Source organism: Eubalaena glacialis, chromosome 16 (genome assembly GCF_028564815.1).
Source record: "Eubalaena glacialis isolate mEubGla1 chromosome 16, mEubGla1.1.hap2.+ XY, whole genome shotgun sequence".
In the NCBI taxonomy this organism is placed as follows: Eukaryota; Metazoa; Chordata; class Mammalia; order Artiodactyla; family Balaenidae; genus Eubalaena; species Eubalaena glacialis.
Genome location: NC_083731.1, coordinates 15,587,232 through 15,659,320, shown reverse-complemented (window position 1 = coordinate 15,659,320; position 72,089 = coordinate 15,587,232). Strand labels below are relative to the sequence as shown.

General features: G+C 39.5%; 1 protein-coding gene across 1 annotated transcript; it reads right to left on the bottom strand.

Annotated features, from left to right (window-relative positions):
* Nucleotides 1–16,352: 16,352 nt before the first annotated feature.
* On the bottom strand, nucleotides 16,353–47,031 carry DCT (dopachrome tautomerase). The gene is made up of 8 exons (XM_061170724.1): nucleotides 46,737–47,031; nucleotides 38,450–38,749; nucleotides 35,689–35,789; nucleotides 35,389–35,555; nucleotides 33,075–33,254; nucleotides 31,348–31,483; nucleotides 19,798–19,999; nucleotides 16,353–16,531 (listed from the first exon to the last, which is right to left on the bottom strand). The coding sequence occupies exons 1-8, from the start codon at nucleotides 47,029–47,031 to the stop codon at nucleotides 16,353–16,355; spliced, it is 1,560 nt and encodes a 519-aa protein (XP_061026707.1).
* Nucleotides 47,032–72,089: the final 25,058 nt, after the last annotated feature.

Below are 72,089 nucleotides of genomic sequence, written 5' to 3'. Positions count from 1 at the left end.
TAATGATCTAGTGTGGGCTCCACTGCAGGCAAAGTACATGAAAAATAGTCAGTGATCACCTCATTTCCATATATGCTTTTACTCTGTCAGGATTTTTCAGATTGTGTTTCCTGTACATACCCTGGGGTATGGGGAGAATGCGTAGTTCTGGAAGGATATACATTAAGCCATATGTATATGCACATAAATATATACGGGCTAGAATAATTGATCAAAAGGAGACCTGGGTGTTTGTTTTTTTTTCCCAACTCCACATACTCCAAAGAAACAAACGAGGCAAAATATTGACTAGCAAAATTCCTGTTCAAGCTTATGGGGTCTTGATGACATCGAGATAAGCCGCGGTGGCTTTGTGCTACTTAAGAGACCATCTAACCTCTTGACTGAATTACAGCTTTATCATCATACTTTCCTATTTATTACTCTGTGTGCAGCACCCCATCCTCTGGAGTGCTGTCAGAAAATCCCATCCCAGCGGCTGAATTAGCCTAAACACAGTTCTTTTCTAGCCCAGCCCTGTTCTGGCTTTGGGGAGAGAATCAGGAGCAGAGGGGAGAGGAGAGTTCTGATGCCCACTGACAGCTAGAAGACGGTGCTTGACATTTCTTCCACTCTCCCAGTCACTCTCTACTTCGCCCTAAGCCTTTAGTAACCCAGTGTGGAATGTGGCAATTTCCTAAGCTGCGGTCATTACAGTAAATGCCATTTCTCCCCATAAGGCTCCCGTTAGCTGCTGTGTTCCTTGTGCTTATTTAGCTCATGATATTTCATGCCAAATATTTGAGAGACAGTGCTGAGAAATCGCCAGGCAGCTCCACTGTGAAATACAGTGTTCCCAGCCATCAGGGGAAAGAGTAGGCTGCAGGGATTTTGTGTTTTGTATTTGCTTTCCATTCATTATGTGTTTCTTGCTGAGTCTGACTTTTCCACAAATATTGAAGCTGGAGCTGACTAATGACTCTCTATTAACACCAACTCATGCTGGTGATTATGCATCTTTGGAAAGTGCTTAATAAATACTATTTAAAAATTCTGCTTTATGGTGACGGCAATCGTGCCAGATGTGACATTGTGTTTTTAGACAAAAGCAGTCTTGAAAAGGTTTTAAGGTAACATTTAAAAAGTAATCCTGTATTTGGTTGCCTAGCAAGATGCCCCATAAGTGTTTAAAATACATAAGAGGTTTGAGTTCAGATAAAGAATGTGTTACCAGATGGTGACAGTAATTACCCTGTTCCCAAACTCGAAGTGTATCTACCCCGTCTTTTGCCTACCAAGTTGCCAATACACTATCCAGCTTTCCAACTGGAGTGCACCATTTCATATGTCCTGCTGGTACCCATATATTAGTGAACGTGTGCTTTTATTAACAGTGTAAGACAAGAATATTTCAGTCATGTTGTTACACCTACTGCCTGATATAGATCATAAAGGACAAGGATAAAATTTAATTTGCAATAACTCTTTGGAGCCTGAGTAATAGTTGCCCAGGAGTCCTTTGTCAGAGCATTCTTGGCTTTTCATTAAGTACTCAGCCACTAAATTCTTTTCAACTCTGGCAGAAGCAGCCAGGGAACCGTTTGGAAGCTCTATAAAAGGCATTCTCCTAATCTTCAAATCGTTGGAAAGACACTTTAGCATCTGTTAAAATATTTTTTTTTTCCTTCTAATCTGCCTGAAACTAATAGGGAGAAAATTCTAAGATGTTTCTTGATTAAGCAATAAGAAATGGTGGAGGGTGGTCTGTGCTGAGTTAATCACAGTTGTAAAGCATGAAAAAAGGAAAAGGGTTAAGTACCTCTAGATCCTTAGGCGTCTAATTTCCCTCTGAATGTGCCTTATTGCTATTATAAAGAAATCTTTTCTTATTTCAAAACTGGAAGATCCAAATATGGAAAAGCTCATGTGCAAGGAAAAGGATCAAGGCTATGAGTGAGGCAGGAAAAAAAAAAAAAGCAGCAAATTTTTCCCTTTGGTCTGGAGAGGGGAAGGAAGAGGGATATTTTGAAACTAGGACTCAGAACCCCTTACACACTCCTTACCAGCAAATCTGGAGCTCCCCAGAGAAGCACTGCAACTCAAACTTGCTATCTCTTCAGGCCATTGACCCAGTAGTTGCTCCTGCTATGTTTATTCAACTCTGAGATTAACACTAGGAATTCGCTCTGGAACAGTCTTTTACACTTCTCACCTCTGTGAAAACTTTACTCATGCCTTAGGTGACCTAATTTTATGGAATGACTTGTTAACAATAGCTACAATAGCAACACAAACCAGAAAACCTCTACCTGCTCTGCCATTGTAACTGTGATTTTCATTCTCATAAGAATTGGATGGAATAAGTCCACCATGCCACCAACACACTTCGTATTGTTTATCTTTTCACTTTCATTTGATGTTTTATTCCTGGAAGAGACCAAAATCTTTTGGTTTGAAACTTTACATTAAATACTAGAGTTAAGTACCTAACTGGTGTTTTTGTACTTCCTCCTCAGCACAGTCAATCCTCATGATTCAAAGATTCCATATTTGCGAATTTGTCTACTTGCTAAAATTTATTTGAAAGCCCCAAATCAATACTCAGGCATTTCTACAGTTGTCCACAGACATGCATATGCACAGAGAAGTGAAAAACCTGAGTCCCTTGATGCACACATCCCAGCTGAGCTCGAACAGGATGACGCTCTGCTCTCTCATTTCAGCTCTCCTACTATAAATGACCGTCCTTTTTGCAGTCTATTTAGGGCCATGCTGTTCACATTTTTGTGCTTTTTGTTGGTGATTTTGCTGTTTAGTGGCCCCCACTGTCTAGCATTCCTAAACTCAAGGAGTCTATGATGTGTCTTACAGACAAAATGCATGTGTTAGGTAAGCTTCGCTCAGGCATGTAATGTTCTGGGCTGTGAGTTCAATGTTAATGAATTGACAATTTACATTAAATAAGAAGTCTTTAAACAAAAACATACATAAAACAAAGTTATGTAGAGATGAAAATGTCAGAGGGTTGCAGGAACCTAACCCGGTATTTCCCCCAGAAGCAAAGATTCAGTATTCGCTAATTCAGGGTTTGCTGTGACTTTATGGAACGTAATTACCATGAATAACAAGAATCAACTGTATAATCAAAATTGTTTACCTTTATGTTCTTCCCGACTCAGCTGGCTCTAACCAAAACTGGTAACATTTGCAGTGGTCTTGAGGGTAAATCAAATCCATTTTCAAGGAGGTGTTGTTTTTGGTCTCTACTTTCAGCATCTTGATCATAGATTTTTAAAAAGTCTTTTGGTTTCAGCCACAAGTGGACCTCATTAAGACCATGTTTCCCAACCTTCCCCTCCTTATAATATGTGTTGTTCTGATGTCAACAGATGTAGCTACTTGAGCCCAGAAGAGCCCTGGCCAGCTTTGGCCCTTCCCACAACCAGAGGGCTGAGAAAATCAATATGGTGGCCTGCCTCAACTCTGCTCCAAAGAATAGGAGAGGCTAAGATGAGCTATCGTAAGGAATGTTTGGAAGCCTTCTTCCAGACTTTTGCTGGGCTGGGGACTCCCCTGATGCTCATATGCATTTATAGGGTAGAGGGAATCCCTCTTCCACCTCAGTCAGTACCTCCAGCAGAAAGAGCTACATAATCTACCAGGCCCATCACAAAATGAAAATGTCAGGTGCCTTGTGCAGGAAAAAAGTGCAGTTACACGTATAAAATAGAAACCTTTTCCCTTTCTTCCATGATCTCTCTCCCAGCTTGTCATGGTATTTTTCAATTTGTTATTTAATGTTGTAAAAAATGAAACTACAGCATACATTGTATTGGTCATTTTTATATTGTGCACTGACACTTTTAAATGAAAATATAAGTGTATCTGACTCTGGCAGAAATCACTGACATTACACAGTCCATGTCCATTCTTTTATCCAAATTCCTGACACCAATGCCAGTTTATTATCATTCTATTTTGAAACCAATCTTATTTTCCCACTCTCTGAACCCCAAAACAAAACAAAACAAAGGAACAAAAATCTTTACTTCATCTTTGAGTTTTTTAGTTCACAATAAATTACCAAATCATAGATGAAGACACTGCCCAAGGTTATCTGTGCTCCCTCTGCAATGATGTAAGAACTGGCATAATCAACTATATGTTACAAACCAAACGCTACACGTGAGTATGCATGTTTTCTTGAAGGTTTGACTGCTAATTATAAAAGCCAATGTATTCCTAGATTTTATTTAGCTAAGAAACTCCACGCTAAATTTGGTATCCCACGCTGTAATTAAATTATGTCCAGAAAGATGTTATCAGTTCCTCTCTCCTTTTGCTTCATTTTATCCTTTTGATAGTTTTAATTTTCCTCCGTTTTACATTTTATTTGCCTTTGTCAGCCAAAGTTTCTGAAGATAAGTAAGGCAAAAATCCCACGGAAATGAAACGGTCCTCCAGTCCTTTTTATAATCACAAAGCATGAACTTCAGATTCATTAGAATTCATTGAGATTCTATGAATGATTGCTGAACATCTATGTGCCAGCACCACTTTTAGTGTCTTCACATGTGTTACCTAACTCAGTCTTTGCAACCAACCTATGAAGGAGGCACTATCATCGTTTTGTGAAAGAAACTTGAGGGTCAGATGACATGTATAGTTTGTCCAACATCTAGAACCAGCAAATGTTAGAAAGAGAATTTAGAGCCAGCTTTCTGTTTCTTAGTTCAGTGTTCTTTCTGTTATATCCTATAGTGTCTCCTCTTTAGTTTAGCAGAGTCTTAAAGATCCTTTAATCCACACCCCCTCGCCCCCCACCAACTTTACAAAATGGCAAAATGAACCTCAGAGAGGTCAGGTTGGTTACCCAAAATCACTCTGCCAGTAAATGGAAAACTTGGGGCTAGATCTCAGTCTCCTGTCTCCCGGCCCACAACTGTGGATCTCCCCATGCTCTTTCTTTACCACCCTCCTGCAGTTTAATCCTCCCCATCTTCCTGACCTCTAGGGTCATATTGCAGAGTTCCAAGGTTTGCAAAGGAAAAGCTGCCAGGTTTGGAGGGGAGATAATCCCTTCCCTCTGCAAAGAAAGGAGACATTGAGTTCAGAAGCAAGACTGGCCGGATGCCAAACCCCATGTTCCTGGGGCAACCGGTACCCTGGGAGATGCCTGCGTGTGGCACCAGAAGAGCTGCGCTCACCTCGGCAGCCCGAGGAGGCCCCGTCTTAAAGGGAAAGGGACAGCAGTGGGCAACTGTGCACGGATCCTTTAGCTAGGAGGGGACCAGGGCCATCTGTGGACTGTTTACAAACAGTTTTCAAAATCCATGCCGGGGGGATCATGAGAAGTTACCACAAGAATAACTGATGAATTAGCAGTGCCTTTTTCCTCCTGGATGAAGTCAGACTGAAGACTGCATAAGCCCCAGCAGTGCTGAGTCATTCAAGAAGGGGGAAGCCCTGAGATGGGAATCCCACATTTCTTGCTAGTGGGTCAGATGTCATTTAACCTGAAACAAAAGAGACATGGTCATATCTGGACCCCAAGGTTGCGACCTCAGTCGTGCCTGTTACTTTTGGAAAAGGACTTTTTAATTAGGGTTAAGAATACAAATTTCTATTTATCAGTTGAATTGGGAACAGTGACGAGTGATAAAAGGGCCAAAGTATATTTGCCTTTGTTTCCTTAAATTTTGTTCAGTAAATATACAATCTCCAGGGGGTTGGGGGTCATGGGGGGGGGGGATGTAGAGTTCATCTCGCTTAGGTTTAACAGTTTACATAAACAGACATTATTTTGACCTGGTTAACGGTCTAATGAAAAAGAATAGTCTGATTGGGATTGCAAATTAAAATTAGCCTCAGCCAAGTGCCATTCACCTGACAACAGCCGATTCTAATTCCAATGATAGTCAATATCCAAAGACGTTGAAGTTGAAAATCCAACAACAGATATAGATTCCCAGAGAGTGAATAACATTCTCAAATTTTTAATTACACCTCACCATTTCCACACAATCTTAATGATATATTTTTCAGAATTTTTATTATTCTTTCTGTTCTTTTCCTTCACAATTAAACCCATAGATGACCAGCTTACATTCCGTCGAGGCTACATCAACCCTCACTAGATTTCCATCTTTGTCCCCAATGTACTAAATGTGTGAAACTTATCATTAGCATTCATCTTTCCTTTGCTTCATTTTTTTACTCACTTTTCTAAAATATTAAGGAGTAAACATGACATTAAATACTCGGAAAAGCGCACAAGTACTGCAGGGAGAAAAACCTAACAATTCTTGAACCGAGCTGTCGCCTGGCAGGCAACCCCCAGGTTGGAACAGCTCATAATTTTCATTGGTTCCCTGATCTATGCAAATCCAAAGTGCAATTTGTAAGGCAGACTAAGAGTATCAATGCATAATTTTTGGAAGACTATGTTCTACAATGGCCAAATATGTGAAAAACAAACAAAATATGCAAAGACGAAAAAGTGACCTCTGGAAGGTTAAAATGACAAATTGAAACCTTCAAGGATCCAGGCAAACGCTAAGCAAGGCAGTGGGGCTCATGGGGCTGAGCAAGCGGGGAATCTCTTCATTTCTCCTGCCTGTGAGGCAGGAAATAGCTCACCCTCCAGCCTAAGGCGGGGAGTCAGCCCTTTCCCTCCTGACTCTGATTCTGTCTCACTTCAAAGCCAAACCAAGGGATGAAAACCAAGGAAAGGGCAGGATCCAAAGAATATCTGTGGGAAATCTAACCTGAGTCCATTCTTAAAGTTCTTCATCTCTTAGAAAGAACTGGTAGCTGGGAACATTTTCTCTGGCTTCAGGAGCAGAAAAAATGAAATCGGTAATGAAGCAGAAACACCATGTCAATTGCTTAAAGTTCACTCACATTTAACATTTCACACCCCATTTACAGTCCGGTTCTTTCTCCACCAAGTGAAAAAGGCAGTGGTGTCCTCTGGGGCTTAACAGGATGGCTGGCTCTCCTTGAAGTGCCCCTCTCTCTGTGTCCCTCCCTCCTTCCCTTTCTTCCTCTCCAGGGGTGAGAGGTCTTCATGCCAATGGAAACCATCTGTGGCTCAGTGACACTCCCACCCCTCATCTGAGCACCAGGAAATCACACAGCTCCTTCCATCATGAATAAAAGAGCAGTGATCCTTCTGCAGAGCCCTGCTTAGCTTTTCAGCTATCTTTGCCTACTTTGCAGAGCCTTCTTTTGAGTTTGGAGCCACAGTTTCCTGTCTTGATCGATGAGATTGAAACCTGCAGCGTTGCTTTCACACACCAGGCATTCCAAAGGGATTTGACAAATAATATCAACATTTATTGAGTGACTTCTTCGTTCCAGGCTGTTATAGGCTGAATTATATCCCCCCAAATTCATATGTTGAAATTTCAACCACCAGAACCTCAGAATGTAATCGTATTTGGAGATAAGGTCTTTAAAGGGGTAAGTTAAAATGAGGCCAGTAGGGTGGGCCCCAATCTAATCTGATTGGTGTTCTTATAAAAAGAGGAAATTTGGACACACAAAGGGACACCAGGGGTACAAGTACACAGAGGAAAGACCACGTGAAGAGACAGCAAGATGGTGGTTGTCTGCACCCCTGCCAGCACCTTGATCTTGGACTTCTAGCCTCCAGAAGTGTGAAAAAATAAATTTCTGTTGTTTGAGCCCCTAGTCTAATACACAGGCAGTATTCTCAAGAAGTTAAATATATGAACTCAGTTCATTCTTAAAACAACCTATGTGTGTACAGAGCAGGAGGAACATTATTAATATCCTTTCGCAGACAAGGAAACTAAAGCCCAGAGCAGTTAAAAATTAAAAAGTCAAAAAAGGTTAGGTGGCAAATAAGTGACTGAGCTGGAATTTAAATGCCACATACTGAATGACTACACTCTACTGTCCCTTTACACTCAGAGGAGCCCTTCCTTAGGCGTTGATATGTTTCTCTTGCAATCTTAACAGAACAAAGAAGAATTTCTTTTTACTCAACTGAAGGCATGGATTATGGTGTCTGGAAATAAATATTAAATAAATGAACTCCTCTATTTCCTCACTTTAATTTTAAATTCCCTGAAGATGAGTTTATCAGTCAGGATTTTTCATATTGTAAGAGAAAAACCAATTTAAACTGGCCTAAATTAAGAAAAAGTGGGGTACTCCCTGGCTGCTTCAAACACTCCCTCAAGGAGACAAAATGGCTGCTGTGATTACAGACCTCACATCTTCCCACCATATCACTCAGGGACGAGACCATGACTTTTGGCTTTATTTCCTAGAATCCTCAGTAAAAATCCCTTTCTGATGTTTTGGCTATCAGTTTTGCATTCACAGCTGAAACACTGCAGTCAAGGTTATGGAAAAGAGTAATTGGTTTAAGACGATTAGGTTTCCACCAAAATCACAGAGCTGAGGGTATCAGGAGAGAGACGGTGGAGACTTCCCAAAGTCTTGTTAAATTTTCCAGGGGTTAGGGAAAGGAAGGATTGGGGAGTTATTGTTTAGTGGGTACAGAGTTTCTGTTTGGGATGATGAAAAATTCTGGAAACGGATGGGGGTGATGGTAGTACAACATTGTGGGTGTACTTAATGCCACTGTATTGTACACTTAAAAATGGTTAAAGTGGAAAATTTTATGTTATATATGTTTTGTCACAAAAATTAATTTAAAAAAAAATAGCTTTCTTAATATGTTTCACTTCCATGCCAGCCAAGGCCAGTTCGTGTTTCATCCCCAAAATGCCCTTTTGCCATTGAAAATAGCCCTTGGGAGCCCTCCCTAACCACTGAACCAGTGCCAAGGGCAAGAAAAGGTACCTGCCAAGTGTCAACAGAGAATTATGTTCGGATTGTACAGAACACTGACTTGTGACCGGGCTCAGGAAACACGGTGCTATTCATGGGAGCTGAGAGCCCTTATCTTCAACTGCCAGAGATTTCACACAGGGAGATAATTAAGGTCAAATCATTTACTGGTGGTTTGAATAGGGGAAAAAATAGTGGGCTTTTTAAGTAACATATTTTTTTTCGTGGCCTTTTTAGTGTACAGAGGAAGGGAATAAGTTCTAGTGGGGGTAAGCTGACAGATATAAACAGGGAATGAGCTGCAGAGTCTTTCTGTTCTCCTGTGACTCTGTGTAGTTAGGTACATACCCAGAAGTCTCAGCAAAACTTCCAGAGTGCACGGAGTTCTTTTCCTCTGACAGCTACAACACAGGTGAGCAGATTGCCCTGTGATAAAAGCCACTCGGTGGCATCCTCTCTCCAGCAAGCAGAAAAACAGGTAGTTTCCTGCCACCTAGCTGCAAGGTGAGTTCCCAGTAGTTTGATGTTCTGAGTAGCTGTAGTTTAAAAACAATGAATTCACATACATTACGGCCAGCATCAACCTCAGAACTATTTTATCCTGCCTGCCTTTGTGCAGCTAAGCTGGAAAATGTGGGCTGTGACGAGCTGTAGCAGAAAAGGAACAAATTTGCACGTCACTGGGTTGGAAGAGCTCTTTGACTGTCAGAGAGACCCGAGGAGGCTGTCAGGCGCTGGCAGACAACAGCACCAGGACACACCAGATCTCCGCTCTGGACGGCTGACAGCAAACGATTTTGAGTCAGCACAGGATCAAAGAGTTGGGACTGCCTCAAGGAAAAGTGTTAAAAACACAAAGACGCCCGCATCTTGATAAGAGCACCTGGCTGAAAAGAGAAACGCACAGAAAGGAAGAAAAACGACCTTGAGTCTATAAAATGTTAACAAGCCTCAGAATTGTAAAATGCCTGGAAGGAAAAGAAAATGTGCAGCTCAAATCAGAGTTTGGAAGTTATGTGTTGGCCACAACTGAAGAGGAGAAAGTGGTACAGTACTGCCCAGATTATGACTGAGATTACATTTCTGTTTTCAAGGCTGATCACTCGCTTGAGTTACTTGTGAGACAAAGTATTGACACACGTGTGGCTTAGCTGAGCATCACTCCTTGGTGTGTAATGCAAGATTTTTGAAATACAAATATTCTTTTAAGAAGGAAAAAGCTGATTAGTAGCAATAGTCAAGGCAAAACTCCCCCCCCCCTTTTTTTTTTAAACCAGGAAAACAAGGTTTATTCAAGTAGCAAAGAATCGTGATTTGGGACGTACAACTATGGGGAACCACATGCAAGTCCCCAAAACTTGCTTTTTTTAAAGAAGCAGAAATATTAGAAATGAGACTTTAAGTAGAAATATAAATAATAAATTTGCTGCTTTGGAAATTAAGTTTTCAGCAAAGTGTGCCACATAATAACATATTTATCAATAGGGAGTAAATGAATGATTCTCCTCCAGGGAAGACTGCAGCATTCTAAGTGTCTTGAATCTGATTTCCCCATTTCTGCTTTGAGGATTTTTTTTTTTTTTTCCTTTTCCCTACTCACCATAAAAACAGCTACTGTCACCATGTCTGGAATCCCCATTCAGAGAGAACCACCAGAGAAAGAGAATAACAGATAGAGCCAGCTGGAAAATTTGAGCCCCAATTTTTTCACTTAAACAAAACTTCTCAGAATCAGCAAACAAATGCCTTGCTTGTTTCGCCCCTCTAATCTTTACCTGGGTATACATACTAGAAGAAAGAGCTTCACAAAAACTAGATAGAGACCACGTTTTCTTTATTATTTGAGATTCTTTATCTTTTCAATCACCTAATATAAGATAAGCCACTGTGGGCGCCCAAGTAAACATTTGCTTTTGGTACCACCATGCCAATAGTCCAGTCTTGAAAAGTGAATTTTCCACAGTAAAGGACATTTTCTGACACTGCTCACACCCACACCCAAATTCAGATATTTATATCTGGTTTCAATTCACTGATCCAGTAATTTTTCTAAAAACTTTACCGAAATTTACCACCTTCTCAGTAACAGTTTTTTTTTAATTTAATTTTATTTATTTATTTATTTATTTTTATTTTTGGCCGCGTTGGATCTTCACTGTTGCACACAGGCTTTCTCTAGTTGTGGCTAGCGGGGGCTATTGTTGTGGCCTCTCTTGTTGCGGAGCACGGGCTCTAGGCACGAGGACTTTAGTAGTTGCAGCACGTGGGCTCAGTAGTTGTGGCTCGTGGGCTTAGTTGCTCTGCGGCATGTGGGATCTTCCCGGACCAGGGCTTGAACCTGTGTCCCCTGCATTGGCAGGCGGATTCTTAACCACTGCGCCACCAGGGAAGCCCTCAATAACTGTTTTTAGTTGAAAAAGAAATAGTCCCTATCTCCGGCTGCAGTATGATCATATAAATAATATTTGACTAAATTATACCCTCTGTGTATCTGACAAGCATAAAAGAGTTTTGCCCAGTGGCCTGAAATGTTCCCCCAGATTTTTATGGCTTGCAGGGGAACATTTAACATTTCAAAGTACGTTAGAAAGGAAAGTCTAAGAGCTTTAATTATATGATTACCTTGCCTGCACAGGAAATCATTTCCTTCTAAATATTGTGCTTTATCTGTTCTGATTTTTGAATTGATGGCAAATCTTCTAGCATTTGTTTTTTTCTCTGACCCCAGGCAATTAACCACGGTAGAGGAAAATAGCTATAAGAACTTTACCAAAATTGTGCGATTTTCTAATAAAACACAAGAGGGCAGGTTTTGCTTTATTGTGAGCCTAATTCCTCTCAATCAAAATGGTCATCTGTGCTCATTACAAATTCAGAAACACCCAGTAACATACAAAGTGAATGAGTAATCAGAGTGTCTACTCTGACAGTGAAATCTCTAGTATTTTAATAAAAAGGGACAAGTTTAAGCTTCTCTCAGTTATGTTTGGGAGACACTGTGATAGTTTTAGCTTTGTTATAAACCAGCAAAGGAGCAGAGAATGGCTAGAAGAAAGGATCAAATTCCATCATATTACATCCAAGAATTCTGGCTTGAATCAATGTGGCAAATAACATAAGCGGGTTAATGGTTTCTGCCAAATAGATATACTGTTAGTGATAATATACAGAGCATTCAGGCCTTGAATAGGAAGCCTGTCTTTTTGTTTTGTTTAGTTTTCAAAAATTTTATCCGATTGCTCACAATTTTCTTGTGTGTTGTTTTCAAGCTTTCATTAAACTACCTACCCAAGTAAAATTAAATTCACAGGAATTATTTTCATCTTGAACTGCCATTATAAGTAAAGTATCATGTCATCTTTGAGAATTTCTTAAGTTTCACCAATGGGTCCATCCATGTAAGAAAGGCACTGATTTTGCCTGGCTAAATCATTTGCCCACTAACTCCTTCCACGGAAACAAGGCTTCTAAGACATCAGATGGTGGAAGGCCCTATAATGATACTGTGAGGTCTTAACTTTCTACCCTTGTCCGTATAAATGGTAGAATTAGGGCCTACCAATGGTGGGGAAAAGATACACCCAAGAAGAAAATATGGCTGAAAAGTAGCCCCTCGTATTAGGTTGTATGGAGTAAAATTCTATCTGGCATAGGTACAACTCAGAATCTGAAAGATAGGTTGCTATTCATTTCATGGCAGGGATACAAGACCCCATTATCTTATGTTTTATCCAGTACATGTCAAAACACATGCCAGAAGCCCTGAATGAAAAGTTCTACTTTGAGATTAGTTTATTCATTCAAAAAATATTTACAGAGTACTCAGGATGAGCAAGGCCCTGGAGAAGTAGGAAGAGTTGGGTTTTGCCACTGCATTGAGGAGAGTAGCTATCTCCCACTGAGGGGGGAGGGGGGAGGGGAGGGGAGGTGAATTGGCTCTTTTATGTGCCTGTATCAATTAACCACCACCATTTTCTAAGTATTTACTTAAAGTGCTTTGATACGATGGCACTGGAGCTGTACAGAGAGCTGTACAACCTGACCTCTAGAAGCTTCAAGTCTAGAAGTGGACGCGAACGCCATGTAACCATTACCTCTATTGGCTCTAATTTCCTTCTTCTGGGCGTCTCCAACAAGCTGACTGAGCTGGAAGGCTCTCTCGGAGGAGCCTGCCTCCCTGTACAGTGACTTCAAGTGGCTTCCCTGCTCACCCCCCACTCCAACTTCAGTCTTTAGACTGTAGGGACATCAGAGGTGACTCTTTACCTGGGAAAAGGGGTAGTATCTCCTTTTCCTGCCTACATCATAGAGAGCTAGGAAGTAGCAGTTGCTTAGAAACTCGATAGAAAGTAGAAACACCAGCTTATTTAAGGACTTCTTTTTTATTTAATTGAAGTATAATTGATATAAAATATTACACAGCTTACAGGTATACAATATAGTGATTCAGAATTTTTCGAGGTTATACTCTATTTAGAGTTATTATAAAATATTGGCTGTATTCCCCGTGTTGTACAATATATCCTTGTAGCTCATTTCATACCTAATAATTTGTACCTCTTAATCCCCTACTTCTGTCTTGCCCTTCCTCCCTTCCCTCTCCCCATTGGTAACCACTAGTTTGTTCTCTATGTCTGTGAGTCTGCTTCTCTTTTGTTCTCTATATCTGTGAGTCTGCTTTTTTGTTTCATTCACTACTTTATTGTATGTTTTATATTCAAAGTATAAGTGATATCATATAGTATTTGTCTTTCTCTGTCTGACTTACTTCACTTAGCGTAATGCCGTCCAAGTTTAAGGACTTATTTTCAAAAGTGAAGTAGTTATTATGTATTTTATGTATATACATAAAATTTTATGTATATATCGAGTGCCAAAAAGATGGGAATTGATGTTCACAAATTAAAAAACAATAGCCCCCAACAGATGAACAATAATCTGCAAAACAATATTTATTTTTATTTTCCTCTTTAGTAAGTTTTCTACTTCTTGTTAATGTGAGATTAGAATTATTCATTAGGATTATTATAATTAGCAATGTTAAATCCTAAGCAAGACACAAATTTACGTCAAAGAATTTTAGAATTAGAAGAGAATTTAATTCACAAAGGAAAGATGTTATTGGATTTCATTTCACTTTTGAATGTTAGCTTTTAAAAAGCGTTTCTTTTAAAATCATAATTCATATACACACAATTTTTCTAATACTACAGATAGAAGCATATAAAGCAATCTGTTCATTTTCTTCAAGGTTGAATATTTCCCCCCATCATTGAGACGTATGGCTGTACAATGCTCGGTGATATTTTCTGAGTTTATCTGCATAGTATTCACTGTAAGTAAATACCAACTTTTTACTCTACAGGTTTAGTCTACCTTTAGATTTGCTGAAAGGCAGTCATCATTGATTTATTGTAATGTTAGAAAATGCTAGAAAATTTTATTCCTCTAATATGAACTACAAAATTAGGAAACTAGTTCTCTTAGGAAGGCATCATAAAACATAATATTTATGAAAAGTTGCACACACTATAGTTAAAAGGAGCTAAGTATAAATGGTTAGTCTTTATTTCTGCCGCAGATAGATCTTGCTTTTAAACAAATCTTATGAGAATATGATGTTATGAAAATTCTGATATACTCGAAGGATAAGCTAGAGGTGGTTATGTGCTTTATAGAATTATTCATAATAGTTCATCCATAAAAAGTAATTTCCCCTGGTGCTTTTAATGTATAATTGATTTATACACAACTTTTCAGGAACATACCTACCATGCACACTTATATCTTCATCTTAAGATATTTCTCTTTGGGTTTAAAAACAGGATGTAAAAATGTGTTCCCCAACAACCTTGGGTTCAGAACATAAACCTGCCAGAGTGGACCATATTAATCACACATTGCTGAATTTTCCATGAATTCTATTAAAGGCAGGCATTGAGATCTATGCACGTGGTGCTGGTTAAAGAGGTCCAAGCAGGGCTTCACCCCATGAAGGACTCTGGGCTGTCTTGATTCTCCTCTGCTGAGCCTACTCTCAGATATACTTTATGAGACTCACTCAAATTCAGTTCAGATTGAGCTCTGTCCATTTCTCTGGCTTCTGCAGTCTTATTCCAGGGGATAACACTGGGTATTGGTAAATCTTGCACCCTCTAGCCCCGCCATATGGAGAAGGCTCCAGAGTGCTCTTAACCCCCATTCTTTACACACATCCGTTCCAGTAGAGAGGAGCTGAAGTGAGTGGACAGAAGGGCCACCTCTGTGGCTTCACTCCTACTGCATGGATACCAGATATGAACAGATGAAACTGCCTTAAGATCTCAAAAACCGTTAACTCCTCAGCAGGAGGGATCATCTTGATACGTCTAAACATTTTCGTAAAGACTGCCTCATTCTTATCTCTCATAATCTGATGATTACTTAGTGCGTCATAACCATTTAATTCTGAATTGTCGTATTTTGTATGGATGGTTGGCTTTTAAATGATAAGACTCGATTAGCATTTGTAAGTAACGTCAGTACAGGGCAGCATTAATGAATTTAAAGTCATCTCTTAAAAATAAGCCAAATGCGTGAATAAGTTTTCATCTGAGGCTCCCTAGCAAAGGAATTGGTTTGGGGTCAGCCAAATGAGACCTCAGAGCAATGGAGCACTCAAATTGTCTCATGTTCAGGATGATAGGCTCACCAGCCTTCTCCAGTCAGACTTTCCTGGAAAGAGTGACTCTATATTAGTTAATAAGTTCAAAACAGTATATTAATCAACCAGATTAATTGAAATTAATTTAATCCCTCATCTAGTCATTTACCACTATAGGATCAATGTTTATTCAGCTATTGACTCTGGGGATAGCTCTGCTGTTAAGAACTGCAGACTCTTTATAAACTCTGTAAAGTCTAATTTATAAAAGAGAACCAAATTGATCATTCATTCATTCATTCTCCATCCTGTATGGGAAATAAGGCCTATTTTCATCTTCAAGGCCATTTTAAAGGCTGGGGAGAACAAGAGAAAAGAAAAAGAAGCCGCAGGAAGATGATCAGGAAGGCACCTAAAATCATGGATGTTTATACCTAAAAGAGACCTTGGAGACTCACGTAGCACCTGCACCTTCCTGCCCTCATCCCTTTACAAATGAAGATGCGCGGGCTGAGAAAGATTTAACCATGATCTCGTCCAGCTCTCAAATTCCACCGACCTGCAAATTTCAATGAATCCACTCTATCGATTTTTGGAGGTGCTCTCAGAACATGAGGAGGCTTAATCAATATGGGGAATTATTAATAAATACCACCAATCATCATCAGCTCTACCTTTGTTTGATGGTAGAGACACCCTCAAGCACTTTAGCTTGTTTGTCAGATAAACAAAGCAAACCAGAAACTACAGCTAAGCATCTTCCGTATTTGGGATCGTCACCACAACAGCAGGAGCTATGCCAAAGATCTTCAGTGAAAGGAAAAACAGTGAGGATTCGTTTGCTCACTGTCAGGGTCAGAACTAAGCCTTGGCCAGCCTCTTCTCTAGGGTAAGGCGTGAGCATCTAGGCTTCTTCTGTGTATCTCTTGTTGCTTAATTGTGTCTCCATTAAGGGTGCATATCCTTTTCGAAGTCTTCTATATTGAAGGAAAATCAGCAGTGCAAAAAGACCAACCAAGACCACCAGCATCCCCATAACCACTGAGAGGGTTGTGGTCCAATCTGAAGTTTCTTCAACTGAAATTAAAGCAGAAGAGAAGGGTCTATGATTGGGATTTTCATCGGCTGAATGAATACTCTTAGAAAAGGGAAGAATAAACCTATTATTAGCCTTTCACATGCACTTTTGTTGATAAAGCAAAACTACACTGGCTGGAATAAAATTTATCTTCTCCTTCCTTACCAACTATTTATCATATCCACAATTGTTTTTCTGGAGGAAGTGGGAAATTGCATTCCATTATTTGAATGTAGATTATTGCATTTTAAAAATTTCTTACGATAAATACTTACACAGAATAAACCCTCCAAGGAAGTATATAACTACTTTTGTGAGTTAGAAACTCATTTGTAAAAATGCATGCTAAAATGGTATCTGGGGAACTGCAAAATATACAACATTCAGGTCTAGAAATTCTTCTATTGTCTCTACCTTTTTCATGGGGTGACAAGTGAGTAAGACAAATGAGATTGGCTATTATAACAGGAGACATTCAATAGCAAGGGCAGAAGGAATTTGGACCCATTTAAATAGTTGTGAATAAAATGTGACTCATCACATGATAAATCCAATCCTCTATTCAAATATATTTTATAAGCACTTTGCCACAAAATTAATGGATTTCATTTTTTGTTGTTTCCTTAAAAATTATCATATCCTTGGCCAGCTGTTCTTAAATTCCGTTTCTCTGAACTGGGTTCTTGTTCTATACTCTACACTTCTCTAAATGTAAGATTGTCCTTCTACTTATTTCCTTCCAATCCCACAGAGGACCCTGACTCATCACAGTGGGGTTTCTCCAAGAGGATTTTAATTTGTCTCTTCCTGCAACAATCCGGCAGGATCTATTGCCCTCCTCATCTTCTTAAAACGCAGATTTTTATTCTGTCATTTCTTGGTTCAGGAGCCAAAAATGATTGCCTTTGTTATTGTCCAAACTCCTCTGCCTAGCTTTTTTTTAGTTACTTATTTTTTTTTAATTGTGGGAAAATACACATTACATATATTTTGCCACCTTAACCATTTTTAAATTAAGTTCCGTGACATTAAATACATTCACATTGTTGTGCAGTCATCACCACCATCCACCCACAGAACTTTTTTCTCTTGCAAAACCGAAATAGTAATTCCCCAATTCTCCATTCCCTCCTTAGCATAAGGTCTTCAAGATTCACCCATGTTACAGCATGTGACGGGATTTCCTTCCTTTTTTAAGACTGAATAATATCCCATTGTATGTATCGCCCACATTTTTTTTATCCATTCATCTGTCAGTGGGCACTTGGGCGGCTTCCACCTTTGTCTGTTGTGAATAACGCTGCTTTGACCAGAGGTGTACAAATATCTCATTACTTGCCTTCAATTCTTTGAGGGTATATATATGTCCAGAAGCAGAATTGCTGGATCGTGTGGTAATTCTACATTTAATTTTTTGAGGGGCTGCCATATTGTTTTCCACATGAGCCTACGCTAACATTCCCACCAGCAGTGCACGAGGATTCCATTTTCTCCACATTCTCATCAACACTTGTTACTGTCTGCTTTCTGGGTAGTAACCCTCTTAATGGGTGTAGAGTGGCATCTCCTTGTGGTTTTTGCCCAGCTTTTAAAGCGCTCAGTAACCAGGCCCTTCTCTCAAATCCAACTTTAATTCACAGTTATCTACCCAAGCCTGCCACTACAACCAGACCTTCTTCTCATGGTCCTCTATATAGACTACATGTGTCTTTCACAGCCCTGTTCCCTGCCCTTCTTCAATCTAAAATGCTCCCTTCTTTCCCCCTCACCTACCTAAGACCTACCATCTCTTCAATCTAGTTCAAGACCCAGCTCCTTTCCCAAATCCCTCTCTCCTTTCTCCAACCTTTTGTTATAGTTTTGTCTCCCCAGGCAGGATTGTAAATTTCTTTGTCAACCCAATAAATGAATGTAATTTGCATCTTCTAATGAGTTAGTGCATTCTGGGCATATTTAGACTGTTGGTCTGTACCTGTTAATTGGCTGATGTCAGAGGACATGGAAGCAGGGTCAAAATGCACATTCCAAACTTTCTGATTATTATTATGTTCAATCCCAGAGAAAAGAGAAAAGTTTCAAAGAGATATCCTTAGCTGACCAAAGAACGGAAACTTCAAATCAGTAAGGGGAACAAGCTGCAGTAGATGTAGAACTGGAAGGAAAAACAAAGGACAGGGTCCAGGGTCTGAAAGGCTTTGAAAGTTAGAGAGAGGCAGAGAGAGAGATACGTGACCTCAGAAATCATCTTGATTACTTTGCAGGCTGAGATTTAGGGAAGACAAAATAGACACCAATGGGGAAACGCCACCAGCAGATAGGCCGTATGTTTTTCAGCTTCTTGACAAATTTAGAGATTTTTAAAATTGTTTTACCTTCCTTTCTCAACCTGTCCTAAGATTCTTTAAATGGCACATGGCGCTATACTGGGGCCTGGGCAAATAAAAAAATATATGCCCCTACATACACTTATCAAAATATCCTCCCATATTTTGAACCAGGTGGAAAAGCTAACAAAAAACCTACAACTTAAAAACATGACTTCAAAAAATTCATTAAATAAGAAAATGTACACATGAAGCCCGGTGCAGCCCAATCTATTGGCAGGCCATTGTCATCTTCACAAACCCATGCAGCAGGTGTGGTACTGGCTAACTGGGGGAAAAAAAAAAATTGGTCTACTTACAAACTGATGCAGGGGTATAAAACAAACAGACAACGACAGCCTGTCTTTAAAATTTTGATAGTGTATTCATCATAGATTTTTTTGCATTAATTTGGGGTTTTGAGAATATTACTCCTTAGCTCAGTTACTGAGTTTTTGGCCTGCCCTTGAACTTCGTGCCTGAGGCAGGTGCTGCCTCTGCCTCACCATAAGCCCAGCCTTACCTTCAGGTCTTGCTAGTTCCCATCCATAGGTGGCTAGTGCGTTTTGATTTTATTGCTTAGGCATTTCAAACCACGGCCAGTTTTCAATTAATTCAAGTAGAATTGTCAAATCGGGTGTAGATACTTTCCCTGTGAAATAAGTTCTCTTAACAACTTCTAATTTTCTAAAACAAGAGTCATCCAACCAGTCCCTTTTCTGATGTTTAATTGGTAGTTTAAAGGCTCATTTTGGTAAATATAGATACTCTATAAAATTGCCGAGACGCTTAACTAGACCTGAGTACTTCAATGTAAGGTCGGGGCTTACGCTAAAAAGAAAGGAAAAAGGAAAGAAAGCTTCTTTAGAAGATGAACGAATCATGCATTTAGAAGTTGCATTAGTTACCTGGCAGATCAATGGCATAGCTATAGCCAAGCTGGTCTGCAGTTAAAAAGAGTTCCTCATTAGTCACCGGAGGGAAGAAAGGAACCATGTTATACATCCGATTGTGACCAATGGGTGCCAGCTCCTGAGGCCAGGCATCCGCAGGGGGATTGAATCTTTTCATCCACTCGTCAAAAACGGCATCAGTAAAGGAATGAAGGACCTGCAAGACAGTTGAACGTGGTGTTAACATTGATAGGTCTGTTCCAATCAGACCAATCTGAGTGGAACTTTCTCTAAAATGAAATGGGGTTGGTTCTTCTTGACATCAGGAACTTCTTGGTGACATACCCACTGGCATTTTTAGTGAAGTTTCCAAGGCTGTATGGCATATCTCTCCAAACAGGATTATAAACCCCTTTGTTAAGACAAATGAAAGTTCACGTTGCAGATTTAACATTGGTTTAGGAATATGTGAGGCCTTCAACAAATGCATGTTAATTATTAGGTTCAGAAAAAAAGGCAAGTGTGATGAGATATATAGTGTAGTCAATATTCAGATGCTTTGGTTTTAACAAGAGAGAAAGGAAACGTGTTTACCAGTATTATAATACAAATGGATAGTTTTTTTAAAAAAGACAGAAAGAAAAGAAAAGAAAAAAGAAAGAAAGAAAACATCCAAAATGGGTGTTCAAATTTTTCTCACCAGGAACACCCTTCTATGTGCTCATTTTATAACCCTATCGTCTGAATTCTCAGTGTTACGCCAGCAAAAGTCTAAAAACATTGTAATGTGCATAGTGCTCAGTTTTATTTTCTCAAGGAAGCTAAGTCCTTTTCAAATACAGCAATTATTACATGTTTTAAAATATTAACAGCAAAATTTCACATCTATAGTCCTGATTTTGCAGCAGGACATAAATGTGAGAGGTCAGCCCAGGTGGTTAGAGGTTCTCTTTCATTCCTAGACTGTCGTTCAGGGAGCCCAGGGGTCCTGTCTGCTTTTCCTTCCCTGCTGTGTCCCCAGGGCCTGTCAACCCAGGGTTTGTTGCAAGGGGGAAGGGGGACACTTATTTCAATAAATCCTTGTTAAATGAATTCGTTTACCAATTTACCAATTATAGAGCTGGTCGAATTATACTATAACTTGTTATTTGTTTATCAATTTCCCCTAACAAGACCCCTGACTCCTAAAAGCCAGAGATAAGGCCTTTTCACCTTTGAAGTTTCAGGCTTAGCATACAACTTGGACAGAGTTGATACTTAATAAGTTTCTGTTAGCTGATGACAGTGCCATGCAAATTAGTTTTATATTTTGTACAATTCAGCCAAACAGGCCTCTTTCTAGCAAGTGCTATTTCCCTCTGTCTGCAATCCTGTTCCTTCTGTTTTCTGGCATCAGAGTCTTTCAAGACAAACTCAGTGGTCCCTGCACTGAGACATCTTCCCTGACTGCCCTCAGTCTGAATTCTTAGTCCTTTGCACTTCTTAACCCTTTTAACTGCATTGCCCTTCTGGCTTGTATTACTGTTGTTTATTTAGTAGATAATAGTTTCAAATCTTACCCAAGGTTCCTTGTAGTTAGTTCACCCATTCAGGCAACAGTGAGAGCTTTCTACATTCAGGATAGTAAAAAGAATCAAGTGATTTACTCAGGGGATTTTTTTCCTGAATGGATTTTTAAAGTTCATGGCAGAGACAATCATGGTAAAAATCAAAACATCAAATTGTAAGACGTGGGCTTTCACAGAGAGAAAGGATTTTCTGAGTTCTGAAATCTTGGCTTTGAGTAACAAACTTTAAACCCCGGAGGAATAAAGGCATAGGGTTTATCGCATGAGCAACAACTTTAGAAGAACACATGATAATGCTAGTGACCAATGTTTCCCACAAGTAGAGTTCAGGAACAGTTCATCTTTGAGAAGGGGCCTCAGCCCTGGAAAAGGAGCTAAGTGTTAGTTGTTGGTGTGGGTCCCTGAAAATAATATCACATGCCCTAAATCCTGGAAAATCCACATAAGGTTAAGAGGTTCCCAGAGAGGGCAATTGTGCTTCCTTCTCCAGGTGTAGCCTCGGGAGCCTGCCAGCCTCAAACAGAAGTTTTGCCTCAAGCATGGAGCCCAAGCAATAGATGTACAGTGTCTAAGGGTAGCAAGCACTGCGGGTTGCTTACCCAATAGCCTTTCTCTGCTTTTTCCACAGTAACTTCCTTTGTGTTTGGGGTGAAACAATGTGTCAAGTTATCCATGAGATTTAACTGCAAGTCATTGGATTGGACTTCTAGGACATTTCGTTAAAGGTGGTTTTCTCCCTTAAAAGTGTCCCCTTTTCCTTTTCCATCTCTCCTTGCTGCTTCCTGGTACATGGATGTGATGGCTGAAGCTGCAGCAGCCATCTTAGCAGCTAACAAGCAAAGTTAAGAAAAGAAGCCACTCACCAAGGATGGTAAAACAGAAAGACAGAAGGTGTTCATGGTGACTATGGAGCTACTATACCAGCCTTGGACTGCCTGCCACTGGAGGTCTTATACACAAAGAGAAAAATAAACCTCTTTTTTGTTTAGGCTTCTGTAATTTTGGTTTCCTGTTTTAATCAGCTGAACCAAATGCTAAGTGATACACAGAAAAAGGGGTGTGCCAGAATGTATTTTCCAAGAAAGGCCATACAGCATATCTTGAACTTTTAGATACTGTTTGAGTTCAAGTGAGAGATCAAATTGTGATTTACGAAAAGAAATAAGAGACTCTCAGGGCATAGAAAGATGCAGATTCAATGCTGTAAGTGGTAAATAACTGGGTGAAAGCACTAGAATTCACCCAGCACAAAGTGTAAATAATTAAGGAGGGGACAACACTCTAAAGCAATTCATAATTTGGAGAGATAAAAGAACAGGGGAAGAGTAAGAAGGAGAGATTATAGGTCTCAGAAGGGTTGTTAAACCTTATACAATAAAAGCTCTAGTAGGAACTACACACGGAGTACCCAACTTATAGAATGTAGTAAAAAAAAAAAAAAGGCCAGTGTGTGCCAAGAAGATGCAAAAAAGGCAACAGACAAAATGCTGTGAGCAACAATGTATCCAGAGGCTAGAAAGAGAAGTAGTGCAACCTGGAGACTCGGTATTTTTGATAAAGTTGTGAACATTATTCCTAAACGAAATACCCTGAATTGCTGTTGAGAAACTAATGGTATGTTTGTTGGACACAGGTTGAAAATAAGCTAAGTTAATATCTCTGTAAAGGTCAAATTGTAATTTGACAATAATAAATAAAAACAAAACAAAGTAAAAGTAAACTGTTGTTGACTTACATCTGCTATCGAGATTCATAGTTATATTTTGGCATTAATAATTGAGTGCTTCAGAAATGAGGTTACAAATTTTGGTATAAAACTTATTCTATCTTGTTCCAACAAAGTGTGGATAGGTACAGGAAGAAAAAAAGAAACTACTAAATTTCAACTTGCGAGGCAGTACTGAAGAAAATGTGATTACATGGGTTTTCAAGGTAAAAATTTTTAAATGTAACCCTTGAAGAAGAAAGCAACTGATCAACAAATGTTGTGCTTACAGGCATAAAGAAACTTAATAAAGTACAGGGAAAGCATGCATATCTTTCTCAAGATCATTGGAGCATAAAGTTACTACCAAACTTAACCTTCATTTAAATGGCTGCAAATTCAGATTCCGGCCACATGGAATCTCGTGGTGACAAGAGAAGAGTATCTGTGCCTGGGGGAAGATCACTATCGAAACCTGAGGCTGACTGAAAAGACATCTGTACTTTACCAAAGACCAGCTCACTGTGGTTTTCACCACTTGAGTTCATGTATTACTATCCAGAAGATGTCACTCATAATCAGAGTGGATCTTATTGTGGTAACATGATGATGCTCTGGTCCTCTAAGAATTCATATCTGAGCATTTAAAAGTCACATGATAGACACACAGTTCCATGTGAGGAGCTCTAATTTAAAACTTAAGTTAGAAGTCACAAGTAAAAAGTTGGGTCCGAATTTCTAAATGAGAGAATTCCTAATGGTAACTCCTAAAAAACATAGTTAACCATGCTTGTTATTTTATGGTATCAATAATATTTCTTTATTCTTGCCTTGTTCTGTCAAGGATTTGAAGCAGTGTATAGTCAAGATGTTGGTTTTACATACCTAAATAAGCCATATGTAATAGGCATGAAATAGTTACACAACACCCAACTTCTACTTAGCTGACTAAGCTCTCCCACAGGGACCTGAGTACTCCATAGACAGCACATTCAGTGAGAGAGAAGAAACCACCAGAGAAAATGGGCATTTGAATAATAATAGTCTCCTGGGCAGTGCTCAGCCCGGATGGTGCGTGTTTCCCATTTTGCTATAATTTTCTCTCCCTATCCTTTTCTACCCACTCTCTCATTGCATCCTGAGCAGACAGAATAGAAGGTATTTTTCAGGCATTTTGGAGGAGTTACATAGGGAAAGCACCCTTTCTGCACAAAAGATTTGTATAATAACATTGGATACAAAATATACCTATGTATACATAAAATTATACAGTATACACTGTATATAAGATATGATAGCATGCATATAAGAAGAAATATCAAGAGCATTAGGAACTCAGTTGCTATACCCTTGAGGAAGAAAGCTTGTAGTTTAAGCATTAAATTTGGAACAAATGCAAACAGAGAACACAGGAGAGTTCTGCTATTCGTATGTCAATTTAAAAGATGCGATGTATGCTGAACTGCATACATCATAGGCAGACAATACAGGTTGAAAAGAGAGGCCCAGGGTGATGTTAGAAGAGATTCTAGAGAAGAACTGAGATACTCCCAGGCCATTCAAGACTAAGGGACCACCAAAGCTCTAGGAGAGAGGAACTCAAATGAATGCTAGAACCATCTTAGATTTGTATATAAATTATGGTTTGCTGTTATACTACTTAATTCATCAATAATGAAGCGTATATAGTTCATCTCTTAGTTACAGGTTTAGTTCTTCTCAGTACAGTATGTGTTTATCCTTATAAAGTCTAGAGTTGAAAAAGAACCCCTTCAGCTCCATTTAGCCATTTAGCATATGCAAGTTAAAACTCAAACCATCCCTACAAATTATTGTGTATAAAATCAGCCACAAGGATATACTGTACAGCACAGGGAATATAGCCAATGTTTTAAAATAACTATAAGCTAAATATAACATTTAAAAATTGTGAATCACTATATTGTACACCTGTAACCTGTATAATATTGTACATCAACTATACCTCAATAAAAAAAAGAGTAAATAAGAGTATATCACAATAGAATGCGATACACACTTCAGTCAAGAGTATTTCTTGTACCTAATTAAATATTATTAGAGCTTTTCAATTATTAAAAATAAAATAAAATAAAACCACCCAGACTGAGCCTATAGAAACCATGCCACCCTGGGAGCTCCTGCCCAAGCAGGTGGCCAGCCACCCTTTCTGGCACCTCAGCTCTTGTAAAATTCACCAAGATGTTATGCTACTTAGGAATCAGTGGCTGTCTATCTCAGTTATTTAAAAATACATATATTAAATAAGTAAATGTGGCATTTTAAAGTCATGAATCCTTACTCATGACAAAACCAATGTCCTATCTTTTCAAAAGTCAAGGGAAATTATTCAGACCTGCCTCACCAATTAGTGTTAATTCCTATCAACATGATCTAACAGGACAATGTGTCCTCAGCTATAATGAAAGCAACGGTGAAGTGATCAAATTAGAATTGTCTAAACTGACAAGAGGCAAAATTGTAGCTGGAAGACTCCACGTGGGGAAATTTTTGAGGAGAAAACTTTTCTTATAATCTCTGCTCAGCCACTTACTAGTTCAACTGATGTTGTACTCACCTCTTAGCCTCTCTGAACTTTATTTTCCCCGTATTTAAAACGAGGAGAGTTGTTTACCAGACACAGCTTGTGAACTTAAAGGATTATGTTTGCATGGCATCTAGCGTAGGGACACGTTAATAGATGCTAATAATTTACTGCACATCAACTAAGTACTAACCACTAAAGAACCTAACCACTGTTCTGGAGACTGGATATTGTATCCATGATCACATTAGCTTCCCTTCAGCTAGTGAAATCTAGAAAACACATCTTTATATGAACAGAGTATTAGGTTTCCAAGAAAAATAAAATATCAAAAGAGGATGCTGTATTTGTTACTAACTTACATAGAGAATAAATCATTTAACTAATTCTCTTAAGAACCTTTATTTTTTTTTGCTCTTCCCAGAAGTCATTATCCTACATGAACAGACAGATCACAGAGAAGGAAATGCAAATGGTTCTTTAAATATGTGAAAAGATGTTGAACTTCACTTAGAAGAAAAGAAATGAAAATTAAATTCACTGAAATATTTTCACTTATCAGATTGGCAAAGATGAAAAAGTGTAATAACATACCATATTAATGAGAAAGAGTGGGGGAATTGTCCCTCTGCTACATAGCTGGTCGGAGAAAAAAATCATTCAACCTCCCAGAGGGCAATTTGGCAACATCTATCAAAATTTCAAATGCGTTTATTTAACTTCTGAGCCCATGATTCTACCCTCTTGACTTATCCTACATGTTCATTTATTGCTGTATTGTTTGTAAAGCAAAAGATTAGAAACCACCTAAACGTCCATCAGTAGGAGACCAATTTCAGGAAAAATTCATGCTATAGAATACCATGCGGCCTTTAAAAAACAAAGTGTTTAGAATAGGTAAAACAAACAAACAAATGAAAGAGTAAAACAAAGTCACAAAAGTGTCTATAGTATGCTGCCATCTGTATAAAAAAGAGAAATATTATACATAAATATATGTGCTTGTATATCTATAAAATATATCTGGAAGAATAGGGAAAAATGGGAATGGATAGCTGGGAGATGCTATTGACACAGGGACTTCATTTTGTGCCTTTTACATTTGAACCTCTTATAATGTTATAAATTTTTTTAATTAAAAAATTTAGGAAACTATGTAACAACCTAAAAATGTGTGCATTATATTGGCAACTATATAAACATATAAGAATATGAAACAAAATAAGTAGAAATATTGAAATGAAATTATGGACATCTAAAAACTTTTTGCCAATATTTCTGCAATTATGAATCATTAAACCATTAATACATTTAAAATTGACATAAAACAATGTTATTTTAATTACTCAAGGTATTACTCTATGACTTTTTAAGAAAGATAAATATAATAGACCCGTTTTTAAGTGCTTTGCTCTTGATGGGAGAAAAGCAATGTAAGTGCTTTGCTCTTGATGGGAGAAAAGCAATGTCCTATATACTTCTTTTGTAAAATTTCAACTAAACTCATACTAACTCAGAAGTATTTTATATTTGCTACTATGACCTATTAATTTTAGTAATTTTATTGCAGCCTAGAAAAGTAGAGTCAGATAAGGTCTTACAGGCTTAACTTAGTGTAATCCATTAGATCTTTGTCTTTAGAAACTCATTTTCTCTTTTCTTGCTTTATATTCTTAAATTCCTTTCTTATCCAAATGATTGTCATTGTTAAGAAATACAAATAAACAACAAGGTTTTACTGTATACCACAGGGAACTATATTCAACATCTTGTAATAATCTAATAACCTATAATAGCTATAATGGAAAAGAATCTGAAAAAGAATATATATACATATACATACAATATTGTGTTAGTTTCAGGTGTGAAGTAAAGTGATTCAGTTACATATATAATATACACAATATTATATGTAAATAAATTGACTATAGCTTAATAAAAAAAGAAAGAAAGAAATACAAATGGCAATAAGGCTGCTTGTATGTCTTAATTCCATTTAGAATTTCAGCATATAAGGTGAAGAACAGACACATGAGCTATTCAGTGAGTACTAACCATGAAACCTATGAATCTCCTAGCTACTGTGGAATTGAAAGAATTACAACTTGCCAAATGTAACTTTCTAGGAGGATAATATCCAAATACACTTTAAGAATATTATCTTTAGGAATTGGGAAGAAAGTTACTAGTCTCTAACATAGTTTCTTTTGTGGCAGTTAACTATTTAACTTTATAGTCTATTGGTTTCCCTCTTTTTTTTCTTTTCTAGGTTATACCTACATTTAATATTGAAAACAGAACTACTTAGCACTCCTGTGACCTAATCTTATTTTCCATGATAAATGTGTGCATTTCCTTCAATTACCTTAAAATTAGAATTTCAGAGATTGGTTCAGAGTTTTTCCTACATTTTAGCATTATACCTTCTTATACTCATTATTGCAATCACATACAACTTTGTATTTCTCTTGCTTGAAGAGATTTCAGAAAAATAAATTTAATAAATGTTATATGCAATGTTTTTGCATAAATTGACTCATGAATTTGAAATTCCAGAAGCTATAACTCTGTTAACTTAAGTGCTTTAACCTGGCTTTCAATACTGTTGAAGCTGAATTGGCTTCAACATGAAACTCTTTGCAAACAGCCTAAAGTAACTGTGAGTTCTGGAACTGGTGCCAAAACATTACTCCTTTCGTGCCTTCAGAGAAGGGCTGTGGCTTTTTGTCTATTTATATATACATAACTTATACCAAAGAAAACAAAATTTTAAATATTAAAGGTATTAAAAGTAATGAAGACAAGGACAATTAAACAACTAGTGTCTTTGAACTACATGTAAGTCACAGAATTCCTCATCCGTAAAGTCATAAAGTGGGCTTCTAACTAGAGCAGGAAGAGAAAGATGACTAAAGAGACATCTGTACTGCAGAGAAGACACTGATCCCTTCAAGCTGGGGTTGGCAAACTAAAGCCTGCTGGGTAAATAGGGCTCGCAGCCTGTTCTTGTAAATAAAGTTTTATTAGAACACCACACTTGTAGGCAGAGGGGGGAGGGGGGCCCCTGGTGGAAAAGAACCAGATATAGCTTTTCGACATAAGAGAGGCCATTTTAAGCCTAAGCCGTTTTGTGATCTAAGCCTGTCCTCAATGCTTGCCCTTGAACAGGCCTCAGTAATAACAATTTTAAGGAAACAAAAGAACAAACTGACTGTTATCAGGCAAGAGAAGTTAACTATAGCAAAGACAACAAATTAGTTGTAAAAACTCTCAGTTCCGTTTCAAGGGTAAAGATTAGCCTGAAGCACTTTCTTGAGCTGTTCTGAAGAATCTAAACCCGACTCTAGCGCTCAACCACCCAGTGGAAGCTAGGATGATGATGTTAACCTTTTCTGACTTGTGACTTCAATCAACTAAAGCTTGGACTCTGTCGACCTTTGCCCCAGTTCTATGCTGAATCTCCTCTGCACAAGCCCCTTCATGAATATTCATGTACCCTTAGCTTAAAACTTCCCCAATTTTGCTGTTCCCAGAGACACTGCTTTGGGAAATATCCCCAGTCTTCTCCTTACTTGCTGCAAGCAATAAATCCTTCCTTCTCCGGATCAGTCTTTGGCTTGGTTGTGTCTTTTGGCTCAATGTCTGCCAAGAGACTGAACCCAGTCTTTGAGTAATACACTCACTTGTTCATGTATTGTCTATGGCTGCTTTCATGTTACAGTGGCAGGGTTGCATAGCTGCAACAGAGATCATCTGGCCTGCAAAGCCTAAAACACGTGCTATCTGGCCATTGACAGAAAAATGTTGTCAAGCCCTGCACACTTAGTGGGTTTCCTCAAAATAAGGACATAAGATTTGGCAATCCTTGAGACTTAGGATTGAAAATCAAATTACTAGCAACTACAGAAATGCAAATCAAAACTACAGTGAGGTATCACCTCACACCAGTCAGAATGGCCATCATCAAAAAATCTACAAACAATAAATGCTGGAGAGGGTGTGGTGAAAAGGGAACCCTCTTGCACTGTTGGTGGGAATGTAAATTGATACAGCCACTATGGAGAACAGTATGGAGGTGCCTTAAAAAACTAAAAATAGAACTACCATACGACCCAGCAGTCCCACTACTCGGCATATACCCTGAGAAAACCGTAATTCAAAAAGAGTCATGTACCACAATGTTCATTGTAGCTCTATTTACAATAGCCAGGACATGGAAGCAACCTAAGTGTCCATCGACCGATGAATGGATAAAGAAGATGTGGCACATATATACAATGGAATATTACTCAGCCATAAAAAGAAACGAAATTGAGTTATTTGTAGTGAGGTGGATGGACCTAGAGTCTGTCATACAGAGTGAAGTAAGTCAGAAAGAGAAAAACAAATACCGTACTCTAACACATATATATGGAATCTAAAAAAATAAAGTGGTTCTGAAGAACCTAGGGGCAGTACAGGAATAAAGACGCAGACGTAGAGAATGGACTTGAGGACATGGGGAGGGGGAAGGGTAAGCTGGGACAAAGTGAAAGAGTGGCATGGACATATATACAGTACCAAATGTAAAATAGATAGCTAGTGGGAAGCAGCCGCATAGTACAGGGAGATCAGCTCAGTGCTTTGTGACCACCTAGAGGGGTGGGATAGGGAGAGTGGGAGGGAGACGCAAGAGGGAGGAGATATAGGGATATATGTATATGCATAGCTGATTCACTTTGTTATAAAGCAGAAACTAACACACGATTGTAAAGCAATTATACCCCAATAAAGATGTATAAAAAAAAAAAATTACTACCATCACCATTATTACCTTTGGTAGGAGTGAAAGGTCTGGGTTTAATCCTCAATTCGTCAGAGGATTCTGCTGTTCTACTCATAATATTTTGGAGTACTGGGTAGGAGTGACATTTTTTCTTATGAATATGAGTTGTATGTACAAATTATATAGTTTAAAATGTGTGTTTTAATAAAAACTTATTTAGAGACATATGGTGTCAATAGATGTGTAGATAGATAGCAGAGGAGGTAGACATCAAAATGCTTGGCATAATCTGATGGCTGAAATGATAGCCTGAAAAGTGATGTGAGATATCAAGTTAGAGCCAGGGAACAAGGATCATCCTACAGAAGAACAAAGATGGCAATGGAGGACTCACAGACAAGCCCCCACCTTGTTAGAAGTTGGGACCAATAGTCCACATTTCTGATATTCTGATGGCAAAAGCAGCTCATTTTTAGCCAGAATCCTTTGTGAAGTGAGGGAAGCCAGGACCAAACACCAAACAGAGCTTTGGACCTCAGGTACCTGGGCATCATGCAAGGGTCACAGTACCTGCACAGTACTTCCAGCCCATCACTTACCTTCAACACCACTCATCCCACCAATGAAAAATCACTCATCATTATGCTGATGTACGATATGTTATGCTAAATTATGGTATAATTTATAATATTATTATGCTAACTTATGAATCCACCTCTGGACTGTAAACTCCCATCTAGGGTCATTCCAAAGCTAACCATCTCTAAAGTACAGGTTTCTGATGAGGGAACTTCAAATGCTATCTAACCACCCCTATGCTGTAGATTTAAATTAACTTACATATGCATACATCCCATTCACACAGAGAATAAAACACACACCAAACCTTAATCTTGTTGTAAAGCACATAAATCCAACACATTATCTAGAAAATGTTTCATCTCTTCTGAGTCTCTGAACATACCACAAAAACAGGATCATTGGCAGCAGAATGTGGCAAAGCATTTGTCCCGTTCAGGAAGGAATGAACCAAATTATGAAGGTTCATCACTTGAGAGTCCAGGGTCCCGTCTGCTTTATCAAATCCCTCCAGGGCATTCCTGAGAGAAATCAGTATGTCAGCGACAAGAGTCATGAATTGATAAAGGTCCCTTTGTATTGTTTCCAGCCTAGATAATAGTCTTCTATTTTGAGATTGTGTCGGGAAATGGGAAGCTCTGTTGTAGCTAAGAATTAGCGACAACCTTTAATGAGATCTTCTAAAGAGAAGGAAACTCCTAATCCATGCTACTTCCGCACCTGCTCGGTTGGAGTCTATATCTTTTGTGTACTGTATGACAATTATTTACCGTCATACCTGTCTCCCATGCCAGATGTGAACTCCTAGAGGACAGAGACTGTGGTTTCTTCAAATTTGTATTTCCAGGTCTCAGTACCATGCCCAGCACATGGTCTGAGATCAATAAATATTTTTTTGAATTAACATATAATCTTATGTTCCTATTTCTGCACTAAATAGATCTGCTGTTTGACTGTAATACATTCAGCATTCTAAACATATCCCCAAATTCCCCTTATCTTTCTCTTTTTTCCCCTCCTGATTTTCAGGAAATTTTAATTGTCCATACCCTAACTCAGTGATCCTCAAATTTAAGCATACATCAGAATCACTGGAAAATAAAAATACATATTTCATGCCCCACTTTCAGAGTTTCTGATTCAGTAGGTACAGGCTGGGTCCTAACAACCTGTGGTTCTTTCTACCTAACTCCCAGGTGATGCCAATTATGATGGTCTGGGCACCACACTTTGAAACCCACTCGCTTAACTAAAATCTATATGGAATGCAATCTGTGTCGACTGCACTTGTATCACAATGAAAAACTAATGCATGCTCCTTTTCAAGGTAAAGGTCACCCTTCACCTCACCTTTGACACTATTCTGAGGGACGTGTCCAACCCCAGCACAGACTCTGGGCTCTGCTACACTTGGCACAACCTCTGCAGTAAGTTCAGCCTACCCTGTCCCTGGCTCCAAATAACACACCAGTTGTATAATTTACACACGGTTGAGAGAGAGAATTCAGTTTGGGAGAAGACCATGAGTCTATCTGCCATTCTTTTTTGGAGCTTCTAAGATGTTTGTTTAAAATCTTATTTATTGCCATACATATTTCTCATAATGCTTACTGTCTTTTTAGAGGGAGAAAATTATTAGTTGGCCTTTAAATTTCAAGTATTGTAATGTCATTGCTGTGCTGTAATCTGAGTTGCATTTAATCTGTAATACTCCTCTGAGATCTCAGACCCCAATATTAAGGTCTATGGTTGACATTTTTTTAAGGGAGAAAAGAAAAAGAAAAAACATGAGCAAATATTTCAAAAATACTCTATTTAGTGAGGTGCCTTGGTTCTGAAGACTGTACTTATATGTGTACAGAAATTAGAAATACAAAAGGTGGTTTTGAATGGCTGAGTTAGAAGATATTCAAACTACGCTATTAATGATAATAGGTGGATGATGACTTTCTTGACACTGATGCCCTGTTACCCTCTTTTACCAAGTGCTTTCCTATTACTGAGCTTTGATGTCTCCCAACACCTGGATTTCCTTCCAGTTCATTACAACCACAGCCGTGAAAATCTAAAAGTATTGTAAAATGCCAGGGTCGCAGAGCTCAGAGCACAAACCTGAAGCTAAAGGTAGAGTTCTGGAAGAAAGGAGGATTGTCAAACTTCTTGAGAGACAGGCAATCTTGTATGTCTTTTAAAGTTGGCAATTTCTCACTGCTTCTTCCCACTTGATTTCTTCTCAACAAACCTTCGTAGGTTCCATTACACAGGGTGACCCGGCGGTTGTAGTCATCCAAGCTAAGGTGTGTAAGGAGATTAGAAATAATACGGATAGTATCATAACTTTGAGCCCAGCAAACCAATCAAGGTTATAGTCGTGGTAAAATTTTACTACAGTTACCTTACAAGGGTCAAAAATATGTGGTAAAAGTACTGCTTCCAAAAGCAATTATGGATTAAGGATTTTCAAAAACATAGATGCAGGTAATATGAATCAACACATAAATAATGAAGAAAAATTACCAATCCATTGGAAAGACAGTAAGAGGGTTTACTAGGCAGGACGGTGACTCCTATTATGTGCATCTGAATCTTGAGTAACTGAGGAGAGACCAGGGTAGACTGTATTAATATTGAGCTAAGCCAGTTTTGGCAGAAGTAAAGCCAGGAAAGCATTTCAGGCAAACTGAAGGCAAATGAAGGTGGTCAGAGTGAAAACACATGAAACTATGTGGAGGAGAGGTATGAGGAGAAACGCTGTATTAGAAAATGTTCTAAGGCATTAGGGATGGTTAATTGGTAAACGTGGATGCTGAGAAGGTCCCGTGCCCATAAGATTATATCCTACATGCCTGTTGGGGCCTGGAATTCCACCATCAGAACAGTATTTAATTTGGTAGAGATAAAATTTTAAAGATGTTTCTGTGTGCATTTTAATGGGTGAGGGGATCATACTGGGTGTGTGAGAACAGAATCAGCACACACGTGGGGATGAAAGACGCCAGTACCTAAAAATTAGGCAAAAAACAGCCTCCAAAGCAGCCTTTCCCAAGTGTGTTCCAGTGAGATGGTCTGTGAAATAAGGGTGTCAGGGTCAGATAAGTTTAAGCCCTTCTTGAAAAATAAGAACGCAGTTACTTATGAAAGGCTCTGAGACACTCTAAAATTTTAAAAACCCTTTTAACTCAGAATTCTCTAAATTTATTTGATCAGAGGAATCTCTTTTCACATGCCACCTATTAATAGCCCAAGGCACTATGAGAAATGGTGCCCTTATGGAATGACGTTAAGTCATGTACAAAGCACTTACTACATCCCTATGAGCACTGCCTGGAGGGCTGTAGGAAAAGCTTAGGATGTAGAAGATGGGATCACGGTGAGCTAGATCTAGACCCCCGAAAACACGCGCATGCCCAGCCTGGAGCGTGGACGACGAAGCCCTGTGCCATGGAGCGGTCGAAAGACAAAGGACAAGGGCGCTAGTATAGTGGAGCTCAAAACAGGAGGATCGTGGAGGAAACAAATGAATATAGGAAGACAGAAGAGCTTCTTGGGGAATCTCTTCCTGAGATGTGTGCCAGGAAAGAGAAACAAATTCAAGGAATCACTGAGGACAGAATTCTCTGTGGGGTATGGGCTGCTTGTGTGTTCTTTAGTACTTTCTTTTTTTTCAAATAACAAACATTTGTTGGTGTCACTTACGGTAGAAAAAAGTTTCTACACCAGATGCACATGACCCAATTTTAGCACTTTAGAGATTCGTCTCACCACCCCATTTCCTGTTCCCCTCAACTCCCCAGCACCCTATGGCCCAGCCATATCAGACAGCTTCTAAGGACTTTTCTAACTTCATACATGATGTTCCCTCCATCTAGGACACACCACCCTCCCCTGCCTCTGGCTGAGGGATCTGTGCCTCCTTGAAGTCTCAGGATACTCGTGTCTCCACCTCTTAAAGACTTTCACTGATTCTCTTCTTGGCTTTGGACATACACCTATTAAAATACTTCTCACGTTATATTGTAATTTGTTTACCAGCCTTCTACCTTTGTAAGTATAAAATGATATTCCAAAGGGAAGCTATATTTTATTCATCCTTGTATTCCCAGCACTATTAAACTGCTTAGAATATGATCGGTGCTTAAGACATGTTGGCTGAATACAGGAACTACTTCTCATTTTAAGACAGTTGATCTCAAAGTGATAACCAAGCATACTCAATTCACAAGTGTGATTTCCATACCTCTAATTTTTTTTTTATTAAAGGGCTCAGGGTTTTTTAAAATCCCACCTCCCTCAGGAAAATAATGTTCAGAAACATGTAAACAGAATCCAACATGCATTAGAAACAGAATTGTAAAGTTATTCTCTATCTCTCAGACATAAGAAAACACAATCTCTGGATTTCCGCTGCAGGTACACATGCGATTACCTATCACAGACAATTTCCCAGCTGGAGAATCTGGAGTTTTGACTAATCAGAGTCGGATCATCTTGTCTTGCAGCCCCAAGCAGCTGGTCTGTACACACGTCACACTCGTTCCTCCCGGTGGCAAAGTTCCAGTAGGGCAAAGCAAAGGACTCATTGCCAGTGAGGCGCTAAAAAAAAGGGCATGACCAGTCATTTAATTCATGTCATCAGATAACAACAAGAAAATGTATAAAGCAAAGACTGATATGGGTCTTGACCAAATACATAACAAAATTAATAGAAACTAATGTTTGGACCAACCTGGAGATCTCTTTCCAGCCACAACAAATGGTAGCGGTGCCAGGTAACGAAGGCGGGGCCTTGGTGTGAGAAATCGATGGCCTTGTATGGGCGCCCTGGTCCTAAAACAATTGGGAAACACATTAGAGGTCACAGAACAGATTTTTTAAAATGTTAAATGTTACCTGGGAGCTGCTGCAGAGCCAATAAATCTGTGATGTTTTAGTCGGAAAACAACTTGTTAAAATTAATTAATTATTTTTTTTATTGAAGTATAGTTGATTTATAATGTTTCAGGTGTACAGCAAAGTGATTCAGTTTATATATATATATGTATATATATATAAATATATATATACATATATATATTCTTTTTCAGATTCTTTTCCATTATGGTTTATTCCAGGATATTGAATAAAGTTGCCTGTGTTATACAGTAAGCCCTTGTTCTTTATCTATTTTTTAAAATAAATTTATTTATTTATTTATTTATTTTTGGCTGCGTTGGGTCTTCGTTGCTGCACGTGGGCTTTCTCTAGTTGCAGCGAGCAGGGGTTACTCTTCGTTGCAGTACGTGAGCTTTGCAGTGGCTTCATTGCAGTGGCTTCTCTTGTTGCAGGGCACGGGCTCTAGGCGCGTGGGCCTCAGTAGTTGTGGCGCACGGGCTTAGTTGCTCCGCGGCATGTGGGATCTTCCCGGACCAGGGCTCAAACCTGTGTTCCCTGCATGGGCAGGAGGATTCTTAACCACTGCACCACCAGGGAAGCCCTTTATCTATTTTATATATAGTAGTGTGTATCTGTTAATCCCAAATTCCTAATTTATCCCCCCCTTTCCCCTTTGGTAACCATAAGGGAAAACAACTGTTTTTGTCATTTATCTCTCTGAAAGCAACAACAACAAAACAATCTCAGCAGCAACTAGCAGTTTCAGGATAAGTTCTCCTTCATCTCTCGAAAGTTTGATTGGCAGCAGAGATCCAGAGAAATTCAGGTCATCTTAAGAGCTCCTGTTATAAATTTAATTTTTAAGCAATGTTTCATGAAGATAGAATGAGTATCCCCCAAAATAGATCAAGACCTAAATGAAATATATTTCTAAAAGACATTTTCTAACCTATTCCTCACAAAAGCATGTATTTATAGGGAGGGATTAATGAATAATAAAGCAACTTCAACTGCACTTAGTCCAAATTCAGCACTTATGTAACCAAAAGGCACTTCCACGGATTCTGCCTCAGCCATCAATCAGTTACAACTATTAGCGGACAAGCATGGTTGCCGAGGCCAGAAGAGAGAAAAATACATTCCAACCAATTTGGCTGCCCTCTGGAACTGCCAATTTTAGTGAAAAGCTTTGGGAGATTTAATGACCTCCTTACTGCCTGTTCCATCCTTCTCCCTCTCATAACAGGTTTTGATGGTTATGTAGAAACTTTAGCTAACTTTAGTTGTTTTTCAAAGTACCCATGATAACTTCAGAGAGATGAACAGAAATGAATATAAATTTAATTCCTAGATGCAACCAGAAACTATAGTTTTCTTTTCCTCTTGAGAGACTACCCTCTCATAAAGCAAAAATTCCTCAGAGTGATGACAGGAAAACTACAAAGGTTTATAGCCAGAAGAGCCTCCGTATCTACCGATAAAGAAAGGCAGATGTTTACCTATGAGGCAAGTTTTAAAAAGACACTGAGGGGAAAAAACTGCTGTCACTGATGTTGGCTACGCAGCCCTTTGTAAATATTTTAATGCAAAACAGAGTTTAAAGTTCTCAAAACAAAATGACGAGGGGGAATCAAGTGAGAGGGAGCGAGCGATAAACACAAGGACAGATGATTTCAAATGAGAATCTTACTATTCAAAGTGAGATCTGTATCTTCATTCACCCTGACCCCAAAGAGAAGCCCCAGGAGTGGGGATAGTTTCAAATAGAGCAAGAGTTCAGGAGAGCACTGAACAGAATCTGGACGGGACCCCAGCCCTCCTGGAGCTAACTGGTGGCTATGGCTTTCCCCTAACTGAAGATAACAGAGGATAAAGTTTGATGTACCAGATTCATGACGTTCCTAACAGACAGATCCCATCCCAGGACCCAGTTTTTAGGATCTGGAAGAGCAGGGTGCCATTTTCTCAAGCATCCAACCTAACCGTGGTTCAAAGGGCTAAGCCAAGCTACATTGCTGTGGCTCAGCTCATGCTTTTCCTTGACAATTCAAGTCCAAAAACCCTGGGAGTTACAGCAGTGCATGGGCACCACGAGTGATGACCTGAAAGTCTCGCAACTAATACATGTGAGTTTAGTGCGATACACACTTCCAATACCAATACTCTAATTCTGCACCAAGAAGCTTCACGTGCTTTTAGCACATGTTCAGTTAATTCCTCTAATTTGAAGAACAGGTCAGAGAAGGCTTCCATGGTCAGATTTAGAAATGTTTTCTTCTGGAATCAAAAGGAATTTGCCTCCACTTCACCAACTCTTGCCTTTGAGGATGAATAGCTTCGGAGAGAAGAGTTTAGACCCTGAACCAAAAACACAAACTATAGGAGGGAACATTTTCAAATGTCCGCAGCCAACGTCCAGGGAGAAACCACTGCATTCTAACATCGGGCAGCATCTGATAATTCAATGACTTTCATAAACCTAATTCTTCCTTGATTCCTTGAGAGGTTTTTCTCTTGTCAATTAACTTGCCTGAAAGTACTTGCCACCCACCCACCCATCCCCAATCCCAAACCTATAATAAAATACCTTAAACTCAGGGGAAAAAAAGCCTCACCTAATAATGTATCTCTAACGGAATAATAATGGAGCCACACAAAGAAATCATAAATGCTGCAGTTGGCGATCTGTGGCTGGGTGCCGTTGGTCCCGAGCAGGCCTAGCCAGTGTTGTGTGGTGATCACGTAGTCGGGATGCGGCGTGTTCTTTGCGAGGTCTAAGGAGCCCAAGAACTGCTCCCGCTCCTGAGGGGTCAAGGAGTGGATATTCTGCCGGACAACCAGGGGTTTCTTCTGATCGCAGTTGGGGCCAGTCCAGCCAAACTTGCAGTCTCCACAGTTATAGCCTGCGAAGTTTCCTAGTGCATTTTAAAAAATAAGGGATATAAGTTATTATGAAATATTGAGTATAGTTCCCTGTGCCATAGAGGAGATCCTTGTTGTATCTATTCTATGCCTTCTTTGAATGACCATAGCACTTGTTGTCTGTATCATTTTTATGTCTGTTGTTGATTTGTGACTGAAAATGAAAAATTTCTATTCGTTCATGTCCTGGCCCTTCCTTAAAAATGTGTTCATTTATCTATTTCATATTTATTGACTACATCTTAGACACCGTGTTAGCTGCTGGTTCTAGATGTTAGTAAAATATAGACCTTCCTGCTCAAAAGGTCACAGTATTTGTGGGAAAACAAAAAAATGAACAACCTATGTCTCAAAGAGCTTTGTACTTCCCAAAGAGAACACACCTAGTAGGTACAATAAATACATGTATCATATATTAAATAAATAAATAAATAATAAAAATTAAGGGAAAGATGGAAGAAGAAGTTTATGTAGTTTGGAAGACATTTCTGGGGTAGAACAGAAGAGAAGATCAATTGCCTTTCCTTACTCTCCTCTTGAAATGTTTGTCTCTCCAAGTGGACTGAACACTGGAGAGTTCCTAGAAATATTCCCAGCAAAGAAATAGGACAGGAAATGAATTCCATGCTGTTATGAGCTGAACTGAGTCTCCACGAAATTCATATGCTGAAGTCCTAACCCCCAGTACCTCAGTATATGACTATCTTTGGAGATAGTGTCTTTAAAAAAGTAAGTTAAAATGAAGTCATTGGGGGGAATGATCATTGGCTAATCCAACATGACTGGTGTCCTCATAAGAAAAGGAAATTTGGACACAGTTACCGAGGGAAGATGATGTGAAGACAGGCAGAAGACACCATCAACAAGCCAGCAAGAGAGGCCTCAGAAGAATCCCAGCTGCCGACACCTTGTTCTGGGACTTCAGGCCTCCAGAACTGTGAGGAAATAAGTTTCTGTGGGTCACCCAGTCCGTGGTCCTTTGTTATGGAAGCCCTAGCAAACTAAGACACTGCTGCCTTCCACGTTCCCTTCCTCTCACGGGTCATGCTGGGTGTCCCTTCCTGGGGTTGAGCTGCAGCCTTGGATGTCATCACTGCTGGGCCCCCCTCCCCTGCAGCACATACAGAAGGGCTGATGCAAAATAGGTCATTGATTTAGAGAAGGAAGAGAATATACACCAAGCTAAAGGTGAAGCCAAAATAAATAAGCTGATTTCCAGGAATTTAGGTGAAATCCAACATTTAAAAAGCTGGTTTATTTCACAAAGGAGACAGAGTTAAGACAAAATCAATGGAGGCTGGCAGGTGAATTAGCTGCCATGGTGTCAGGAAGCGCAAACAAACGGCTCTGCTTTGCTTGTTATCACCCCAGGGACTAAGTACTAGTCATACCAAGCTCTAAGCATCTTTCTGATTAGCATCTAAAGTTTAAATTATCTTAGCTTGACTTTTCCCTTTTTAGCCTTGATTATTGCTTTTGGTATGACCAGCACCTCATTCCTTAGGTGGTAATAAGTTAGAATAAACATTTAAATATCATTGGCGTGAAATGTTGAAACAAAAAGGGATAATAACTCTTATCTCCTAGGGGATGAGAGGGGTTATGTAAAGCATTTAACGTGAGTGACAATCTCCCTTCCTTCTCTTCCTCCCCCTCCTCCCAGATCTTTTTACTTGCTCTTCCTTCTGTCTAGAACACTTTTCCCTCACAGTCTCCCTACATTCCTCTTTGCATGGGTTACCTATTCCACCTTTAAGCTTCACGATGGGCTCTCTACAAGGCCATTCCCGATCCCACACATCAGGGTGATGATCCCATGCTGTGCTCCTATGACACCTCATATGTCCTTTTTCATTGAATTAATCATGCCAACTGTAGACATCTACTGGTCTCAGCTACAGGCAACTGGAAGGCAGTTATCCTGCTGCCTAGGCCTATGCTTGGCCTTGTACAAATGAATATTTCTTTAATGAATGAAAGAAGCACAAAGCCAAATCACCACAATGGACACTTTAAATATCTTACTACTTTATTTGTCAATTATATGTCAATAAAGCTGAAATTTAAGCTTTTTAATTAAAAAAAAAAGGAGTATAAAGCATGTAGTAGATGATTCAATAAGCCTCAGTTTTCTTCTTCCTTTCTCTCCCTTGTGAATTAGAAGGAAAAGCAGGCTCTGCAAATAATTTTGATAAACTATAAGTACCAAAATAGATGCAAGTAAATCATACTATGACCATAGTAAAGAGAGGGTTATTTGGATCTCTAAAGGAAAAGAAAATTTTCCAATAACATGAAAACAAAATGATTAGCATGTGTCCTACGTAAAGAAAATGCACAGGCCTCCTCCTCTATTAACCCAATGGATTTTTTGATGGTTAAAGAAAATGTCCTTAAAAATATCATAAGTAGGAAGAATTTTTTTAAAAAACTTTGGGTTCTATGCTCTTTGTAACATACAAAATATTCTACCTACGCTTACACAGCTTATTTGTATTTTCCTATTTCAACACCAAATGAGAACATAAGTTTAAAAAAATTACTTAAAAGGGAAAATTCTACTAGTCCCAAGACTGAAAATCAAGTTCTTGAATAGTGTGCATTAAACATTAAAATTTATGTTGATCACTTGGGTGAAGCTATTAAATATAAATTATTTAACAAATATTTATTCAACAGCTACTACAGTATCAAATGCTATGCAAGGTACTTCAGGCTTCATGGAGCTTGGCATCTATTTATTTTCCCTTGGGATACCTACTAAAATTGTATAATATCTATTTTTAAAACATCTTTGATTAAAATGTATTCCTTACTTTGGCAGCTTCTATAGGAATAGAGTATTTTTTGAGAAACGACTGAACAAAATGCATGTGAAGAATACTAAATACCTAAACTTCCAGCTGTTTACCTACAGCCAGGTGATTGGAGATGAATGTGTAGTCATAGCCCTACAATAGGAGAGCAATTCCTTCCTCCAAAATGCTAAGAAATAGCACACACAAATTTCAAAATAGTAAATTCGATACGTTTCTAGATTTAAAGGCATAAAACTTGTCTTTGAATTTTGGGGTCTCATTATTAAAATTGAGTAATTCATAACTTAGGTCATGAGTTTTAAGGTCTTTGCATTTTCTCTACCATGATTCTTTTTGGTTGCTAGAAACAAAATTACCAATAACTGATTATCTCCCTCATTCATTTATTCAACAAATAATTTATTAACACCTAATACTTAAAAGGAGGTCAAAACTAATCATGCCCTGCTCTGTGCACCCACAGCTTTATGTACATTCATGCAATTGTCACACGTGGTAACTTTGGACTTGACCTCTCAAAGCCTGTCCTATTGGAATAAGAGTTCTACTTCATCGGGTTCTTATGGAAAGCAATCATGTTAATACAGAGCAGTATTGGTACATAGTAAGTTCTATATGAAGTGTTACCATTACTAGTTTTACCAGATACCACTTATCAAGTCGTATGGTCTAAGTATTTGTTTTCGTACCTGTCTTACTCATCCACTACACTGTGGACACATCAAAAATTATGTTGGGGTTTCTTCCCCTTTGTACCTGAAGGGCCTAACATAATTGGTGCTAAATAAACATTGGTTGGGTGGCTGATGAAGGAGTCATGAATAACTAAATAAAAGGCATTAAGCCCTAGAGGATACAAATATAAGGCACAGTGCCTTCATCTAGTGGGACGAGGAACATGGGTGGAACGAAATATCAATGCAAGTCTAACTGTGGGAAAAGTGAAAACAAGGATTAACCAAACACCATGAATGACAAAAGACAAAATGATTAATTCTGACTCAGAAGACCAGAGATGCTTCACAATTATGTTGAACAGAGACATCTCATGAAGCCAGAGTTGCCCCTGAAAAGCAATGTAGAAATGCTAATAAGAAAGCATTTGTGTGGATTTGAGCTCACCTATGACCCATAAATGTATTTGATAAAAAATCCCTTTTCCAGCATGTCTCAGAGAAAATATATCCCACAGCTCTGCAGTCAGATCCCTTTCATATTTGAGCTTCTAAACCTGATTTAAGGAATTTGTTAAAATGCAGAAGACAACTGAAAAGTGCAATAACATAAAAACCTAGCACACAAAATGTTTATTTCTTTAATTTAGATTTCCTAGTATTTCCTAACATCAACTTAATGAGTTAAATTTTTCCATTAGTCCACCAATAGCAGCAGCCAAGATATAGATATAGATACAGATATAGATATATAGATATATAGATATATAAATGAAGGGCCCTTTTAGAAAGGATTGCATTATCTCACTGGGAAATGGAGAGAGAAAAAAGAAAGGATCCCTAGATACCAGTCTATCACTGAGTATGTCCTTGAGTAAAAATTAAATTTAAAAAGACAAAGTCTTATACCTACTTAGGACTGGGGAAAAAATGGAAAGAGAATGAGAACAACCAAACAATGCACGATCCTACATGAACTGCATCAGCTCAACCTCCAAAGGCTATAAGATTAATTAAGCTTAAAGACCACCGATTAGTGAATTTACAAGGAGCTCTAAATAGCCTATTCCTTTTAATTAGAGATTCTATTATATTAATAACAATACTTTATACTCACATGAGGCCTTTCATCTACAGAGTTCAAAAGGATTTTACAAATGTGGTTTCATCATTATCCCCATTTCAGAGATTGGAAAATGGAGGCACTTAGTCACTTGTACAAACAAGAAGTTCTCGGCTAATTGTTCATAAACCATTTGGTGCACATATTTTTCAAAAATCCAAAGACCCAGCTGCAGCTGGTCTATGCTCAGGAATGCCAACTGGCCTATGCTCAGGAGTGCCAACTGGCAGGTGAGACTTGGAAAGTGATTGGTTAATGCCAAAGTCTCCTGAAATTTACCACTTTTTGACAATTAAGTTCAGTAATTTTGGGGGTTCAATGTATCCCCACAGAGAATAAAGAAGTTCTCTCTGGAGAATTTGAGCACATAATTTAGGGGTTTTTTTCCCCCTCAGAGTTTGCATTTATTTCTTTTTATTGAGCTAAAATCTTTTACCAACTTCAAGATCGTGGAGACTATGGGTTTTTGTGTTTTTTTTTTTTAACTTGTGATAAGAATAGCTAACATGAGATCTATCCTCTTAACACATATTTAAGTGTACAATACATTATTTTTGACTCTAGGTAGAATGTTGTACAGAACTCTAGGACTTATTCATGTTGCTTAACTGAAACTTTATGCCTATTGATTAGTAACCCTCTACTTCTTCTTCCTCCCAGCTCCTGGTAATCACCATTCCATTCTTTGATTCTATGAATTTGACTATTTTAGATGCCCCATATAAGTGGGATTATTCAGTATTTGTCTTTCTGTGACCGACTTATTTCCTGAGTATAATGTCCTCCGGGTTCATTCATGTTGTTGCATACTGCAAGATTTCCTTCTTTTGTAGGGCTGAATGGTATTAAGTTGCAAATACATACCACTTGGCGAGGATGCAGAGAAATTGGAACCCTCGCACACTATTAGTAGAAATAGTGGAAATGCAAAACGGTGAGGCTGCTGTGGAAAACAGTATGGAGGTTCTTCAAAAAATTAAAAATAAAACTATCATATAATCCAGCAATCCCATATCTGAGTATTTAACCAAAAGAATTTAAATCAGGATCTCAAAAAGATATTGGCATCTGCATGTTCACTGCAGCATTATTCCGAACGGCCAAGATGTGGAAACAACCTAAATGTCCATCAAGAGATGAATGGTGTGTTTATCTTTCCACTGTATTAACAAAGCTCAAGGTCATCAACAGTCTGGTTGCTAATATACATTTCTTCATTAATAAATTTTGGGTGACACCAGAAGAATCCCAGTGATTCTATTTGCAAAAGAATTTTGAGGCTACCAGAGATCAGGTTTAACTTCTGAAGACTGCCTTATAAATCATGAAGAAATTACTCTAAGAAAGCAAGCAACTCACTCTTTAGGGAGAATAAACTGAAAGACATGTGTCTTGCTTTGAGGCATATGACACATCACGGTGATTATTACGTATACTAAATAGCTGTCCAGCTCAGTCACTAAGGACCTAGCCTGGTACCCTGAGGCTCAAAGAAAAAGACCATCTAGCCAACATGAGTGGAGCCATCCAAAGTTGGGATGGAAAGAGCTATGGTCCTGAATGAGTCTAGACAGATCAAATCCTGGAGGAGGGAGACAACTTAGGTCACTGTGACCCTAATTTACTGACACTTCTAGAGGAATATTTATAACCATTCCCTCAGGACAGGGAGACTGCAATTATCTCTTCTATTCTGCCATCCTTGATTCCTTCCATCTCCACTTTTTAAAAAACTTGCTAGTCAGGTCAGAAATATAGAGTAGATGGTGATAAGGAGAGTTAACAGTTATATCTGAGTTCCTAATGTCTTCTGCCCCCAGGATTCTATAAAATGGAGATTCCCAACCTTTGTAACTTGTGGTACTCTATCATTAATTGACCTGGAAATAAGTTTTCTAGAAGAATTTTTGAGTCATGGACAAAGAAGTCACTGTGTAGTGTGGTTTCCAATCCCACAAGTAATATGAAACCTGCTGCATCTCATTAGACTGAAAAACCATGAGAATCTACAAGATAATGTCTACAGAAGCAAATGCTCAACTAGCTTAGAAAAAAATGAACAGTATATATTCAACATGCTATTAAAAACTTTTTGTCACAATAATACCCCAAGACAAAACAGTTCCTTTGAATCACAGAATTAACAATATGACTACAAAATGATTATAAAGCCAGAATTTTTTTTCTTTTCCATTATGGTTTATTACAGAATATTGAATATAGTTCCCTGTGCTATACAATAGGATCTTGTTTATCCACTGTATAAAAAATAGTTTCAGAATTTGTTTAAGTTAAAAAAATCTGATATCATTCCTACATCAACATCACAGCCCTTTGTACATTCCCTTAGTTTACCTTTTTATGTCCTTACATAGCTCAATTATCTGTATTTTCCTATGTTCCAGCATCATATAAGAACATCAATAAAAACATAATTTCAAAAGGAAAAAACTCTTGTGCAGCTAGACACTGTAGAACAGTTTCCAAGGGCTTTGCTAAAGTTACGGCTTATGTTTTTTGTGTTTCACATGCCCTGCCAGCCTTTGAGTGTTTATCACTGCTGTGCATGTTTGCTGAACACTGGAGGGGAGGCCCGCTAAAGAGGATTTGAGATGGCTCAGAAGAGCCGGAGGATTAAGAAGTGCACAGAGATTTCAAAGAACCAGGTAATAAGAGAGACCAAGGTCTAAACGAGGGACACTGAGCAAATTTTGAAACGCTCACATCAAACCCAGATAAGAGTGAAAAAAACCACTTTTATCTAATAACCAGCCTCTCTTCTTCAGCTCGCGGAGAAAGCTCTGTCATGCCACATCTCTCCGATGCTGGCAAAATTACAACCCAGTCATAACCTTCACGAGCAAGACGTATCCTCCTTGAGACCTGTTCAAATCATTAGGAACGCTGAGACTCGGACTACAGAACACCTACCCTCGACGTCTGTCTTCCAGATGCCACGCCTCACCCACCACCTCTTCAACAAGTGCAAACCCATTTCAGAAGGAGAGGGCACTGAATCCATCTTGAAAGGATTTGCTCTGAGTTTCAAAACTGACTCTTGGGCTCTTTAGCTTCCCCCTCCAACAGACAAGCCCATGGTGTGTCGGCATGCGTTCCTATAACCAAGCTTGGCCCACGGAATATTTATTTAGGGTTCATACCTAGACATACAAAGGGTGTGAAGAGTGTACCAAGACATCAGCCTTACTCAATTCCCTGCCTACGATGGACCAACTTGGTTTGCTTTTCAAAGCCTAGTCTAAGCATCTCAAGAGTCCCATCTCTTCCTTGGAAGGGGCTCCTTTCCCAGCGGGCCTGCCCCCACCCAGCTGGACGCATGCGCACGTCCGCCCGCCTGCCTCACCTGTGCACCTGCAGGTCCGGTCGAAGAACTTCCGTGGCCACCGCTCTCGGTCGTCCTGGTTGCGCAGGACGTAAGGACCGCTCCAGGGCCTGGTGTCGGTCTGCACCTCCGCGCACTGGCCCCGGCCCTCCCGAGAGCCGCAGACGTCGGCCGTGTCGGCGCCCAGCGGCGGGCAGCACTCCTTGGCCTGCAGGCTGCCCACCGTCATGCAGACGCGGGGGAACTGCGCCCGCACCCGCGGCGGGAGCGCACAGCCCAGGCAGCCGAGCAGCAGCCCCCATCGAAGGGGGCTCATGGCTTTATAATCGCGAGGACTGTCTCTCGCCTTCCACTCCTCGCCTCTCTCCTGCTTCCTCGTCTTCCACTCTTGAGCTGTTGAGCATTCACCCGGTTTTTGATTTTTTTCTTTGAGGATTTGCGGTTTGGGGGGTATATTTTTGTTTCCCGTTCTATTCCTCTCCTCTTGAAAAAAAGACCCACAAAAATTACAGAACCTGCCTGTGTGCACGTGTGTACGTGCACATGCACAGACTACTTTGCGACTCAGACCACTAAAACAAAGTTAATTCCATTAGAAGCACCTCTAATGGCCAGATTTAATGAGGGTAGCGCTTCTCACCGCCTTCCCCCGTGAAATCAGGCTTTCTCTAATTGAGTTAATTGACGGAGCGCTTCAGTCATACTACTTATTATACTGGTATTTCTAACCCCCCTCCTTTCTTCCTTAGTCCATGGCTTTAATTGCCTTGAACTCAGTTCAAAAGCCAAACGCCGTTTCGCCTTTATCCTGCCTTGCTTGCCAAATCACGGGGCCTTGTGGGGTTTGTGTAAGGGCTGGGAGAAGCCTTCATTAGGGGGATTAGTATTAGACAAATCCTCATCGTTAGCACATGACCCAAAGTGCACAATGAAGTAGATAAAGTTTCTGGCTTTGTTTCAAGAAGGCCAAACCATCTTCATTATCTGGGCTCATGTGCTCCAGCCAAGCTTGTGACCTCAGACTTCCTGGGGAGTCAATAGATGCAGTGAGCTCGTCGTCAAAGGCCCTTCATAGACCAGCCCCACTGCTAACTGCAGCTCACTCCTGACTGCACCCTGACGTGCGTGAAAGACCACTACAGGCCATCACACAACTTCACAAATAAAGAAACATTTATTGAGGGCTGATGAACAAGGAATTGCTTTGTTCCACAATTCACAATGAAGGACCCTCTTCCCTCCAAATAATAAGGTACTATTCTCCTATTCAGCACGTCTCTGCAGCAGATTTTTTTTTTTTAATTACACAAAGTACCATGCCACCAGAAATTCAAAATTGTCATCGTCTAATTGTCAAGAGGCAGTGGGACAATTTGGAGCAAGGGCTTACAAGTAACGTCTTTTGATTTATGTTAAAGTTAAGCATTGTCCAGCTTCAGTCTAGAAGGCAATGCCTCCCCAGTGCTTCCAGAGGCAGCGAGGGGAGCGTCCAGATGGGCAGCGGTGGCCACCTGTGAGAGCATCCACACTCCCTCCTCATGGTGGAAACAGGACTCTCTTAGTGCCATAAGGGTCTGTGCAGACAGCTGATGCAAAACTGCTTCAGACAGTGTCTAAGAATGCTTTCTATTTGGGCATGAAGATACAGAATGTCATGTCCCAAAGCAAATTCCTAACTGAAAAACATTTTTATACAGCTGTTCCCACCCCATGTACTTCTGTGTCACCCCTATGATATTAAGTTGCTGCGACTAATTAAATGTTGGACTTAACACAGAAATGTATGTTCTCAACTCTGACTGTACACCTTTGCCAGTTTGTAGCCCAAGCCCATTGAAGTGGACCCTCTGAGGGTGTGGCCCAGACATCAGCATTTTTTCTAAGTTCTCTAAGCCATTCTAATGTGCAGTCTGAGGTGAGAATCACTGGGTCAGAATAAAGCAAGGCTCCAAAGGAAATGCTGGAATCAAGTCAACTGAAATATTCCATGTGTGTTCATTTCCTCGGGCTGCCTTAATATATTTCTACTAACTGAGTGGCTTGAAGTAGCAGAAACGTATTCTCTCACAGTTTTGAAGACCAGAAGTCCAAACGCAGCGAGTCGGTAGGGCTGAGCGCGCTCTGAAGGCTCTAGGGGAGCGCGCGCTCTGAAGGCTCTAGGGGAGCATCCTTTTTGCCTCTTCCAGTTTCCAGTGGCTGCTGCCATTCCTCAGCTGCCTTTGTTTGAGCCCACATCATTCTAATCTCTGCCATAGGACGTGGCGTCTCCTCTCTGTGCTTTAATATTGCTACCCTAGATGGAAGCCCTAAGCAGGTCAGAATAGAGTTAAGAAATCCTCATCTTGATACAGGAGCCTAGCTAAAGTAATAATTTGGGGTCCCTCCTCCCATTACATTAACTGAATTATCTTTTAGTATCAAGCCATAAGCCTACATGAAGGCATGTCATCGCAAAATATCATGTGAAATTTGTAAGGAGTTTTTGTATCATCTCATATACATCACAATGTCATTTTTATGAGGATCCATGGGAGAGATTTCTCTCAGGGTTCAATTTCCAGAAAAACGGTGCTTCCCCGTAGCAACTAGCTTGTCCTGAACTTTTAGATCCTATGAATCTTAGGATAGTGTCTCTTTCTTTGCCTTGACCACTTATGACGCTTAGAACCAAATTCATAGCCCCATGTCTAGCAACTGATTCACACAGTGTTTTGTTTGATATTTGCCTTCCCATATGTTCTTAGATATGGAAAATTCTTATTTTATCCTTTTGCAAATTTATGTATTTCTCCAGTCTATCTCAAGTTGCTTGAAAAAGGAGGCGGAGAGATGTATAGATGCACACATACATTTCTGTGTAAGTCCAACAGTAATAAACTCCCAGCCAAATTGTTTGTAAGCAAGCCGAGGCTTAGAGAAGAATTCAAAAAGTATTCCTGAGAAGCTGGTGTAAGTAATCAGACATCTAAGGACATAAGCCTAGAAGATCTCAGATCATGAGTATGGCTGTAATTAAACATTGCCTTATTTACAAAAAGGAAAGTCTTTGCTAGAAACCGAAGAGCAGAATCCAGGAGGAAATACCTCATGGGCGCATTGAGACCATTTGTTGTCACCGGAAGCCATAAAATCAAGGACTATTCTATGGAATGTTCTGAAAGCCAGTAAAGAGAGGCAGCTGTATATCACAGAGGGAAATAATCTGAGTAGAAAAGTGCCTTATCAGAAAGCAATATATTTTACCCTTTTCTTTTACAGTTGAGGCAAGAATCTGAATGAAAATTTATGTTCTGCATACTTTGATTTTGCATCTCAGCATCTAGTACGATCTTGCACGTGAAAAGGACTCAATGCGCGATTCTTTAGAGAATTTGTGGACAATGCAGGGTGGACATGAAAAACTTTGGAGGTAGGATGCAAACCATGCCTTTGCTACGTTCAAAGGAGGAAGAGATGGCTCAGAGCCTGGTAAGCAATCAAATGGGGTGGTAAACATTTTAGAGCCGTAGCTAAGATTAATACAGAGAAATCATCATCTGCATCTTTCTCCTTCTTGGCAGTGAGTTGCCTGCTCCTTCTCCATGCCCCTGAATGTGAAAATCCTCCTTGTTTTTAGCCCTGCTGGACTCCTCTGTCTGATGCTTTTTGATCTATTTTCTGCAGACACATCATGGGGAAAAGAGATTACTTTTTTCCCCTGTGTCCAAATTGTTTCCTAAATGCTGGGCATCTGTCCTGATAAGGGTTTTGCTTTCTACATCTAAAAGCTTTTCTTTTCTTCGTGGTGTGAATTGTTCTTCAGAGGAATCAAGGGTTAGGAACGGGCTGTGTGGTTTCTGTTATTTCGGTTGGATGCATTTTTTCCCTCTTGCATGTATTTTTTGATAGTCTATTCTTAAGCCTGTGTTTATACACCAAACAGGTTTTTTTAATTTCAGATTTTGCATCACTCATCTTTATATCCATCTCAGTTCCTTGTTATGCACACTTGTGCCTTCTAATCTTTATTTTATCATTTTGGCTTTTATCCTTCATCCTGGTAATGGGTATTCAATATGGATTTTTTTATGTGTACCTCTATAATTTAATGACTGACTTGGGTAAGTAATATAGCTACTCCCCCTACAAAATACAGATCTGTGGAAGGGAGAGATTCGCTCCCCTTTCTGCCCACTTCTGATCAAATCTATCAAATACCACCTATACATTTGTAAGAGGTTGTATGGCCTGAAAATGTAAATTTTTTACACAATTTTAGTACTAACAGCTCCACCATAGTTTATAAATGTATGATTAAGACAGTTTGGGATCTGCAAGGATCACCAAAATATAATGTCAAGAGAAAATCATAAGATACATAACTGTGAATTCACTATGCTAACACAGTGAGGGAGTGTATGTGTGTGTGTGTGTGTGTGTGTAAATATATAGAATATACACAAGAAACTGGTGGAGTGGCTTTCTCTGGGAAGGGGGCCTAAAGAGCTGGGGAACCAGAGAGAAAAGGAGATTTGTTTTCATTCTATATTTTTGTACATTTTGAATATTGAACCACTCACATGTAGTACTTACTTTTTAATCATAAATTTAAAAATTTAAGTTAAAAAATTTAGAATGATGGGTATTTGTGAGGATGACACTATATAAAGGAACTTCCTGTAAGTAGTAAAAACAATGTGGCTTTGGCACATCACAGATTTGTTTTCTTGGTCTTGGTCCTGCTACTTACGAATTCAATGGCCTTGGACAAAGTAGTTATCCTCTCTCAGCCTCAGTTTCCTCATCTATAAATCACATTCACACTTACACACATACACACATCTAATCCAAGAATCTAATTAGAAGTCCTTTTCATAATATGTTTCCTCTGGAAACTAAATCAATACTTCTAATTTCATCACATGGAAAATATTCTTATCTATTATGCAATATTACCACCCAGAAATGAAGAGAACTGTTCTTTCCTAGATTCTGCTGAATTAATTAAATGATGATGTGCTATGTTTACAGGTACGCTATTCTCTTAGCCTTAGAACTTAGGAATCTCCATCATTAATTATAACAAATATATGTGTGGACAAAGCTTAAATAAGCCACAGAGACCGGGTAAACCAGATTTGAGGCAACTCATTAATTTCAAGAGCTGACAAAGATGAATTCTATCATTAAAAATAAGAAAAATAAAATAAAATAATAAATCTTCAAAAAATACTTGACCTGAATCTGATACTTTATACCAAGCTCATTATTTTATCACTGCTGTCCAAAAGCATCTAACCATGGTGCCTGACGCCGTCTTTGGAAAAGATTCCTTCTTATTTAATCTCATCTAAACTAATTCAGTTACTTTTAATAGGCCAAGTGCACACATACACACACACACACACACACACACACACACGAACACACAAATATACGTAGCCCAAAAGAATAACTCTAAACTTCCAGCTCATTTTATAAGCTACAAAAAAGAAATACATTCTTACAAATCAAGGCAGACAGCAACCTACTAAATTTAAATTTTGCTGTTATGAATTCTTCTTTTCTAAAAAGTGTTCTAATATAAGAAGAACAGACTGAAAAGTGTGCAAAACAAGATAATTTATTGGAGATTTTGGTTTACTTCAATTATAAGAGGTGCTTATAATGACATAATATTTTATAGTCATAAAAATCAATTGAAATTTATGAACACCAACTGTCTATTTATGCCACAGAAATGGATTTCATCTTGAGCAGGATGATTCGAAGCCCAAGTCAGAATTCAGAAATGATGTAGGGGTGAGAAGTCTTCTTGGTGGAAACATGTTTTTCCTCACTGAAGACTCAAGGAAATACAAAGCTGTAAGTGAAGAAGCAAAGTCATGGTGCACATGGGAACAGGGAAATACAGAAGGTGAAGCATTAAGGAGTAAAATACACTTAAAAAAAATACCTACATTAAAAAAAAATAAACCTCCCTCTATGTCTTCAATTTCCACTGAAGAAATTTGACCTCACAGAATTTGTCTGAGTTGCCCAAGATCACACAGATGGTATATTAGCTTGCTATCATTGTCGTAAGGAACTGTTAAAAGATAAGCTAAAGCATATTAAATTTTTTAAGGGTTTATTTGAGCAAACAGTGATTTGAATTGGGTAGCCCCAAACCGGAAGTTGTTAGGAGTGCTTCACCAGCAGGAGTTAGGGGCAAGGTTTTTACAGAGAAGATGCAGCAGCAAAGCAAGGAAATTATTTGATTGGCTATAGCTTAAGTGGTTGCATTTTTGGGGAAAGCCTAGTTGGCTGTTTGTGATTGGGTTGTTCTTAACCTTGAGGCTTTTACAGGAATTCACTCTGGCTTAGGTTCTGATTTGCTTATGTAGACGACCAAAACATTAGAGCCACCTCAGACCAATGGCCTCCTTGTTTGGTTACTTTAAACACAAAGTACCACAAACTGAATGGTAGAAATGTATTATCTCACAGTTCTGGAGACTTGAAGTCCGAGATCAGGGTGTCGGCAGGGCCATGCTCCCTCTGAAAGCAAGAGGCAAGGATGTTTTGCAGACTGTATCCCAGCTTCTGGTAGTTCCTTGGCTTGTGGCAGCCTAACTCCAGTTTTCACATGGTGTTCTCCCTGTGTGTGTGCCTCTGTGTCCAAATTTCCCATTTTATAAGGACACAAGTCCACCCTAAGTCCACACAAGTCCAGAGGTCCCCCCTAATCCAGCATGACCTCATCTTACATCTGATTAGATCTGCAACAATCCCATTTCCAAATAGGGTCACATTCTAAGGTACTGGGGTTAGGACTTCAGCACATAAATTTGGTGGGGAAACACAGAGGGAACACAGTTCAACTCATAGCAGATGGTAAATGGTGAAACTGGACATCAAAACTCATAAACCCAATCTCTTTTCACAACCAGGTCACCCTCAACCATTCACCTTTTGGCTTTTGAAGGAGGGTTGGTGTGGGTCACGTGGGTGGGAGAGAGACACTGAAGAGATGTTGGGGAGACACCATTATAAGCCTTAGCTGCTTAGCTGCTTTCTAGTGATGAGAAGAATTCTGCTTAATCTCATCAGAAATTCCAAACTGGGTGTTGGCAGCCTACTTCTTTAAAGGTTAGCATTTGTCGGGCAGTACCACTCCTATTATTCTACAGTTAGTCTTATACGTGATCTCTTTGAGCCATACTATCTCATAAATTATTCAGCTGATGAGAAGTTTAAAAATTGTTTGGACCAATCATCTGAGAAAACCAATGCCCACACAGAGTCAAAACTAACTTACCCAAGATCACAGACCTAGTTAGTGATAGAGCCTCAGTCCCCTGACTCATAGTACAGTGCTCTTTCCTGACACTAGGCAACCAGGATGAGTAAAATATAAGATATCTCTTTCCTGATATGGACACTTTTTTCCCTCTCATCTTTGTCTCAAGTATCTTTTATTTAACAGTCACTCTTGGGACTTCCCTGGTGATCCAGTGCGTAAGACTCCGCACTCCCAATGCAGGGGGCCCGGGTTTGATCCCTGGTCGGGGAACTAGATCCCACATGCATGCCGCAACTAAGAGTCCACATGCCACAACTAAAAAGATCCCGCATGCCACAACTAAAAGATCCTTCATGCATCAATGAAGATTCCGCGTGCCACAACTAAGACCCAGAGCAGCCAAAATAAATAAATAAATATTTTTTAAAAAATGCAACACCCTCAAAAAAAAAAACCCAAAAAAGTCACTCAATTCTCATCTTTCTGCTAACTCAACAGTTAGGGACAGACAGATAAAAAGTGCTCAGTCATATTTATTAAATGAATTTATGAATGAGAACAGGGAAGCACTGTGCCTTAAAGGATAAACTCGTCAGCTGAACATCCAGATGGTCTCCTGACTTACTGGCCCCTCCATCTCTGTGGAGAGGTCCAGGGAGCTCCTTCGTTTCCTTCTGAGTTGGGAGGTGGGTTGGGCTCCTCCTGGGAAAACTTTCCATCTCTTCCCCTCTCAGATTTTTCCCTTGAACTTAAGTCTTTCAAATCTCTGAACACGGCTGCTCCTCTTCTTGTAGAAGCAATAGAAGCTTCCTTGTATATGGCACTGTGGCTGGAGATTACATTCACTTCCAGATGCCCCTGTGAAGGCCCCTTCGAGACTGTGCACTGCTCAATAGTCTCCTTTGGGAACAATCTTTCCATCAGTCTTCCTCCCATGGCTACAAACATCCGTACTGTTCATAGGTTAAGTTTTCTGTTCACAGGGTCCCCATAACCTGATGACTAAAAGCTGTTCCTTCACATTTATATACTAACTTCATTCAAGAAAATAATCTAAATTTAAGGAAATACTTGACTGTAACCCTTTAAGGAAATACTTGAATATTTTAAGATATAAAGAAAAAAATCTATCTTCAGGGAGGCCTTTACTAAGGTGTAAGAGAAAAAGCCAATGTTGCAGAATCCTGCCAAGAATGGCAGAGGTACCAGCTATATATGAAGTTTGGTGAGGAGCCAGACCGGTCTCTTCTTCATTTTCCTAGGTATTAAAATGCTGAGAATGTGTGATATTATAATATAGTTTTGCAAGATGTTACCATTGAGGGAAATTGGGTAAAGGGCACATGGAATCTCTCTGTACTATTTCTTACGACTGCATGTGAGTCTACAATTATTGCAAAGTAAGAAGTTAACTTTTAAAAATCTCTAGAATAATGGAGTCAGAAAACAACACATTGGTAGAACCGCAGTTGCTACTACATTCAAGTATTTAATGACCCTCCCAGTTCACTGATGGAGGCGCTAATACAATCATGCTGAATGACATTTGTCATTGGAATGGATTCCACAGTCTTGAGTACCAAAAGCAATACACTTCTCCTTCTCTTTCAAAACCAACTTCCTAGTTGAATTCTTAACCACCACCCGCCTCCCAACCCCCAACTTGACCGACCTCTTCAAATCAGTACATTGACCTGAATAACTAATCAGCTGAAGAGGGATCTTTCCAAGGGAAGGGGATTACTATTGTGTTCATCTTTGTATCCAATATCTAACACAGAGTCTAACACGTAATAACTGAGTAATAAATGTCTGCTGGAGGAATAAGTGAATGAATGATAAACAGTGACTATTGCTACCTTAGTGTTGCAGGAAGGGAGACCCCTTCCAGGGCCTGAGAGTGTGCTCTTGTCTAACACTTGGAAATGAATTGTCCCAGGAGACACATGTGCTGACAAAGCAAGAGACTTTATTGGGAAGGGGCACCCGGGTGGAGAGCAGGAGGGTAAAGGAATCCAGGAGAACTTCTCTGCCACGTGGCTCGAAGTCTCAAGTTTTTTGGTGATGGGGTTAGTTTCCGGATTGTTTCTGGCCAATCATTCTGACTCAGGGTCCTTCCTGGTGGCACACGCATCACTCAGCCAAGATGGATTCCAGCGAGAAGGATCCTGGGAGGTTGGTAGGACAACCTTTTGACCTTTCCCGAATTCTTCCGGTTGGTGGTGGCTTGTTAGTTCTGTGTTCCTTGCCAGGATCTTCTGTCATAAAATAACTCATACAAATGGTTACTGTGGTGCCTGGCCAAGGTGGGCAGTTTCAGTCAGTGGTTCCCCTAACATTAGGGTTCAAGTTAGTTGGGCGTGGGAACTTACTCCAAATAACTTGGTAATTTCTTGCAAATCAAAAGCCCAAATTTGGGGTTTAATATAAATATTTTTCACACTATTTCTGATAACAATACACACATTCATTTCAGAAAATTTGAAAAACATGGAAAAGTATGGAGAAGAAAATTTAAATCACTCATAATCTTACCATCCAGAAGTAATTCTGATTACTCTTTTGCTGTTTATCATTCCAGAGGAATGTAATGAGTCATTCCTTCAATAGTCTTTTTTAAATCAAACTGTATTATAGAATACACATTTTTATAATCTACGTTTATCCTCCATGTAATTATATGTCAAAAACGCTTCTCCATAATTTGCAGTTGTTAAAACAGAGAGCGAAGGAAGGCTGAAAGCTTCACTCCATCAAAACCACGTCAGTCCTATCAAAACACAGCAGTCACAGGGAGTGGCAGTATGGGGGGAGGGCAGGGCGTTGTGCTTGGACGGCTCATTGCATCAGATTGTGAAAATGCTGCGTGTGTGGACTAACGAGAGCGGAGACTCTTTTGCAACGTGACTCTGAAGGAAAGAACAGTTTGGACTATTTTCATAACTAATATAGTGTATAAGGAGATATTGCATGAGGGGACATTTGACACGAGGGCAAATCTCTGGCTGCATCTTCTTAGTTACCATCCTCAGGAGACATGCCAGCTTCTTGAAATTTAGACTTCTACAGAATCCAGGGGAAATACCTGCCCCCACTTGTGCTAAGTGAAAGAAGCAAGACAAAAAGCGTTTACACTGCATGATTTCATTTATATAAAGTTTAGAAAATGCAAACTAATCTCAAGTGACAGAAAGATGAGTGTTTGCCTGGAGACAGGGTGGCAGGTAGGGGTATGAGGAAGTGATTACAAAGGGGGCATAAGGAAACCTTTGGGGGTGATAGACACATTCATTATCTTGATTTTGGCAGTGGTTTCACTGGTATATAGGTGTGTGAAAACTCATCAAATTTTCGACTTGAAATATGTGCAGGTTATTATATGTCAATTACACCTCCATAAAGCTGTCTTAAAAAAAAAAAGGTACTAGAAGCAACCAAGATGCCCTTCAATAGGTATATGGATAAGCAAAATGTAGTACATACATAAAATGGAATACTATTCATCAATAAAAACAAATAATCTATCAAGCCATGAAAAGACATGTAGGGACCTCAATGCATACAGCTAAATGAACAAAACCAATTGAAAAGGCGACATCCTATATGATTACAACTACATGACATTCTGGAAAAGGCAAAACTGTGGAGACAGTAAAAAGATCAGGGTTCAGGGAGAGAGAAGGAGGAATGAATAGGTTGAGCACAAAGTATTTTTAGGTCAGTGAAACTATTCTGTACGATACTGTAATGGTGGATACACATTATTACACATTTGTCAACACCCATAGAATGTATAACACCAAGAGTGAACCATAATGTAAACTGTGGGCTTTAGTTAATAATAATGTATCAATATTGGCTCATCAATTGTAATAAATATACGACACTAATGCAAGATGTTAATAATAGGGGAAACTGGGGGGCAGGGGTAAGAGGGTATATGGGAACTCTACTTTCTGCTCAACCTTTCTATAAACCTACAACTGCCCTAAAAATATAAAGCCTATTTTTTTTTAAATTTTAATGTGCCAGCATTTATAAAATTAGGAGATTCCACTTAGAAGTTCAAGCTTACTCTGAAAGACTAGAAGCTCCAGCAACTCTGCATTAAACCCCATCCCCAATACCCCAGACTCTCCCGGCCAGTTCTTCTTGCCCCACATACACTGCCCACCTGGCCCCCCTAGGTCTCACGGTTGGTGACACCTGCCTTCTGGGGGTGGATGGCCTCTCAGGATCCTGGATCCTGGCAGGCCCCAGGAAATATTTCCTTAGAGATCTCTTCTTATTCCTTTGTCACTTCTTCCTCAGTCTCTATCCTTTTGTTTGGGTTCTGTCTCTTTTAGGTGCAGTTCGGCTCACTCATTTCACTGGGGGTTCCCTGAGACTAGTTCTTCCTCTTTGTCTTTGGAGAGTTCCTAGGCTGGGTCCTATTCCAGAATGCCTATTTGATACTATTCATTGATCTTTGGTTCCTTCCGCCATCACTCATGTACTCTACCCTGTGCAGCAAAAGTAGGGCAACTATGTGTGAAATCTTGTTTAACCCTTGGCTGTCTGGCTTCTTGGGGGTCTTCCCTAGCATTATCCTAGCATTTATCCTCTTATGAAGGAATGATCCATTTCATTATAGAAAGTTTATAAACTATTAAAGAGATCAAAGGAGAAAGTCATTCATTGATAAGTCCTTTACTCAGAGATAGCCATGGCTTACTATTTGACATTTATATTTTCAATCTGTTTTCGGTACATACACATAAATTTAAACAAAATTGTGATATCACGTTCTATATTATAATTTTTCCATTTAGCAATATATTATTCAAATTTTTCTCATGATTTTTAAAGGTACATAATAACTCATTGCACCATAAGTAATTATGATGTTATCATAATTGGTGTAATCGATTTCCCTATTTTTGGACATTTAGAGTTGTTTACAGTTTTTCACCTGTATTAAGAATTCTGCAACAAACATCCTTGTTGCTTAATCTTTGTACTCATCTCTGATCATTTCCATGGATTAAATTCCTAGAAGTAGGACTGTTGTGTCAAAGTACACGTTTATTTTAATGCTTTTGTTACACGTTCCCAAACTGCCTTCCAGAAAGACTGCAGCATCTCCACTCCCAAAAGCATAGCATGCGAGTGCCCAAGAAATAAATTCATCTTTAAGGCCAAAACTTGCAGAAAAAAATGTATTACACATGTCATTAGAGTTTAAATTTTAATGGATTGGGGACTGTGTGTCAAAATGCAAGTTGCAAAAATTCGAAGAGAAAATAAGAATATAACATGAGACCTTCATCGCATATGTCGCAACACTAATATTATAATACTTCTCTTAAAGTATTCGGTTCACGGTTACCCATTCTCTAACTATATTAATCACTCCACAATTGTAGAGGATAGAGGATAGGACAGTATCTCAAAGGAGAGAGAAATGTGGTTTTACTGTATAAGCCTTTTTGGAGTAATAAGAGGTTTAACATGATTCCATATTTCAATTATGAGGAATTTCTTTTAAATCTGGTTATACATAATTTACTATGGCACCTACTCAGAATTCATGCAAAGATTACTCTGTAAGGCGTAGTGACACTGCATGGTAAGTCTGTTGTATAAAAGAAGCCAGATGGCAGGCACTTCTCAGAAAGGAACAATATACTGCATGCCTCGGAGCATTGCCAATTGACTCCTCTCTGCCTTTCTCATCCCCCCATTCACTCTGTCGTCAACATTCACTTATCTTCAATGACATGTTGCTGTTACCCAACCCTATCTTCTGATCTTCTGAACCCTATAAAGTGCAACCCAGATGAATCACCTTGGAACTTAAGAGGTGTATTCTATACGAGTTGTCTTTGGAACGGATTCTGGCGTGTCATCAACATTTCCACCCATCTCAGAGATCTTACAATGGCAGGAACAGACCTTGTTGATCTTCTTCAAGTATGGACTGGTGGTAAAATACAGAATTTGGATGTGCTAAGGCATAGATGTGAAGGAGAAAAAATATTTTGTGTGTTATATTTTGATACGCTGAGCATCCCTTTTACCTGCTAAAGCACTAAGATTACAACGTTGTGTGAAATCAGGTTGGCTTTCAATGATCAAAATAGAACATATTGCTCCCTACGATTGCTCAGAGATTTCCAAAGGTCACCAATTCAGGAGAATGACTGGTTGTATACCAGCCAAACTATCTCAGGATGGTTTCCCAACAACCCCAGATCACCATGATACCGAGGGCCCTGGGGCAGCCAGACAGGCTCCAAAAACCACCGTGCCAAATGTTGGCATGCTGTTTGCCAAAACATAGGTGGACCCTTCAGATTATAGTTAGAGGTAGATCCCCAAATTTTACAAAGAAAAATTCCCAAGCTTCCTTGGAAGTAGTCCAACTTGCAGAGGTGTTAGAAGATCTGATGAAGAGAGAAGAAAAGACCAGAGCCAGGCCAGCCCGCAAGAAAATCATCCAGAATGAGAAGGATCTCAGGAACGGAGCCAGCTGGACTTGCACATTGCCTGCGTTTTTCTTTCGTTCACCTGTTTCCTTCTCAATACCTTTCTAATAAAATGTCTCCTGAGTAATTTTCTCCTTACTATACCCATCTTCTCCCTTGGTGATGTTTAAAGAGAAACAGCAGACCCTAACATACTGGCTATTCACTCATTTATTCAGTCAACTGACACATACAGAGAGTCTGGTATGTGCCAGGCACCGTGATGGGTCTGATAAGAGAGGAAAACACATAACAGTACAAAAGTGAGATGGCAAGACCCTCAAGTAGAAGCACTTGAGAAGGGCTATGGGAGCCCAGAGGAGGGGGAACAACCGCCCATGTTTTGCTATTTTTCCCCTCGTGTCTCTGCCTGCGATTCACGGCATTAAGGTTTGTTTGAAATAGCCAGTCAGAAGTGAATATTGAATCAGGTTAATTCAGGGAAAAATGCTTATTTTCCCCCCATTGCAAGCAGACATCTTAGGCTAAATTTAGAATTAAAGTATCATTTACAAATTTCTTCCCAGGCACACTTTGTTTTAGTGCACTTCACAGATATTGTGTTTTACAAATTTAAGGTTTGTGACAACCTTGCTTGTCAGATGATGGTTAGCATTTTTTAGCAATATGGCTATATTCATTGGCTGTACAATATATCCTCGTAGCTTATTTACTATATATTGATACATAGTAGTTTGTACCTCTTAATCCCCTATCCCTATCTTGCCCCTGCTCCCTTCCCTCTCTCCGCTGGTAACCACTAGTTTGTCCTCTATATCTGTGAGTCTGTTTCTGTTTTGTTATATTCATTCGTCTGTTTTATTTTTTAGATTCCATATATAAGTGAAAACACATAGTATTTCACTAAGCATAATACCCTCTAGGCCCATCCATGTTGCTGCAAATTTCATACTTTTTTATAAGTAACATTCCATTTTATATATATACACACACACACACACACACACACACATATACACGCACACACACACACACACACACACACACACCATATTTTCTTTATCCATTCATCTGTTGATGGACAATTAGGTTGCTTCCATATCTCAGCTAATAATGCTGCTATGAACATTGGGTGCATGTGTCTTTTCAAATTAGTGGGGGGTTTTTTCCCCTTCGGATATATATATATCCAGGAATTGCTGGATGATATGGTGGCTCTATTTTCAGTTTTTTGAGGAAGCTCCATACTGTTTTCCATAGTGGCTGCATCAATTTACATTCCCACCAACAGTGTACGAAGGTTCCCTTTTCTCCAAATCCTCAACATTTCTTATTTGTGGTCTTTTTGACAATAGCCATTCTGACAGGTGTGAGGTGATATCTCATTGTGGTTTTGATTTGCATTCCTCTGATGATTATCGATGTTGAACTTATTTTCAGGTGCCTCTTGGCCATCTGTATATCCTCTTTGGAAAAATGTCTATTCAGGTCTTCTGCTATTTTAAAAATTTTTTTTTCTTGATATTGAGTTGTTCATAGATTTTGGATATTAACCCCTTACAGGTCATATAATTTGCAAATATTTTCTCCCATTCTTTTCATTTTGTCAGTGGTTTCCTTTGCTGTGCAAAAGCAAAAAGTATTTTTAATTAAGGAGCTACATTGTTTTTTTAGGCATAATGCTATTGCACACTTAACAGACTACAGTATAGTGGAAACAACTTTTACATGCACTGGGAAACCAAAAAAATTGTGTGACTGGCTTTATTGCAGTATTCACTATATTGCCGTGGTCTGAAACCAAACCTGCAGTATCTCTGAGCTATGCCCGTATTTTGCATTTCCTCACCCAAGTGACAGAATCCCTTGAGCTATACCCATACGAAGTACAATGTGTTCTTCTGCAAAAGACTAAGGACTTGGCTTTTGATGAACATCGTGTGGGATATTTCTAAGACTATCATATAATGTACCAGTAGTTTTGCAGACAATATCCCAGTCTTGTGAAGCATCTAGTTCTCAAAGTCTTTGACAAACAATGCATTTCTCTTTGCCATGATACACTTCTCTCCCCCATACATTAGGCATTCTGTTACTATGTACACATTGTTTTCTCAGAGCAGGCTGAGGTGGCATTTTTAGTCTTTTATTTTATGATATTGAGATTATCCATCATTTTTTCCACAGTGAAATCAGCAATCTTTGGGTTATCTCAGGAAAATATTTAACCCCTAGGACTGAGGATCACCTTCTATGTCTACAACTCCTTCAATTTGGTGAGATTATGAGTTGGCTTCCCTGCAGGAGCTTGAGGCAAATGCATCTTCCTTCAGACAATATCCTGTCCTTTCTATGGCGGCTCCTGCCCTGTGAAGCCTTGTGTTTCATGAACACACAGGTGAGCCTCAGAAGCAGATCAGCCCATCATGTGGGTAGAAAAGGCCAGCCTGCATGCTCACTGCGGGAAAACCAGAATTGCAGGCTTCAGTGCACTTCTGGATGTCAGGACTTCAGAGCAAGATGGATCAAAGGGCTTCTGCAAGTTCTGTGAAGGTCAGCCCTGTGGGCTGAAGAGGACAGCCAAGTCCTGGGCCTCCGTCGAGACCCACGGGAACACACGAAGTGTGGGACCATTTAATAAATGCTCTTCAGTCTGGTCTCTGGAAAACTTGCTGTGATGGTTAATTTTTTGTGTCAACTCGGCTGGGTGCCCAGATATTCAATCAAAAGTTATTCTATGTATTTCTGTGAAGGTGTTTTTTGGATGAGACTAACATTTAAATTGGTGAACTTGGAGCAAAGTAGATTATCCTCCATAGTGTGAATGGACCTCATTCAATCAGTTGGAGACCTTAACAGAACAAAGACTGGTCTCCCATGATCAAGAAGGAATTCTGCCAGCAGATGGCCTTCGGACTTGAACTTCAACATCACCTCTTCCCTGGGTCTCCAGCCTGCTGGCCCACCCTGCAGATTTTACACTTGTCAGCCTCCATGATCACGTAAACCAATTCCTTTAAATTTCGGTCTCTCAGTCTCTCTCTCTCTCTCTCTCTCCCCTCCCCATCTCTTTCTTCCCATCTCCCTCTCTCTCCACTGGGGAAGATTCAAAAATTGTCAGAACCACTGATGAAAGAAATTAAAGATGATGCAAACAGACGGAGAGATATATCATGTTCTTGGACTGGAAGAATCAACATGGTGAAAATGTTGATTACCCAGTGTTACTACCCAAAGCTATCTACAGATTCAATGCAATCCCTATCAAGCTACCAATGGCATTTTTCACAGAACTAGAACAAAAAATTTCACAATTTGTATGGAAACAAAAAAGACCCCGAATAGCCAAAGCAATCTTGAGAAAGAAAAACGGAGCTGGAGGAATCAGGCTCCCTGACTTCAGACTATATTACAACGCTACTGTAATCAAGAGAGTATGGTACTGGCACAAAAACAGAAATATAGATCAATGGAACAGGATAGAAAGCCCAGAGATAAACCCATGCACATATGGTCACCTTATCTTTGATAAAGGAGGCAAGAATATACAATGGAGAAAAGACAGCCTCTTCAATAAGTGGTGCTGGGAAAACTGGACAGCTACATGTAAAAGAATGAAATTAGAACACTCCCTAACACCATACACAAAAATAAACTCAAAATGGATTAAATACCTAAAGGTAAGGCCAGACACTATAAAACTCTTAGAGGAAAACATAGGCAGAACACTCTATGACATAAATCATAGCAAGATCCTTTTTGACCCAGCTTCTAGAGAAATGGAAATATAAACAAATGGGACCTAATGAAACTTCAAAGCTTTTGCACAGCAAAGGAAACCATAAACAAGACAAAAAGACAACCCTCAGAATGGGAGATATATTTGCAAATGAAGCAACTGACAAAGGATTAATCTCCAAAATATACAAGCAGCTCATGCAGCTCAATATCAAAAAAACAAACAACCCAATCCAAAAATGGGCAGAACACCTAAACAGACATTTCTCCAAAGAAGATATACAGATTGCCAACAAACACATGAAAGGATGCTCAACATCACTAATCATTAGAGAAATGCAAATCAAAACCACAGTGAGGTATCACCTCACACTGGTCAGAATGACCATCATCAAAAAATCTACAAACAATAAATGCTGGCGAGGGTGTGGAGAAAAGGGAACCCTCTTGCACTGTTAGTGGGAATGTAAATTGATACAGCCACTATGGAGAACAGTATGGAAGTTCCTTAAAAAACGAAAAATAGAACTACCATACAGCCCAGCAATCCCACTACTGGCCATATACCCTGAGAAAACCATAATTCAAAAAGAGTCATGTACCACAATGTTCATTGCAGCACTATTTACAATAGCCAGGACATGGAAGCAACCTAAGTGTCCATCGACAGATGAATGGATAAAGAAGATGTGGCTCATATATACAATGGAATATTACTCAGCCATAAAAAGAAACGAAATTGAGTTATTTGTAGTGAGGTGGATGGACCTAGGGTCTGGCATACAGAGTGAAGTAAGTCAGAAAGAGAAGAAGAAATACCGTATGCTAACACATATATATGGAATCTAAAAAAAAAAATGGTTCTGAAGAACCTAGGGGCAGGACAGGAATACAGACGCAGACTAGAGAATGGACTTCAGGACACGGGGAGGGGGAAGGGTAAGTTGGGACGAAGTGAGAGAGTGCCATGGACATATTTACACTACCAAATGTAAAACTGATGGCTAGTGGGAAGCAGCCGCATAGCACAGGGAGATCAGCTCGGTGCTTTGTGACCACCTAGAGGGGTGGGATAGGGAGGGTGGGAGGGAGACGCAAGAGGGAGGAGATATAGGGATATATGTATATGCATAGCTGATTCACTTTGTTGTATAGCAGAAACTAACACACCATTGTAAATAAATTATACTCCAATAAAGATGTTAAAAAAAAAGTTGTCAGAACAAGGCTACATTCTGTAGTCTAAATAAGAGCTGCTGTCCTCAGGAAGCAAACACAGGTTGGAGGACAACAGCAAGACAGAATCACAAGTCTCCTCTTCCCCCAGGAAGGGAATCATGTTGGATGAGTCAGACCCCCAGGTTTGGTTTATCAAGGACTGCATGTTGATAAAATGTGTGGGGAACCCCACCAGGCACTAAGCCCCCTGGTTAACCCACCATAATAAGAGGGACTTTGCTGATTTTCCTCTTCAATCCAACAGTTAAAATTGTGGAAGAAACACAAATAAATAAATCAGAGCCAAACAGAAAAGCTTTGGGAGCTGTACCTTTATCCTTCTCAATAAAATTTAGCATTAAGAAAACTAAAAGCATAAAGATATTTATGCTCATTCCAAAAGCGGTAAGAGGACTGAGGGAGGATTATTTTTCCCTCTGAAGCACAAAACAAGTAGCTGTTGATGGCAATATAAGAGAGAAGATACTATTCTCTTCAGGATGCTCCAAAGCAAAATTGGCTGCATGAATTAGACTGCCTAACTTTAAACACAGAGAACATCTTGGATTCTTCTTGGATAAATAAGCAATATCATCAGTGGCTAAACACCATTCCAATTTTATACTGGAAACAAAATGAAGTTAGAAATCATCTGACTCTGGGATCTAACCCCCAACTCCAAGACATGGAGAATATTAAACTAACCTCCCCTTACAACCCTGGACAATCCTGTGTTCCAGACGTTCACCCTTTCCGTAGGGGATGATTATACCCCTCTGTGCTCCAGCCCAAAATACAGCTGGCCTTCACTTTTTAAATATCTTTTTATTTTAAAAATCACTCAGATAAACAAGAAGAACAAAACGGAATAGCATAACCCACCACTCAGCGACAACTCCAGTAATATGTGGTGGCTATCCTTCCAGACTTTTCTACCACTGCCATTCTTGCACAGTTATTTTTAGTTTCTTTCTTTCTAAGTAATTGTTCCAAAAAGGTTTTAAAGCAGTTGGGTACGTTCATCTCTCTGAGTTTCTGTTTTCACCATTTATAAAAGGAAGATGCCGTTCATAAGACCTATCTGATCAGGTTGTTGGAAAAATTAAGTTAGTACACATAGTATGTAGAAAGTAACTTGGCCGTCCTACTCTCCACTTGTCCTTCCTTATTTCTTTCCTTCCTTATTGATTTATTCATTGAAAAATATGTTTATTAAGCACCTGCTGTGTGCCAGGCACTGCCCTGGGTACCCACGTGTGGCATCACAGTAACACAGTAAAAGAGCCGTGGCTCCTGTGCTCACGGCACATGCGCACATTGAGACAGAGGAAGTACAGGTCTGGAGGAACTCAGAGCAAGAACGCCAAACCTGAGGGAGGGAGGGAGGGAGGGAGGAAGAGTGTTCCAAGCATAGGGAACAGCATTACAAAGGCCCTGAGACAAACCATCAGAAGGTGGCTGATGCACTTAGTCCAGAAGGAAAGAGTTTGTGAAGGACAAGGCTGGAGCCACTGGAAGCCTAAAGAGATGAGGAGGGATTCTCCCCTAGAGCCTCTAGAAGGAGTGCAGTCTGCCTACACCTTGATTTCAGACTTCTAGCCTCCACAACTGTAAGAAAATAGATTTCTGTTGTTATAAGCCACCCAGTTTGTGGTCATTTGTTATGGCAGCCCTAGGAAACAAATACAGGTACATATCCATTTTTCTTTTTATTCAATAAAACTGTTCACATAATTATCAAGCGGAGACCCTGGTTTTCATAACGATTAGGGTTATTGATAAACTACATATTTGTCTTTTACCCGTAAAATGAGTGGTGTTGATTGTGCATAAGTCACGTAAATATTTTCTTTCTGTCTTGTTTGTTGTGGTCTTTGTTTATGAGCTCATTTATCAAAGTGAAAGCAAAAATAAACATTAGACTATCCTAATCCAAAGCCAATTTACAAGATGCAGAATTAATAAGATGCTACTGTAAAATGGTGCAATCTTTGCTACTTTTATAGAGTGTGATACTTGTGTTTGACTAATGTAATTGTCAGCCAAAATCATCTGTTCCAATTTTACACTCTATTTTCAATGCTTCAAACTGTTTGGAAAGCACCATTCTGCTTCTGTTTGCTTCTCAGGGTGAGCTCAGAAGATTTACTGCAGGTAGGCACTTAAGTAGGGTTCTTAGGAAAATAGTTGATTCCAGGGTTGAGGTGGAAAAAAACAAAAGCAGAGCCTGAAACATTTTGTGATGCCAGAAAGTGAGAAAGTGCTCAAAAAATGATGTGGTATGTCAAAAGGACACAGAACCAAATCAAAGGAGCCCCCAGTGGTCAAGCTTAGAACAAGTTAAGCAAGAAAATAAATTATGATAGTAATGGATTATAACTTACAGAGTAAATAAATATTGATGAGTCCATACAGATATAAATAAATAATCAAATAAATAAATAGCATGGGAGAGATTATAGAATTTGATTAATAAATGTAGAAAGAATGATGCAAATAGAAAGTAACTATTAGACAAATTCCACAGTAGCTTTTGCTGCATGATGAGAGACAGTGTATTTACATAATCTCAAAATATCCTTCCTAGAAGATATTTATTTGTTGTAAAGGCAAAAATAAAACTTGAGATACATATAAGCTACCACCTTAATCAAGTGATCAAATTTAACTTCACCAATGATAAGACAAAACGTACCGACATCACGTACCTCCTGATATCATGCACTGAGACGGGTACAGTATTACTTAGATGGTATTCTTGCCAAAAATTCTTGCCTAACTTCTATCTATTTATGAAAAAAAATCAGACAGATACACATTGAGAGTTTTACTATTACCTTACTGTATGGTGCTCTCTGGGTCTTGGTTTCTTTATCTGGAAAATAAGTATTCTTCAAAAATGTCAAAGTCATGAAAGACAAAGACAGACTGAGGATTGTCACAGATCACAAGAGACTAAAGACACATGACAACTAAATGCCATATGGGATCCGACTTTAGAGGGAACACTGGTAAAATTCAAATAAGCTCTCTAGATTAGTTAGTATCATTGTATCAATGTTACAATGATATCAATCCCTCGTTTTGATCATTTTCCTACGGTTCTATAAGCTAGTTACATAAGGGTAAGCTACTCGGGAAGTCTTTCTACTGTTTTTTGCAACTTTCCTACAAGTCTAAAGTTATTTCAAAATAAAAAGTTCAAAAATTAAAAACTCCACCTGGCATTCTACGACTGGATCTAATGGTCTTTTAGCCTCCCACCACAATTTAACACGTACGAGACTTTTGATCTAAGCTATAAAAGAGTCTCTTCTCGGATGATACATAAGTACCATCCCATATCAAGGGCACCTGGTTTTGAACAACAGGGGGAATTTGCATTTCTGCTATATTGACTATTTTTAATTAAATCCCTAGAAAACATTAGCTCAGTTTTAATTAGTCTCTTCTAATTTAACAGAGTCAAGAGTCTACAGGTTTTAGTCTCCGTCCTTCACATCATTCATGACTGAAGGAATTGCTAATTCAAATCACTAGCAAAAGGAAAAATGTGCACTTCAAGGCCCCATACACTGCTCTTTAGTCATGTTTTTACATGTTTTTCACATAACTTACATAGTCAAGCCTCAGTGACTTGCAAATATGTCCAGAATGTACATAGCATGCTATATTTCATAATGATATGAGGAAAAAGTAATTATTACTAATCTGTATGTATTATGTTAGTGGTAGAAGCTATCTAATATTGCCCTAATTACTTGTAACAACTAACATTTTATTCTTAATATATATCAGGCAGTGAGCAGACCACTTTATGGATTATTCCCTTTAATCCTTCAATAGCCCAGTGAGGTAGGCACAGATGAGGCAGCAAACATACATTCGCTTGTAATATCTGGCTTCAGAGAAAGAGCTGGGTGGGTGAACACTGGGTCCGTGCAAGTTCTGACCTGGGGAAGTGACCGAGTTGCCACAGCTGTGTCCATTATTTGATCAGTCCCCTTTTATTTATTTCTTTTAAATCAGATTATTACTCTGTTAGCATTGGTGTGGTGGGGAGGGGGGAGAAGGAGTGGAGAGAAGGAGGGAGGGAAGGAAGGAGGAGAGGAAGAGAAGAAACATCTTAAATTGCATGAAGAATCTCAATTGTTGTCACAAAAATGGAACTTGCAGTTCAATGTGTTTTAAATTAGAGAAAAGTTTCAAACTGGAGGAGAAAGACTCAGGGGGAACATGAAAGCCATCTTTAAAAATGTGAAGGGCTTTTGGGAGAAGGGAATCTGATTTGTTGTGTGCAGTCTGAGAAGGAAGTTTAGAGATACACATTTCAGCTCTTTATGGAGAAGTGCTTTCTAGCCGGGAAGCCCAATTACAGGTGAGGCTGCCTGAGGACTTGGTGAGCTCCTCGTCCCAGAAGATGGCTCCAGAGGAGCCTGGATGACCAACTCTCAAAGAAGGACAAAAGCAGGGGATTGGTACTTAAATTAGATGACCTTCAAAGTCTCTTCCAGCCAAGATGCTCCATGAGGAATTCTGAGCTTCCGCTTTGCCAGTGGATGAACCCTCCTGAGAGATGGCAATTCCCAGCTCCCTGTTCTGGTGTCGTACCTCCAGTCTGTTTCTATGTTGAGTGTAGAGAAGCAAAGTGAATACGTGTTTGGGGATAAGAGGCCAACTTAGACAACCGGTGGATTGATGTCAAAGTCTTTCAGAGTCAAAAGAGACCTACATGAGGTCTAAAATTTGAAAGACCCTTACCTCTGTGAGGTTCTCTCCCCAGTGGTCCTGGTCAGCCCCCACCTGTAAGTGGAAGGCCAGGCAGTGTGGTGAGTCAGAGGTCAGCTCTGGAGGTAGCCTGCCTGGGTGCAAATCCTGGCTCCCATTTCCTGACTGTGGCGGCCACTGCTGCTGTTCACCCAAGTATTTCCGGATCTTTTCTCCTTCAAGGTAAAATTAGACACCCACACCACCACCACCACCACACACTTGGCTGAAGCCATGTGGCTCACTCTGGCCAGTGATGTGAAAGCTGTAAAGCCAGTGTGTGATGTGCAGCCTGGTCTCAAAGTGAGGATGGTGTAGAGCTCCCGGCCACCCACGATGGATGTACTGTGTGAATGAGAAATAAATTCGTGTTGTTTTAAAACACTTAGGTGTTATTTCAGCATAATTTGACCTACCCTGACTGGTACACACACTCTGGGCCAGCTATTTAACACCTATCAACCTCAGACTTCCCATCCATAAAATGGAAGAATAGCAGCACCCATCTCATAGGAGTTGCTATGGGAATCACGTGAGCAGGTTAATGCACAGAAAGTGGTTAAGCAGTGCCTAGCTTCTAAGTAAATGCTCAAAAATGTCTCCTACTATTATAATTACCCTATAAGCTCCACTGGATCAGGAACCATGTGGTTTGGCAAATTGCAGGCACTCAATGAAAGTTTGTTGAAAAAGTAAATTAAGTTGTTTTGACAAGAATATCAGTGATGCATCCCAAGCTGGTGCTAATCCATTGAACAATATTCACTCGTGGCGGCTTGCTCCTTGAAGTTCCCCCCTTTGCTTTCTAAGATACCACTCTTGACTGGTTCACTCCTCTTCTCTGGCCTCTCTGCAATCTCTTTTCCAGCTCCTCTTTCTACTCCCTTATTATCCATACCATTCTCCAGAGTTATGTCTTTGGCCCTCTTCATGTCAGAATTAATGGGTAGCTTTTTTTTTTTTAATAAGTTTATTTATTTAGTTAGTTAGTTTTGGCTGCGTTGGGTCTTTGTCTCTGCGCGCGGGCTTTTCTCTAGTCGTGGCGAGCGGGGGCTACTCTTCGTTGCGGTGCGCGGGCTTCTCATTGCGGTGGCTTCTCTTGTTGTGGAGCACAGACTCTAGGTGTGTGGGCTTCAGTAGTTGCAGCACGTGGGCTCAGTAGTTGTGGCACACGGGCTCTAGAGCGCAGGCTCAGTAGTTGTGCCGCACGGGCTTAGTTGCTCCGCGGCGTGTGGGATTTTCCCGGACCAGGGCTCGAACCCATGTCCCCTGCATTGGCAGGCAGATTCTCAACCACTGAGCCACCAGGGAAGCCCCCCACCCAATCTTAAATAATTCACATTAGTTTACCAGTTCAATGATCTACGCAAAATTTATAGTACAAAATGCGAAGGAATATTATATTTCCCTAAATATATACATATGTATATATGTATATACATACACATTCACATATATACACTAATGTGTGTATACACAGGAAAATAAATATCTTATTTTTTTTAGATAGAAAAGAAACATGAAACATTTAAGACAAAAACAGCCAAAGTATCCAAGTCCAGTAGAACAGAATAGGGAGAGGTTAGTGTGGACCACTGTAAGCAGGGAGCCTTCATGCAGGTAGGAAGATTTGAAGGGGAAGTTATGGGAGGAGTGAAAGCACAGGAAGAGGAAGGAGGGCTTCCCAGGTGGGGGGGAGTAAAAGCATGGAGAGGCCATGAGTGTGTTCAGAGACCGCTGGTTTGACATCTCCGCCAAGTCGAATTCTTATTCATGTCTTTAAAAACTGCGAAGGGCTGTTTTCCTCATTGCTCCTGCCTCACGTCTATGCTTTTTGTCTCCTTTGTGGCACGGGGGAAGGAATGTGCCTTTCTGATGAGCACCGGTCATTCCCAAGGACACGGCATTGTCAGAGATGAG

Coding starts and splice junctions, on each gene's coding strand:
- DCT (XM_061170724.1), bottom strand. CDS start 47,031: ATGAGCCCCCTTCGATGGGGGCTGCTGCTCGGCTGCCTGGGCTGTGCG. Junction 33,255..35,388: donor TGGGAAATTGTCTGTGATAG/GTAATCGCATGT, acceptor TACACACCTTAG/CTTGGATGACTACAACCGCC. Junction 31,484..33,074: donor AACTCTACCTTTAGCTTCAG/GTTTGTGCTCTG, acceptor GATTTCTCTCAG/GAATGCCCTGGAGGGATTTG.